General features: G+C 47.1%; 2 protein-coding genes across 2 annotated transcripts in view; both read right to left on the bottom strand.

Moving 5' to 3' along the window:
- psen2 (presenilin 2) overlaps nucleotides 1–23516 on the bottom strand; it is a 25952-nt gene extending 2436 nt beyond the window's left edge. Inside the window, exons 1-10 of the mRNA XM_070884836.1 lie at nucleotides 23384–23516; nucleotides 20972–21159; nucleotides 19263–19498; nucleotides 16551–16692; nucleotides 7929–7996; nucleotides 7616–7836; nucleotides 6683–6781; nucleotides 6099–6176; nucleotides 1233–1367; nucleotides 1–6 (exon numbers count right to left, since the gene is read on the bottom strand). The exon at nucleotides 1–6 is cut by the window's left edge and continues 113 nt beyond it. Of these exons, the coding sequence (XP_070740937.1) occupies nucleotides 1–6; nucleotides 1233–1367; nucleotides 6099–6176; nucleotides 6683–6781; nucleotides 7616–7836; nucleotides 7929–7996; nucleotides 16551–16692; nucleotides 19263–19498; nucleotides 20972–21103 (1117 nt within the window). The 5' untranslated portion in view covers nucleotides 21104–21159; nucleotides 23384–23516. The remainder of the gene's footprint in view (nucleotides 7–1232; nucleotides 1368–6098; nucleotides 6177–6682; nucleotides 6782–7615; nucleotides 7837–7928; nucleotides 7997–16550; nucleotides 16693–19262; nucleotides 19499–20971; nucleotides 21160–23383) is intronic.
- Nucleotides 23517–34863: 11347 nt separating this feature from the next.
- Nucleotides 34864–54370, bottom strand: fam89a (family with sequence similarity 89 member A). The gene is made up of 2 exons (XM_070884328.1): nucleotides 53964–54370; nucleotides 34864–37729 (listed from the first exon to the last, which is right to left on the bottom strand). The coding sequence occupies exons 1-2, from the start codon at nucleotides 54225–54227 to the stop codon at nucleotides 37445–37447; spliced, it is 549 nt and encodes a 182-aa protein (XP_070740429.1). The 5' UTR covers nucleotides 54228–54370; the 3' UTR covers nucleotides 34864–37444.
- Nucleotides 54371–72089: the final 17719 nt, after the last annotated feature.

The raw sequence follows: 72089 nt of genomic DNA, 5'->3' as shown, positions 1-72089 counted from the left end.
CTCCCTCTGCGAAAAGATTCACAAGGATGATACTAGCACTGAGGGGTTAGAACTATTAGGAAAGGCTGAACAAGCTGGGGCTCTTTTCTCTCGAAAAGAGAAGTCTGAGGGGTGACCTGAGCGAGGTCTTTAAAATTATTAAGGGGTTTGATAGTCGAGAAGATGTTTCCACCTGTGGGGGAGGCCATAAATATCAGACAGTCACTAATAAATCCAATGGGGAATTCAGGAGAAACGTCTTTACCCAGAGAGCGGTGAGAATGTGGAACTCGCTGCCACAGGGAGTGGTTGGGGTGAATAGTATCGATACATTTAAGGGGAAGCTGGATAAACACATGAGGGAGAAAGGAATAGAAGGATATGGTGATAGGGTGAGATGAAGAGGGGTGGGAGGAGGCTCGTGTGGACATAAACACCGGCACGCAGCAGTTGGGCCGAATGGCCTGTTTCTGTGCTGTAAAATTCTATGTAATGCCTGCCTACCTGACTACAGTACAACCTGAGCTGAACCTTCATTAGGGGTATTTATTTTTTTTTAACCTTGTTCATACTTTTAAGAGGGAAGAAATCTAATTTAAAAGCAAATGGCAACTTTATCGGAGGGGGGGGCTGTTCACACTGCAAGTGCAGAGCCCGTGTGAAGTGATTATGGTGTAAATGCAGCTCGAATCTGGAGTCAGAGTCTAATCTGTTAGCGGAGGAAAGCATCTGACGCTTTGGAAGCAGCTCCAGCCTTCACATCCCATTGACACCAAGCTGCTTGAGGGAGGAATGTTAACCAGGACTTTGGGAGAACTCCCTGCCTTTCTTCACACAGCGCCGGGGATGGGGGTTGGAGGAATCCGTTGTGTCCAACCTCGGCTTAACGTCTCACCCGAAAGACAACCGACTGATTCAATGGTGAGAGTGCTGCCAACTGAGCCAAGCAGAGACTTCGGTAGACAACAACTTGCATTTCTATAGCACCTTTAACACAGTAAAATGTCCCAAGCCGCCTCACAGGAGCGTAATCAGACAGTGATGGACAGCAACGGGAGATAAATAGGAGGGGTGACCAGGAGCTTGGTTAAAAAGATAGGTTTTACGGAAGGTCTTAAACGAGGGGAGGCAGGCGGAGAGGTTTAGGGAGGGAATTCCAGAAAGTGGGGCCGAGTCAGCTGGAGGCACGGCCGCAAATGGCAGGGCGAAGGGAGAGATGGGAATGGACAAACAAGCAGCACAAGGACACGTACTTTCCTCCTCTAGATCCTCCGCACCGGCAGCTGATTGACGCAGCCCTTGGTCCCGGGTCTGAGGCAAGCCAGCGACATTGTCCAATCCTCGGGCAGCATGGTGATTCGCCTCAATCTCCACATCGGGATAATTCTCTAGGCGGAAAAGCAGGAAGTGTCAGCACCTGAACCGATTGAAAGATCGTCAGCTAAAGAATTACAGCAAGAAAAGCAAGATTCCACTCGCGCAGTGGGGCTGTCCACTCTGGTTGGACGTATTCCTGAAGATTCATCACAGGACCATCCGCCTCCGAGTGCCCCACCCCCACAATCCCATACAGGTACAGCAAGCAATTAGGGAAGCAAATGGCATGTTAGCCTTTATTACAAAAGAATTGGAGTACAAGAGTAAAGTAGGCTTACTGCAATTATATAGGGCTCTGGTGAGGCCACACCTGGAGTATTGTGTACAGTTTTGGTCTCCTTATCTAAGGAAGGATATATTGGCCTTGGAGGGAGTGCAATGAAGGTTCACCAGATTCCTGGGATTGGGGGATTGTCCTATGAGGAGGGATTGAGTAAACTAGCCCTATATTCTCTAGAGTTTAGAAGAATGAGAGGTGATCTCATTGAAACATATGAAATTCTTAAGGGGCTAGACAGGGTAGAGGCAGGGAGGATGTTTCCTCTGGCTGGGGAGTCGAGAACCAGGGGTCTCAGTTTCAGAATAAGGGGTCGGCCATTTAGGACTGAGATGAGGAGAAACTTCTTCACTCAGAGCGCGGTGAATACTTTGGAATTCTCTACCCCAGAGGGCTGAGAAGGCTCAGTCGTTGAGTATATTCAAGAAAGAGATTGATAGATTTGGGGATATTAAGGAAATCAAGGGATATGGGGATAGTGCAGGATAGTGGAGTTGAGGTCGGAGATCAGATCTCATTGAATGGTGGAGCAGACACGAGGGGCCGAATGGCCTGCTCCTATTTCTTGTGTTCTTAATCCCGCCATTGGTCATCCAACACATCCATCCTGCCTCCCCACGGCCAATCGGAATACGAGTACATTCTTCATTATCCAATCGTATCATTCTTGACTGTCAGGCCTCCATGTCCGATATTTTTTTATAACTAATAAACAAAAGTGTTCAAAAAACACAATTTTTTTTTTTACCGTCCCCTGTGTTTTTTTTCCTCCTGGGGTTTTTTGCTGGCAGCAGTGTGTCCTGGAGATGCATCTTTAATTCCTGGAGATTCCGGGCAATCCTGGAATGTTGACGAGCCCCAACGTATTGCTTGTTGTGGCAGAACTATGCTCAGAGCCTGGATTTGAAGCCCTGCAGCATGAACCCCTTCACATGTAGAGAGCCAGCACACATTGCCCCTCACCCTTCCCTTCCAACTTCCCTTACTATTCTTTTTAAAAGACAGAATTATACATATGTTGTTCTTAAGAAATCATCCTGGGGGGGGGGGGGGGTTGGGGGAGCGTATATCAGGAATTCATGCTCCTAGAACGAGTGTGGGCCAGACGGAGCATTTCACAGATGATTTCAGCACGGGAGGAGGCCATTCGGCCCATCGTGCTGGCGCTTTGAGGGAGCTATCCAATTAGTCCCACTCTTCCAGCCCCTGCACCCACCCCACCATGGCTCTTTCCTCACAGCACTGCAGTTTTAAAAAAATATCTAATTTTTGTCCCGATATAGTGGGGGCTCCTGTAGCACAGTCTGCTGGCCACAAGAGCAAGAGAACCCAGGTTGGGTTGCCGGTGCAGGGTGAAACGTGACACCGAATGTCTCTGTTTCACCTGGCAGCAAGTAGCAAACTATTTGTTAGATAATAGAACCATTACCCTGGAAACTGCCATGGCAGTCAGCGAATGGCCTGGAGCAGAGGGACAGGAGTAAGCCTTTCAAGACCCGTGAACCTGTCCTCCCAGGATTCCTTGACACCGCTCACTCTCTCAGAGTGTGCACGTTGTACTCCACATACTCGCATGTCACTTCTGAATGGCCATCTTAGAGTACAAAGGGCAAACCAGTATGATTCCCGGGTTCTCAGCCCACCCCTCTATCCAGCTCACTGGCTCCGAATGTAGTTTTGAGGATTGGGCCTTTATTGCTCCTCACGAACATTGGCCATGCGGGGTGTTGTCAAATGACCCCTCGTCTGTCAGGCATTGCCGTAACTTTCATTATTTTAACAGCACAAAGCCTCGGCTGGCAACTGGTGATAGTTACGAATGAGGACGACCAATTAGCAATCTTGTTGTGCTTGTTGTGTGAGGCCCCTTGGGGAAAGGTGACCATAATATGGTAGAATTCTTTATTAAGATGGAGTGTGACACAGTTAATTCGGAAACTAGGGTCCTGAACTTAAGGAAAGGTAACTTCGGTGGTATGAGATGTCATTTGGCTAGAATAGACTGGCGAGTGATACTTAAAGGGTTGGCGGTGGATAGGCAATGGCAAACATTTAAAGATCACATGGATGAACTTCAACAATTGTACATCACTGTCTGGAGTAAAAATAAAATGGGGAAGGTGGCTCAACCGTGGCTAACAAGGTAAATTAAGGATAGTTTTAAAACCAAGGAAGAGGCATATAAATTGGCCAGAAAAAGCAACAAACCTGAGGACTGGGAGAAATTTAGAATTCAACAGAGGAGGACTAAGAGTTTAATTAAGAGGGGGAAAATAGAGTAGGAAGGAAGCTTGCAGGGAACATAAAAACTGACTGCAAAATCTTCTATAAATATGTGAACAGAAAAAGATTAGTGAAGACAAACGTAGGTCCCTTGCAGTCAGATTCAGGTGAATTTATAATGGGGAACAAAGAAATGGCAGACCAATTGAACAAATACTTCGGTTCTGTTTTCACGAAGGAAGACACAAATAACCTTCCGGATGTACTAGGGGACAGTGGGTTGAGTGAGAAGGAGGAAATTGTGTTAGGGAAATTGATGGGATTGAAGGCCGATAAATCCCCGGGGCATGATAGTCTGCATCCCAGGGTACTTAAGGAAGTGGCCCTAGAAATAGTGGATGCATTGGTGATCATTTTCCAACAGTCTATCGACTCGGGATCAGTTCCTATGGACTGGAGGGTAGCTAATGTAACACCACTTTTTAAAAAAGGAGGGAAGAGATTAAACGGGTAATTATAGACTGGTTAGCCTGACATCAGTAGTGGGGAAAATGTTGGAATCAATCATTAAGGATGAAATAGCAGCGCATTTGGAAAGCAGTGACAGGATCGGTCCAAGTCAGCATGGATTTATGAAAGGGAAATCATGCTTGACGAATCTTCTGGAATTTTTTGAGGATGTAACTAGCAGAGTGGACAAGGGAGAACCAGTGGATGTGGTGTATTTGGACTTTCAAAAGGCTTTTGACAAGGTCCCGCGCAAGAGATTGGTGTGCAAAATCAAAGCACATGGTATTGGGGGTAATGTACTGACGTGGATAGAAAACTGGTTGGCAGACAGGAAGCAGAGAGTCGGGATAAACGGGTCCTTTTCAGAATGGCAGGCAGTGACTACTGGAGTGCCGCAGGGCTCAATGCTGGGACCCCAGCTCTTTGCAATATACATTAACAGTTTAGATGAAGGAATTAAGTGTAATATCTCCAAGTTTGCAGACGACACTAAACTGGGTGGCGGTGTGAGCTGTGAGGAGGACGCGAAGAGGCTGCAGGGTGACTTGGACAGGTTAGGTGAGTGGGCAAATGCATGGCAGATGCAGTATAATGTGGATAAATGTGAGGTTATCCATTTTGGGGGAAAAAACACGAAGGCAGAATATTATCTGAATGGCAGCAGAGTAGGAAAAGGAGAGGTGCAACGAGACCTGGGTGTCATGGTTCATCAGTCGTTGAAAGTTGGCATGCAGGTATAGCAGGCGGTGAAGAAGGCAAATGATACGTTGGCCTTCATAGCTAGGAGATTTGAGTATAGGAACAGGGAGGTCTTACTGCAGTTGTACAGGGCCTTAGTGAGGCCTCACCTGGAATATTGTGTTCAGTTTTGGTCTCCTAATCTGAGGAAGGATGTTCTTGCTATTGAGGGAGTGCAGCGAAGGTTCACCAGACTGATTCCAGAGATGGCTGGACTGACATATGAGGAGAGACTGGATCAATTGGGCCTTTATTCACTGGAGTTTAGAAGGATGAGAGGGGATCTCATAGAAACGTATAAGATTCTGACGGGACTGGACAGGTTAGATGTGGGAAGATTGTTCCCGATGTTGGGCAAGTCCAAAACATGGGGACATAGTCTTAGGATAAGGGGTAGGCCATTTAGGACTGAGATGAGGAGAAACTTCTTCACTCAGAGAGTTGTTAACCTGTGGAATTCCCTGCTGCAGAGAGTTGTTGATGCCAGTTCACGAGGGAGTTAGATATGGCCCTTACGGCTAAGGGGATCAAGGGGTATGGAGAGAAAGCAGGAAAGGGTTACTGAGGAAATGATCAGCCAAGATCTTATTGAATGGTGGTGCAGGCTCTCGAAGGGCCGAATGGCCTACTCCTGCACCTATTTTCTATGTTTCTATGTTCAGCCCATCTTATTCCATTAGGAGAGACCCTAACATTCCCCCTGTCCCCTGCCGCAACTTCACTAGTTTGACCTTGTTGCCTGACTCCCACTATTTAATTTAAAGTAATATCAGGAATTAGCTATTCCATTCCCTCTGCTATCGCACATCCCTCTATCTGAGAACCCGCTGCGTTTTCCTTCCATTAATTTAAACGAAAGGAAAGAATCCGTGAGCTTCTGATGCTGCCGTGCGATTTCCAAATCCATGCGCACCCCCACACCCACCCGCCAGATTTTCCATTCTCCACTCCGCCCTATGCTGAACGCTCAGGCGGTTATCTACCTTACACCAACCTGAATTGCAGGTGTTGTTGAGTGGCTCCACCGTGCCCTCGTCTCGCTTTGCCATTGTCACCAACCAAACCATGGTGGCTGCAGAGAAAAGGAACTGGTTAGGGCAGAGCCTCCACATGATCAGGTCAAGGGCAGTTTGACTGGCACTCGTTTTCCAAGCGTATTCCGGGGTCTGTGATCTGCCGCTCCCGAGCAGACAATCTCGGGAAATCTCAGATATGTCCCCCCCACTGGGAGCCTGAATCACAGAGCTGTTTTATGTCAAAAGATGAATAACTCCCAGCCAAATGGAGAGACCAATGTTTCGTGGATTGGTGCTGCCGACATCCGTTATTGGAGCTAGGAACATGCACTCTGCTACCTTTCTGTGCAAGAGCCATTTATATTTATCTACTCCCCAACAACTCAACTCCGTCCCCACACCCAACCCCGCGCTGCACCCGACCCCGACTCTATTGCACAGAACCCAACTAGTCATTGTCACATTTTCTCGTGTTTGAGCATGTTTCCATCCTTTACAATCAAATGTGACGATTGGCCTAAAATCATTCAAGTGTGAACAAGGAATTAAAAAGTGGACTTACACGAGTATATTAATGCCGGGAATATTGGTTCATTCCTCTCCTGTGCTGTTTCCACAAGCATCCTCAGGGGGCCTTTAGGGCACAGCACTGCTATAAGATCTGCAGCAAAACAGATACAATGAATCACCAATAGATCGCATTCAACCCCTATAATCACAGGACTCAAAATTGCCGTAGATGATGGTAGCAAAATATCTAGCATGGCCTGGAGTTTCCTCTGCTAATTTAATGCTATCTGCTGTCCTGCTTTCATTACTCTACACTAAACATTCAAATACCAATAAAGACTTGCATCTATACAGTGCCTTGCATGACCTCAGGATGTCCCAAAGTGCTTCACAGCCAATGAGGTATTTTGAAGTGTAGTCACTGTTGTAACGCAGGAAATGCAGCAGCCAACTTGCGCTCAGCAAGGCCCCACAAGCAGCAATGTGATAATGAGCAGATAATCTGTTTTAGTGATGTTGATTGAGGGATAAATATTGACCAGGACACCTGGGATAACTCCCCTGCTCTTGTTCAAGTAGTGCCATGGGATCGTTTACATCCAACCGAGATGGCAGACAGAGGCCTCGGTTTAATTCTCATCTGACTGACGGCACCTCCGACAGTGCAGCACTCCCTCAGCACTGCACTGGTGTGTCAGCCTCAATGACTTGAACCCACAACCTTCTGACTCAGAGGTGAGTGTGCTCCTCACTGAGCCAATGATATCAATGAAGTTTGATGTTATCAGGGCTGTGATAACTTCTCATTTTCTACTATTTAGATGCATGTTACACCTCACCGTACATGCTCTCTGTTTGTCATTGGACCTTTGTAAAAGAACTCTGCCCTGAGATTATCCTGTACTTGATTGGAGGAATAACATGAACATTGTTTATCCAATTAATTTGGAAAGCTGATTATTTATGTTGTAAGTGATGCACGTACCATAAACGGAAATTGCGCCAAGAATGACCCAGGCTGACCATTCCGGGAGGTATTTGATGAAGACCAGCGCCATCAGTGCACTGATCATGATGAGGTACGCCTGCTGGAGCTGCAGGGGGCCCTTCCAGTGGATGCAAACCATTCCTACTGCTCCAAAGTTCCAAATAATTAGGATCAGGGTCGGGTAGTCCATGGCCACATTGTACGTCTTAAACACTTCACTAGACAGGAGATAAACCCAGCTGTAATCACGGAAAAGTGCAACAAGCAGCAAAAGCAGGAGCGGAACGGGAGCCAAAGTGCAAATACGTACCCCAGGTATATGTACGTGAAGAGGAAAAGCAACAGGAGAGAGGAGAGAATCAACCATCCGTGGATAAACTGGAAAACACGAACACTCTGGTTAGACAACAGCCGCTACTGAACCCGGAGAGAATCTGTGAAAAATAACACGCACATTTCTCAACCCTTGTTGACCAGTGTGACACCGGATTCCGACTGCACTAGGTCTTGTGACAGGTCCAGTAGATGGAGCACAGAGCACAATACATTAAAAAGAACTTGCATTTATACAGTGCCTTTCACAACCTCACAATATCCCAAAGCGCTTTACAGCCAGTGAAGTACTTTTGGAGTGTAGTCACTGTTGCAATGTAGGAAATGCGGCAGCTAATTTGCGCACGGCAAGCTCCCACAAACAGCCATGCGATAATGTCCAGAGAATCTGTTTGTGATGTTGATTGAGAGATAAATATTAGCCAGGACACTGGGGATAACTCTCTTGCTCTTCTTCGAAATCTTTAACATCCACCTGAGAGAGCAGATGGGGCCTCGGTTTAACGTCTCATCTGAAAGACGGCACCTCCGACATTACTGCACTCCCTCAACACTGCACCGGAGTGTCGGCCTGGATTTATGTGCTCAAGTCTCTAGAACCCACGACCTTCTGACTCAGAGGCGAGGGTGCTACCCACTGAGCCACAGCTGACACGTTGGGATGCTCTGAGCAACGGTGGCTGCACAGCCGTCCAGCTCTCTGCCGTCCCACATGGCCCGGGACCGGCTTTTGCAATGTTCAATTATACGCATCTGCCAAACTTAAGGGACCGTGCACGCAAAAATCATTGTGGGAACATTGGTCCTGAGGACACGAAGGCCGCTTGTATAAATTCAAATTCTTACTTCTTTCTTTCTAGTCTATTGCTGCCCCGACCTGCGAGGGAACATCAGCGGCAGGTCAGGGCCATAAAATGAGCGGCGGGCGGCCATGGGCAGCGTGGAGGCAGGCCATTACAAGGTACAACGCGAGCTGGTGCAGGAGGGCAACGGCTGTGAAGAGTGACATCATCAGGATCTAGATCGGTGATTGGAGCGTGGGCAGATACAGCAGGAGCGGCGAGACTGTGGAGGGATGTGATCGGGGCCGAGAGGAGGCGTGAGTTCGGGGTCAGGGTTCCGGGGGTAGCACGGGCCCAGCCCACACTGCAATACGTGTGTGCGCTTGGTCCGTGCAGCAGAGCTGGTCTCCAGTTGTCTTGGTTAACCTTTGCCACTGGACCAAGACCGAGCTCTGTCAAGCCCGTGTGGTGGCTGGTGTGCAACGGCCACCCCGTGTTAAAAAAATCCACGCACAGGCATCTTCCACCCTTCATGATGTAGTTCGAGTCCTTCATTGCAACACCTGTGAACTCATCCTTTTTTTAGCGTGGAAGCAAGTCCTCCTCGTTTCCAGGGACTACCTATAATGATGATGGATGATTGCTGCTCTGAGCTCTGTGTATTTGACCTGGCACAAGACTCTAGTGCGGTTGGTATCTGATGTCACACTAGACACCAGCGGATTGAATGTGAGTTTTTGTTTCCGCACAGTGATAAAAGCCTTGTTGTTCGGAGTCTTGTGTGTTTGATATGAAGCAGCCATGGAGTTAGCACTGAGATGTTAAACCTCCCTTGGTGTATTTGCCCCACGGCGAAGGAGACTCCCAGTTGCTGTGTGAGTGTCAGAACCGAGAGCAAATGACGCAAGTCAGGTCCCGTCCGAACCACCGTCACAGACTGACCATCTCTGGGGTGCAGTGCTGAGCTTCTTCTGCCATCACTGACCCTGCCGAGAGGCACTGAGCCAAGCCCAGCTGGTTCCACGATTGTATCTAATGGCGAGGATTCAATAACGTAAACCAGCCACTGACCGCATTACTGGGAATAGAGCCCACCCGGTATATCAGCAATAAGTGCAGCCTTTCATGGAGTTCAGTGTCAACCTCTTTACACTGACTCCACAATCTCCAATACGGTACAGAACATGTTTCACTCAGTTCGTTTTTGAGGATGTAACTAGCAGAGTGGACAAGGGAGAACCAGTGGATGTGGTGTATTTGGACTTTCAAAAGGCTTTTGACAAGGTCCCACACAAGAGATTGGTGTGCAAAATTAAAGCACATGGTATTGGGGGTAGTGTACTGACGTGGATAAAGAACTGGTTGGCAGACAGGAAGCAGAGAGTTGGGATAAACGGGTCCTTTTCAGAATGGCAGGCAGTGACTAGTGGAGTGCTGCAGGGCTCAGTGCTGGGACCCCAGCTATTTACAATATACATCAATGATTTGGATGAGGGAATTGAGTGTAATATCTGCAGATATTTGCAGATGACACTAAGCTGGGTGGCGGTGTGAGCTGTGAGGAGGATGCTAAAAGGCTGCAGGGTGACTTGGACAGGTTAGGTGAGTGGGCAAACGTGTGGCAGATGCAGTATAATGTGGATAAATGTGAGGTTATCCACTTTGGTGGCAAAAACACGAAGGCAGAATATTATCTGAATGGCGGCAGATTAGGAAAAGGGGAGGTGCAGCGAGACCTGGGTGTCATGGTACATCAGTCATTGAAAGTTGGCATGCAGGTACAGCAGGCGGTGAAGAAGGCAAATGGTATGTCGGCCTTCATAGTTAGGGGATTTGAGTATAGGAGCAGGGAGGTCTTACTGCAATTGAACAGGGCCATAGTGAGGCCTCACCTGGAATATTGTGTTCAGTTTTGGTCTCCTAATCTGAGGAAGGACATTCTTGCTATTGAGGGAGTGCAGCGAAGGTTCACCAGACTGATTCCCGGGATGGCAGGACTGACATATGAGGAGAGACTGGATCGACTGGGCCTGTATTCACTGGAGTTTAGAAGGATGAGAGGGGATCTCATAGAAACATATAAAATTCTGACGGGACTGGACAGGTTAGAAGCAGGAAGAATGTTCCCGATGTTGAGGAAGTCCAGAACCAGGGGACATAGTCTAAGGATAAGGGGTGGGCCATTTAGGACCGAGATGAGAAGATACTTCTTCACTCAGAAAGTTGTTAACCTGTGGAATTCCCTACCGCAGAGAGTTGTTGATGCCAGTTCATTCGATATATTCAAGGAGTTAGATATGGCATTTACGGCTAAAGGGATCAAGGGTATGGAGAGAAAGCAAGAAAGGGGTAGAGGTGAATGATCAGCCATGATCTTATTGAATGGCGGTGCAGGCTCGAAGGGCCGAATGGCCTACTCCTGCACCTATTTTCTATGTTTCTGTATTCGCATATGGTTTATACATAGCCCGTGACATCACACCAATTAAACACAGCCCATATCACATGGTTTATACACAGCCCGTAACATTGCACATCCATCTCAGCTGTAGAGCCCTGGCAATTTGACGGTAATGCCCCTCCCGAGTGAAAGCACCAACAGCTGCAGGAGGTATGCATTGTGCAGCCGGCTGCTACGGGCATGAACACCAGCCGCGCCCAGACCACCGACACCAGCACCTTCAAGCCAGCTCGCCTTCCACCTTCGGCGGGATATCGACCAGGGACGTGGCCCAACCTCAGCAGCTGAGCCGGAGACTGACTGTGTCCTTCTGCCCCCGGCCAAAGGGACTCTGCACCGGCCGCTTCTGCCCCCGGCTGAAGGGACTCTGCACCGGCCGCTTCTGCCCCCGGCCAAAGGGACTCTGCACCGGCCGCTTCTGCCCCCGGCTGAAGGGACTCTGCACCGGCCGCTTCTGCCCCCGGCCAAAGGGACTCTGCACCGGCCGCTTCTGCCCCCAGCCAAAGGGACTCTGCACCGGCCGCTTCTGCCCCCGGCTGAAGGGACTCTGCACCGGCCGCTTCTGCCCCCGGCCAAAGGGACTCTGCACCGGCCGCTTCTGCCCCCGGCTGAAGGGACTCTGCACTGGCCGCTTCTGTCCCCGGCTGAAGGGACTCTGCACCGGCCGCTTCTGCCCCCGGCTGAAGGGACTCTGCACCGGCCGCTTCTGTCCCCGGCTGAAGGGACTCTGCACCGGCCGCTTCTGCCCCCGGCTGAAGGGACTCTGCACCGGCCGCTTCTGTCCCCGGCTGAAGGGACTCTGCACCGGCCCGGACCAAAGGGTCTCTGCTGGTGTTTCCGCATCGTCTTCACATCACGCCCGGCCCGGGGGAAGCGCTCGGTCCACGGCCACCAGGCCCGGGAGGAACACCAGATTCGGAGGGCGTCTGGCCGGCCGAGGGGACTCTGGGATGACCTGCCAAAGGGACTCGAGGACGTGGGGCCAGCCGAAGGGACTCAGAGGCCGCCGCTGAACTGGCTGAAGGGACCGAGGTGTGGCGCCGTCTCATACTCCCAACCAACTTTTAATTAATTTTTTTTAACTTTTAGCCAACTTTTAAACTTATTAAACAATTTAGGAGAACTTTTAAAACTTACATTTTAGACTCTCAACCGAAATATTTTTAAACATCTATTATTAACTTACAACTTTGACTTTTAACAACTCTTAGAAACTTTTTAAATTGGGGAAACTTTTATAATCTATTATTGACTTACATCTTAGATTTTTAACAATTCTTGGAAACTTCTTAAAACTTTTGAAATAAATTGGGAACCTTTATCAATTTTTAATCTTTTAAAATAAGTCACCTTCCTAATGCCTGCCCCTCAGCCAAGCCTCGGGCCACCTACCATCAATGGCGCTACTCAGTGCCGAGCTTGCGGCCAACACTTCGCCGTAGGTAATTAGGCTTATAGAGCTGTGCCTGGTCTCCAGTTATCTTGGACCCCCTTGCCACTGGACCAAGACCTTGTTCAGCTAAGCCCGTGTGGTTGCCGATGTGCAGCGGTCACCCCACGTTAAAAGAACTCACGCACAGGCATATTCCACTTCGTCGGTATGAAGTTCGGGACCTGGAACATCAGGACCTCATGGACAATCCCAACAGCAACAGGCCGGAATGCCGCACCGCCATAGTTGCCCGGGAACTCAGACGTTTCGACATTAACATCGCCGCACTAAGCGAGACGCGGCAGGCAGGGGAAGGCCAGTTGAAGGAACATGGTGGAGGTTACACCTTCTTCTGGAAAGGGAAACCAGAGGCAGAACACCGCCTTCATGGAGTCGGCTTTGCCGTCAAGAATGAGCTGGTCGACCGCCTCAAAGACTCCCCCTGTGGGGTTAACGAACGCCTCATGACTCTTCGTAATACCCTATCCCGGAAACAATGCGCCACAGTCATCAGTGCGTACGCCCTGACACTTGATGCAACGGATGAGGATAAAGAGGGTTTTTATTCCAACCTCGAGACATCCTTGTCCCGTGTCCCCACGGGTGACAAATTGATCCTCCTGGGTGATTTTAATGCCAGGGTTGGCAAAGACACCGCCCTCTGGGGGGGCGTAATTGGCAGAGACGGGGTAGGGAAAGCCAACTCCAGTGGTACCCTACTCCTGACAAAATGTCTAGAACATGAACTCCTCATCACCAACACCCTGTTCCGCCACAGGGACAAATACAAGGCATCATGGCAACACCCTCGCTCCAAACACTGGCACCTGCTTGACTATGTCATCGTCAGAGCCAGGAATCGCAAGGATGTGTGCACCACCCGCGCCATGACAGGAGCTGACGACTGCTGGACGGATCACCGCCTAATCCAATCCATCATCAACATTAACATTGCCCCAAAACAGAGGGGACAGCAGAAGCAGCTCCGCAAAAAAGTTAATGCCGGGGCACTTAAGATCCAGCTAAGAGAGCCCTATTAGCCAGCGCCTCACAGCCAATCTGGCGTGTCTTGATGACCCTGAGATGCTGAATACCCACAGCGCTTGGTCTGCCCTCCAGGCCTCTATATCCAGTGCCTGTGAAGAGACACTTGGTCACTCAACCAGAAAACATCAGGACTGGTTTGATGAAAATGATCAGGAGATCGAAGAACTAATAGATCGCAAGCGCAAAGCATATCTGAGCCTCAAGCAACAACCCATCTCTGGAGCTGCAAAACAACATTACAGACGGCTCAAGGCTCAGGTCCAACAAAAAACCCAGGACCTAAAGAACAGGAAGTGGATGGAGAAAGCACAGGAGATACAACAACTGGCCGACAACCACGATATGCGAGGATTCTTCGCTGCAGTCAAGGCCACCTACAGTCCAAACTCCCAAGGCCCCACCTCACTCCTGGCCAAGAATGGGGAAACACTCATCAAGGACACCGAGGCTGTCAGGGCCCGATGGAAGGAGCACTTTGAAGATCTCCTCAATCAAGACTCTGCCTTTGACTCGAGTGTTCTTGATTCCATCCCGCATCATGTGATCCGCCACCAACTCAGTGAAACTCCAACGTTGCACGAGGTAGGCAAAGCCATAAAACAGCTGTAGAATAACAAGGCTACGGGTGCAGATGGAATCCCTGCTGAGTCGCTAAAATATGGCGGAGAGGCGCTGTTGGCGCGGATACATGAACTCATCTCTCTCATCTGGAGGGAGGAGAGCATGCCGGGAGATCTCAGAGGCGCAGTGATTGTGACCATTATTTAAAAAGGGGACAAGTCCGACTGCGGCAACTACAGGGGAATCTCCCTATCAGCCACTGGGAAAGTTGTCGCTAGATTTCTCCTCAATCGTCTTCTCCCTGTGGCCGAGGAGCTCCTCCCGGAATCACAATGCGGATTTCGTTCCCTACGGGGCACAATAGACATGATCTTTGCAGCGCGACAGCTGCAGGTAAAATGCAGGGAGCAGCGCCAGCCCTTAAACATGGCCTTTTTCGATCTTAAAGGCCTTTGACACTGTCAACCGTGAGGGTCTTTGGAGCATCCATCTCCGTTTCGGATGCCCCCAAAAGTTTGTCAACATCCTTTGCCTGCTTCACGATGACATGCAGGCCGTGATCCTTACCAGCAGATCCATCACAGACCCAATCCAAGTCCGGACCGGGGTCAAACAGGGCTGCGTCATCGCCCCAACCCTCTTCTCAATCTTCCTCGCTGCCATGCTCCACCTCACAATCAACAAACTCTCCGCTGGGATGGAATTAAACTACAGAACCAGTGGGAAGCTGTTTAACCTACGCCGCCTCCAGGCCAGGTCTAAGATCACCCCAACCTCTGTCCATTGAGCTGTAGTATGCGGACGATGCCTGCGTCTGTTCACATTCAGAGGCTGAACTCCAGGATATAGACAATGTATTCACTGAGGCATATGAAAGCATGGGCCTCACACTTAACATCCGTAAGACAAAGGTCCTTCGCCTGCCTGTCATCGACGCACAGCACTGTCCCTCCAATCATCAAGCTCCACGGCGCGATCCTGGACAACTTGGACCATTTCCCATACCTCGGGAGCCTCTTATCAACAAAGGCAGACATTGATGCGGAGATTCAGCATCGCCTCCAGTGCCCCAGCGCAGCCTTCGGCCGCCTGAGGAAAAAAGTGTTTGAAGACCAGGCCCTCAAATCTACCACCAAACTCATGGTCTACAGGGCTGTAGTAATACCCACCCTCCTGAATGGGTCTGAGGCATGGACGATGTATAGAAGGCACCTCAAGTCGCTGGAGAGATATCACCAACGATGTCTCCGCAAGATTCTGCAAATCCCCTGGGAGGACAGGCGCACCAAATTCAGTGTCCTCAACCAGATAAACATCCCCAGTATTGAAGCACTGACCACACTCGTACAGCTTCGGTGGGCAGGCCACATAGTACGCATGCCAGATACGAGACTCCTTAAGCAAATGCTTTATGCGGTGCTCCTTCATGGTAAATGAGCCAAAGGAGGACAGGGAAACGTTATAGAGATACCCTCAAAGCCTCCCTGGTAAAGTGCGACATCACCACTGACATCTGGGCGACCGTTGACCGCCCGAGGTGGAGAAAGTCCATCCGGGAGGGCGTTGAGCTCTTTGAGTCTTGACACAAGGAACATGAAGAGACCAGGTGCAGGCAGCGGAAGGAGCGCGCGGCAAACCAGCCCCACCGACCCCGACAAATGTCTGTCCCACCTGTAACAGGGTCTGTGGCTCCCGTTTCGGACTGTTCAGCCATCAAAGAACTCACTTAGGGAATGGAAGCAAGTCCTTCTCGATTCCGAGGGACTGCCTATGATGATGATGAACATCACATCAATTAAACAGCCCATATCACTGATTAAACACAGCCCATATCACTGGTTTATACACTTTCCGCATCTCACAGATTAAAAACAGCCCATAATATCACACCGATTAAACGCAGCCCATAATATCACACCGATTAAACACAGCCCATAATATCACACCGATTAAACGCAGCCCATAATATCACACCCATTAAACACAGCCCATAATATCACACCCATTAAACACAGCCCATAATATCACACCGATTAAACACAGCCCATAATATCACACCGATTAAACACAGCCCATAATATCACACCCATTAAACACAGCCCATAATATCACACCGATTAAACACAGCCCATATCACACAGGTTAAACTCTCGCTCGCAGTTAGTGAGACTCCACTCCGGAGTGTGGACTGGTTGGATTTGCCCCACAGTTTATTTGTAATAACTAGTCTCTTGAAATGAAGTTTAATGTAAGTGTAATAACCTGTTGCCTCATTGAATTTGTAATTATATAATAAATTCCAAAACACACTCCTACCTTGTAACATCGATACTTGTAAAGAAGGACAAGAATTATAGTCATTACGACAATAACACTGATCATTATTAAAGTATTGAGGATGGAGTTCAGGATACGCTGTCCAACTGAGTCAGTATCCTCCGTGAATGGGGTGTAGATTCTGTTGAGGAGACAGTGAGAACAGAAGTTAATGGACTTTAATTTATCCCCAACTATTACAATTGGTGTCAGGTGTTCCTGAACACCTTTAATGTAGTAAAACGTCCCAAGGTTATCAAACAAAGTGTGACACCGAGTCACATAAAGAGATATAATGTTAGGTCACCAAAAAGCTTAGTCAAAGTGATCAGTTTTAAGGAGCGTCTTAAAGGAGAGAGAGGCGGAGAGGTTTAGGAAGGGAATTGCAAAGCCTAGGGCCTAGGCAGCAGTGATAGAATGATTATACCTGCAGATTCAGGGACGTTTTATTCCATTAAAGGCGCTTTATAAATGCAAGTTATCGTTATTGTAGTAATGAAAGATTTAAACTAGCAAAACTTGTGATATCTTCCACACCATCACACTAACAAGTGTCAGCCGTGGCACAGTGGGTAGCAGTCTCAGCTCTGTGTCAGAAGGTTGTGGGTTCAAGTCCCACTCCTGAGATGTGAGCACAAAAATCCAGGTTGACACTCACGGTGCACTGTCAGAGGTGCTGTCTTTTGGATGAGAAGTTAAACCGAGTCTACTCTCTCTCAGGTAGATGTAAAAGATCCGAGGGCACTATTTTGAAGAGCAGGGGAGTTCTCCCCGGTGTCCTGGGCCAATCATTTATCCCTCAATCAATGTCACTAAGACAGATTATCTGGTCATTATCACATTGCTGTATGTGGGAACTTATAGTGCGCAAATTGGCTGCAGCATTTCCCACTTTACAACAGTGACTACACTTCCGAAGTACTTCATTGGTTTGGGATGGTCCGAGCTTGTGAAAGACGCTATATAAATGCAATTCTTTCTTTGTTTCTTAATCAGCTAACCATGGGGTAAGACTGCCTCTGGCTGATGTGTAATGAAAGGGTTATCCTGCGTCTTCTCTTCTCCTTCGGCAGTCCCCCGGAGTCGAGGAAGACTTGCTTCCACACTAATGAGTTCTCAGGTGACGGATGAGTCCAATGCGGGATCTACAGTCTCTGTCACAGGTGGGGCAGACGGTGGTTGGAGGGACGGGTGGGTGGGGTGCTTGGTTTGTCGTGCGCTCCTTCCGCTGTTTGTACTTGGGTTTCCGCGTGCTCCCAGCAAAGAGACTCAAGGTGTTCGACGCCTTCCCGGATGCTTCTCCTCCACTTTGGGCGGTCTTGGGACAGGGACTCCCAGGTGTCGGTGGGGATGTTGCATTTTTTGAAGGGGGCTTCGAGGGTGACCTTGAAACATTTCCTCTGCCCACCTGGGGCTCGCTTGCCTTGGGAGCCCAGTATCAGGCATGCAGACAATCACCTTACACTTGGTGAGTCTTTTGTATCAAGCACAATATTTTGAAGGGTTACGCTTTAAAGACTCCTGAAACCGGAGAGTGTCTTTTCAGAGTCTCGGGAGAAATTGGGTTGGATGCTAAAGGGGCGCGAAGCACCTCCCGCCCGAGCACCCGCCGCGAACTTCAGTGAAGTTTTTGTGGTGCCATTGATAGTTTGCGCTGGGCTCGCTAGCGTCACCAAATGTGCTGTAGTGGCGAACGTGACTGCTTTTGCCTGCCATAGCGCCTGGCACTTCAGACAGGGAAAGTGTGTCAGAGAGATGCCGTGGGCAATATGTGCGAAGGGGAGCAAGTGGGCAGTTAAAAAAAAAAGTGTTTCCAGTAATGCATCTCTCCCAGATGCTGGACACTGTTGTTTAGTTGCCTTGGCTTTTCTTTCAGTTTTCGGGTGGTCCCTTTAGGCGCAGGGATGTCGGTTTCCTAGCGGCAGAACTTCAGCAGCACTCCCACGATAGCGCCCCAGGAATCAGAGTTAGCGCCGAGAGGGGTGTAGAATGCTTCCCTTCGCGCTCCACTCCCCTAAAGGTGAGTATCCGGTTGGAGGCGGTAAACATCGCCCGGCGCTAAAGTAAATAACCAGCGGTGTCATCGCCTCAAACCGGGTGGCTATACTGAATTTCAGCTCCTCAATATTTCGTGGGTTTACTGGACTAAAACTGGGAAGGGCTAAAGCTGGAGCTGTTCCTGACTAGGCTCAAGACTGTCCGACGGGGCCTCGGAAGCCCTTTCAGCTCTGGGGAAAGAATCCACTGGAAACGAACAGTTGTTGGTGCCCTGGGCTCCGTTTCCTCCAGACTCCACGTGCCCCGAACAGGCTCAGGAGAACCGGTTAAGGAGTGGGTGAGACCATTGGTGTAGATACAATCAAGGGGAAGCTGGGGGACATCAATATCAGATAGTCAGCAAGAAATCCAATCGGGAATTCAGAAGAAACTTCTTTACCCAGAGCGGTGAGAATATGGAACTCGCTACCGCAGGGTGGTTGAAGCGAATAGTATAGATACATTTAAAGGGAGGTTAGATAAGCACATAAGAGAGGAAGGAATAGAAGGATATGTTGATAGGGTGAGATGAAGAGGACTGGGAAGAGGCTCGTGTGGAGCATAAATACTGGCACAAACCAGTCGGGTCGAATGGCCCGTTTCTGTGCTGGAAATACAATCTACACGTGCAAGGGTTGCCTCGAATCGTGAGTCGACGCTTTGCAGGACACTTACAGCTGCCCGTCCTTCTCCGTGTAGAAGCTGACTGACTTGATGGTCACCACCACCACCGCCATGCACAGAGTGACGGGCACAAACAGCATGATCACGTGCTTTGCCCCATACTTCAGGATCAGCTCCTCTTCCTCCTCCTCCTCACCCTCGCCGCCCGCATCTCTGGTGGCAGGTCCACCCGCTGTGCCTTCGCTCCCCTCGGCGGGATTAGCAGGACGACTGGCTGCCGATCGGCGCTGTGCAGGCAAAACAACACGAGGCGTCATTAATAGTGCTGTCACATCGGTAGCGAACCTTGGTTATACCACACAGAGCACTGGGCACAGCTCTGGTCTCCATACTATAATGGATATAGAGGCACTGGAAAAGGTGCAAAAACAAGTTTACTCAGGTGATACCAGAACTGAGAGGTTAAAACTACCAGGAATGACTGCACATTAAATGGTAGGACACTGAGAAGTGTAGAGGAACAAAGGGACCTTGGAGTGCATGTCCACAGATCTCTGAAGGTAGCAGGCCAGGTAGATAAGGTGGTTAAGAAGGCATACGGAATACTTGCCTTTATTAGTTGAGGCATGGAATACAAGAGCCGGGGGGGGGGGGGGGTTATGCTTCAACTGTATAAAACACTAGTTAGGCCACAGCTGGAGTACTGTGTGCAGTTCTGGTCACCACATTACAGGAAAGATGTGATTGCACTAGAGAGGGTGCAGTGGAGATTTACAAGAATGTTGCCTGGACTGGAGAATTTTGGCTATGAGGAAAGATTGGAGATGCTGGGTCTGTTTTCTTTGGAACAGAGGAGGCTGAGGGGAGACCTGATTGAGGTGTATAAAATTATGAGGGGCCTGGATAGAGTAGATAGGAAGGATCTGTTTCCTATGCCAGGGGGCATAGATTTAAAGTAATTGGTAGAAGCTCTCAAAGGGATTTTAAGGGAAATGTTTTCACCCAGAGGGTGGTGGGGGTCTGGAATTCACTGCCTGAAAGGGTTGTAGAGGCAGAAACCCTCACCACATTTATAAAACACTTGGATGTGCACTTAAAATGCCGTAACCTACAGGGTTACAGACCAAGAGCTGGAAAGTGGGATTAGGCTGGATAGCTCTTGGTCAGCCAGCGCGGACACGATGGGCCGAAATGGCCTCCTTCCGTGCTGTAAATCTCTCTGATTCTATGACTCTAACTGGCTGGGGCTCTTTTCTCTAGAAAGGAGAAGGCTGAGGGATGACCTGATAGAAGTCTTCTAGATTATGAAGGGGTTTGAGAGGGTAGATGTAGAGAAGATGTTTCCACTTGTTGGAGAGACCAGAACTAGGGGCCATAAATATAAGATAGTCACTAATAAATCCAATGGGGAATTCAGAAGAAACTTCTTTACCCAGAGAGTGGTCAGAATGTGGAACTCGCTGCCACAGGTAGTGGTTGAGGCAAATAGTAAAGATGGATTTAAGGGGAAGCTAGATAAACACATGAGGGAGAAAGGAATAGAAGGATATGTTGATGTGGTGAGATGAAGTAGGGTGGGAGGAGGTTCATGTGGAGCATAAACACCGGCATGGTTGGGCCGAATGGCCTGTTTCTGTGCTGTAAATACTATGTCATTCTCTGTCATGTATGTAATTTATGTCAAGCTATGTAATACACCACGATCAGACCTGGCACCAGCCCCGCAGGGCGTGCGTTGCCCTAACCTGTTGCGCACTTACCCGATTAGTCTGTACGTCAGCAGAGCCAGGCACCCCATCCCTATCCTGGTAGGTGGGCGAGGCAGAGGCGTTGGCTGACATCAGAGCCGTCCTCTCACCGTACAGTTCGTCTTCACTGTCCGATGAAATCATGAACGAGCTTTCTACCAGTGCAAGAGGGTAACCTCAGAGACGATAGCCGGGCAACTCTGAAAAACAAATGTAAATGTTGAGCACGTGCGAATGGATTGAGCACACTTGCGGCCGTCAGACGCTCGCTAACTCCAACAGTTGTTACTCCCCTTCAATGTGTTGCAGATCAGCGGAGAGACTTACTCTCACTCTATCTGTTAATCAGTTTCGGCGATGCAACCGCGGGGGTCTCAGCGACGCAACCGCGAGGAGACCCTCCAGCAAATGCTTCTCCTGGTACTTATTCAACTCACTTTTGAATTTGCTGATTCTATCAGCCACCACTGACTCCTTTGACATTCCCATCTGCACATTCAATCACCCTCTGTGTAAAGTGGTTAAATCTTTTCACTCTTCCTGCTCTGAGTTTCAGGCTATTCCCTTCTTTGTAGAATCAGAACATCTTACCGCACAGAAGGCGACCATTCGTCCCCTGGTGGCTGTGCCAGCTCCGTGAATGAGCACTCCAATTAGTCCTACTCCCCCGCTCTTTCCCTGCAGCACTCTAATTTTTCCTTTTCAAATATTTATCCAATTCCCTTGTAAATGTTACTACTGAATCTGCTTCCACTGTCCTTTCAGAGAGTGCGTTGCAAATCACAACTTGCTGCGTAAAAGAAAAATCTCCCCACTGGTCCTTTTGCCAATCACCTTAAATCTGTGTCCTCTGGTTACCGACTCTCCTGCCACTGGAAACAGTTTCTCCTTATCTACTCTATCAAAATCCTTCATGATTCTGGTCAGTACGATCCCAGCTTCTCTAGCCTCTCCATGTAGCTGAAACGGTGACTGTGTTCAACATATTGACGTTGATCATGTCAATGCCCTTTTGGATAAGGTGACCCCCCCCCTCTCTCCCCCCCTCCTCCTCCTCCCCCCTCCCCTCTCAGCTTTCTGCTCTCCAGTTTAAATGCACAGTGTAGAGCTTGCACAGATTGATTTACAGTGACAGGGAACTTGTAGTCAGTGATTCCTGAAAATAGCTCGACATATTGCTGGAGGTTTCACAAGACCTCCTGCTCTCACCGCTGAGTGCTGACCCTGCCCATCCTCCCAACCCACCCCACCCCACTGCCCGCCGTGCCCATCCTCGCACCGCCCGCTGTGCCCATCCTCGCACCGCCCGCTGTGCCCATCCTCGCACCGCCCGCTGTGCCCATCCTCGCACCGTCCGCTGTGCCCATCCTCCCACCGTGACCACCCCACCGCCCGCTGTGCCCATCCTCCCACCGCCCGCTGTGCCCATCCTCCCACCGTGACCACCCCACCACCGCCCGCTGTGCCCATCCTCCCACCGTGCCCATCCTCGCACCGCCCGCTGTGCCCATCCTCCCACCGCCCGCTGTGCCCATCCTCCCACCGTGCCCATCCTCGCACCGCCCGCTGTGCCCATCCTCCCACCGCCCGCTGTGCCCATCCTCCCACCGCCCGCTGTGCCCATCCTCCCACCGTGCCCATCCTCGCACCGCCCGCTGTGCCCATCCTCCCACCGCCCGCTGTGCCCATCCTCGCACCGCCCGCTGTGCCCATCCTCGCACCGTCCGCTGTGCCCATCCTCCCACCGTCCGCTGTGCCCATCCTCCCACCGTGACCACCCCACCATCCGCTGTGCCCATCCTCCCACCGCCCGCTGTGCCCATCCTCCCACCGCCCGCTGTGCCCATCCTCGTGGCACCCCACCGTCCATTAGAAAGCAAAAAGACTTCATTACCCGACTGCGTGATGCCTGACCATCAGTCAAACCCTTCCTTTTCCCCCATCCCCAATACTTTTACAACTAACGTGGGAAGAAAGTGGAAAACCAAACTCAGTTTCTTTCAACGGCCTCAGTGATTTTTCTCCTGGGTTTTTTTTTGCTGGTGTCCAGGAGATCAGCCTTCAATTGCTGGAGACTGCAGCCACAGCCCTGCGTTACTGTTGAGCCCCCCACACCCCCCCACACACACTGTGAGGGAGAATTTAAATCACCATTACAGCCCTCGCTCAAAGTGCGGCCTGGAAGCGGCAGAAAAATCACAGCGGGCCACAACCGAAAGGACAGGCTGTGATTTCCCGGGGCGGGTGTACACGGTGAGGTGTGTGTGTGTGTGTGTGTCTCCCCGTGCCCCGGGGCTCTGCACGGGAGGCCAGGGAACTGCCAGAGCTCCGGGGTGTGTCGGGAGGGGGGAGGCCGGAGACACTCGACTGAAGTGCGGGCAACACAGAGCGGAGAAGCCCGGGGCCCGGGGCCCGGCTACTTGCCTGGTCGGGACGGGGCGCTCAGAGGGCACAGGCTGCCGTCCTGCCGGGGAAGGTGAGCCGAGGCCGGGCCGGTTGTCGGGCGGTCGCTCACTCAGCTGATCCCCGATCACTACAATGGCCTTTTCCCAGCGGCCCCACGTCTCGCGATAGTTGCCGCTCGCTCGGTCGGACGGACGGCGCCACAGCGCCCCCGCCTGGCTGCGCGCCCGCAACTGCACGCTGCCGCCCTGGCGGGGCACAGGGACAAAAAGGACTTGCATTTCTATAGCGCCTTTCACCAATCTCAGGACGTCCCAAAGCGCTTTACACTCATAGAATAGAAAATAGGTGCAGGAGCAGGCCATTCAGCCCTTCTAGCCTGCACCGCCATTCAACGAGTTCATGGCTGAAGATGAAACTTCAGTACCCCTTTCTTACCCAGTGAAGTTCTTTTGGAAGTGTAGTCTCTGATGTAATGTAGCCAAATTGCGCGCAGCAAGCTCCCGCAAACAGCAATGCTCTTCTTTGAATAGTGCCGTGGGATCTTTTACCTGAGAAAGTAGACTCGGTTTAACGTCTCATCCAAAAGACGGCACCTCCGACAGTGTCGCGCTCCCTCAGCTTAGGTTTAATGGATTTGTAGGATTTTAGCTCGCTAACATCTGACTAAAGCACTTTTAAACTACATCGTTTATTATAATCCTTGAAGGGGCAACTTCAATTTTATAAAATCAGCAAAAATGCATACAGTCAGTTATTGTGCAGTATCCCAATGAACACTCGTCATCAGAGAGGATTCAGTTTGTCCTTTTATTGAGAATTTTATTTAACACTAGATTTGGTTACTTACCTTTCGATGGGTCTCTTGAGCATGTACAGCGGCCCCTTGTCTTTACAATCTGTTTATCTTGGAGCCTTTCTTTCTTTCACCCTTTCCAGAATAATCCCGGACAGGCACATCCCTAAAATTCCATCAAGATTATGATCCGAAAACCGGCTGTTCAGTGTTGATGTTTTCACTCCACACAAGGGGTATACTAATCCCATGTGGTCGCCCTCTTCCCACATCCCAATTTCTCCCTTCCCTTCAACCACCTGTCTAGCCTCGTAACTGCTGTCTGTGGGGTCTTGCTGTGCGCATATTAGCCACCATATTTCAACAGCAGCAACTTGCATTGATATAGCACCTTTAACATAGTAAAACTGCATCAATGCACCTCACAGGAGCGGTTATCAAACAAAATTTGACACCGAGCCATGTAAGGAGATATTAGGACAGGTGACCAAAAGCTTGATCAAAGGGGTAGGTTTTAAGGAGCATTTTAAAGAAGGCAAGCGAGGCGGCGAGGTTTATGGAGCTGACAGCATAGCCGCCAATGGTGGAGCGATTAAAATGGGAATGCGCAAGAGGCCACAATCGGAGGAGCGCAGCGATCTCGGGGGGGGGGGGGGGGGGGGGGGGTTGTAGGGCTGGAGGAAGTTATAGAGCTAGGGAAGGGCAAGGGAATTTAAAAACAACTGAGAATTTCAAATTGAGGTGTTGCGGGATTGGAGACAATGTAGGTCAGTGAGCACAAGGGTGATGGGTGTGAGTTAGGACACGGGCAGCAAAGTTTTGGATGAGCTCAAATTTTACGAAGGGTGGAAGGTGGGAGGCCAGCCAGGAGTGCATTTGAATAGTCGAGTCTAAAGGCAACAATGATATGGATAAGGGTTTTAGCAGCAGATGAGCTGAGGCAGGGCCGGAGACGGGTGATGTTAGAGAGGTGGAAATAGGCGGTTTTAGTTATGCGCGGATATGTGGTTGGAAACTCATCTCAGGTTCAAATAGGACGCCAAGGTTCCGAACCAGTCTGGTTAAGCCTCAGACAGTGGCCAGGGAGAGTGATGGAGTCGGTGGCTAGAGACCGGATGGCTTCGGTCATCCCAGACAAACAGCTCGACACATCAGAGACCACGGAGGGGTTGAGAGAGCTGGTGGTGACGTAGAGCTCGGTGTCGTCAGTGTACACATGGAAACTGACGCCATGTTTTCGGATGATGTCGCTGAGGAACAACATGCCTCTTTTAATTAAAACGCATAAGGAGACAGTGGGTTGCCCCAGCGTCATCAACCCTAAGATCTAACAAAAGTGGCCCCCTTTTTAGAGGGGCAAAACAATAGAAACCCAACTCATAAGAAATAAGGGAAATATAACAAATTAGATGATAATGTTGCCACCCATGCTGACCACATTCCAGGCCCGGCAGCGCCCTCTGGGCACGGAAGGCCTCATGCGCCTACCGGCAGACACTGTGTGCTCCTTCTCCAGGGCCACCCAGGCACAGACAAGGCCATGGAAGAGAGGCCAGGCTGCCAGAACAAGAGGGGTAGTATGTAGATGAGAAATAGGAGGGGCCAAGGATAGATCTTTGGGGGACTCCGAGGGTAACGGTGCTGGAGCGGGAATAATGTTTCCCTACATTAACAGTGATCGGACTTCAAAAGTACTTCATTGGCTGTAAAGCACTTTGGGATGTCCTGAGGTGGCGAAGTGCAAGTTAGAAACAGAAATTTACAGCAGAGAAGGAGGCCATTTCGGCCCATCGTGTCTGCGCCAGCCGACATAGAGCCACACAGTCCTTGGTCAGCAGCTCTGAAGGTTACATATAAACCTATGAACAATGAACAATGGTGGAAAGGTAAAGAGCACCCAGCCCAACCAGTCCGCCCCACACAACTGTGACACCCTTTACACTGAAACATTCTACACTCCACCCCAACCGGAGCCATGTGATCCCCTGGGAAAGGCAAAAACCAGATAAAAACCCAGGCCAATTTAGGGAGAAAAAAATCTGGGAAAATGTTATGTATGCAATAAAGGTACAAACTGAGTACTGTTTAACTGAACAAGGTACACCCTTGGCTCTGCTTTAATACGGCCTGACTCACAAAATGGCTGGCCTTTTATACCAGAGTGCTTACTCAGTGGCTACAAACAGCATGTGCATACATGACAGAAAATTCATCTCCGACCCACCCAGGCGATCGAAACTAGTCCAGGAGATCACCCTGGCCGTATTCTGTTCCCTGCAGTACTTGCCATTATATCTGCGCTGGTCAACAAATTACCAGCTCTAGGTCCACAACCCTGCAGGTTACTGCACTTTAAGTGCCCATCCAATCATCTCTTAAAAGCGGTGAGGGTTTCTGGATCCATCACTTTTCCCGGCAGCGAGTTCCAGATCCCCACAACCCTCTGCATAAAGAAGCCCCTCTAAATCTTCCTTCTTTCACCCATTCCTTATGGAGGGAGAGAGAAAGCGGGTAATTATAGACCGGTTAGCCTGACATCAGTAGTGGGGAAAATGTTGGAATCAATTATTAAAGATGAAATAGCAGCACATTTGGAAAGCAGTGACAGGATCGGTCCAAGTCAGCTTGGATTTATGAAAGGGAAATCCTGCTTGACAAATCTTCTAGAATTTTTTGAGGATGTAACAGGTAGAGTGGACAAGGGAGAACCAGTGGATGTGGTGTATTTGGACTTTCAAAAGGCTTTTGACAAGGTCCCACACAAGAGATTGGTGTGCAAAATTAAAGCACATGTTTTTGGGGGTAGTGTACTGATGTGGATAGGGAACTAGTTGGCAGACAGGAAGCAGAGAGTCGGGATAAACGGGTCCTTTTCAGAATGGCAGGCAGTGACTAGTGGAGTGCCGCAGGACTCAGTGCTGGGACCCCAGCTATCTACAATATACATTAATGATTTAGATGAAGGAATTGAGTGTAATATCTCCAATTTTGCAGATGACACTAAGCTGGGTGGCGATGTGAGCTGTGAGGAAGATGCTAAAAGGCTGCAGGGTGACTTGGACAGGTTAGGTGAGTGGGCAAACGCGTGACAGATGCAGTATAATGTGGATAAATGTGAGGTTATCCACTTTGGTGGCAAAAATGCGAAGGCAGAATATTATCTGAATGGCAGATTAGGAAAAGTGGAGGTGCATCAAGACCTGGATGTCATGGTATATCAGTCATTGAAAGCTGGCATGCAGGTACAGCAGGTGGTGAAGAAGGCAAATGGTATATTGGCCTTCATAACTAGGGGATTTGAGTGTAGGAGCAGGGAGGTCTTACTGCAGTTGTACAGGGCCTTAGTGAGGCCTCACCTGGAATATTGTGTTCAGTTTTGGTCTCCTAATCTGAGGAAGGACGTTCTTGCTATTGAGGGAGTGCAGTGAAGGTTCACCAGACTGATTCCAGGGATGGCAGGACTGACATATGAGAAGAGACTGGATTGACTGGGCCTGTATTCACTGGAGTTTAGAAGGGTGAGAGGGGATCTCATAGAAACATGGACGGGACAGGTTAGATGCGGGAAGAATGTTCCCGATGTTGGGGAAGTCCAGAACCAGGGGACATAGTCTAAGGATAAGGGGTAGGCCATTTAGGACTGAAATGAGGAGAAACTTCTTCACTCAGAGTTGTTAACCTGTGGAATTCCCTACCGCAGAGAGTTGTTGATGCCAGTTCATTGAATATATTCAAGAGGGAGTTAGATATGGCCCTTACGGCTAAAGGGATCAAGGAGTATGGAGAGAAAGCAGGAAAGGGGTACTGAGGTGAATGATCAGCCATGATCTTATTGAATGGCGGTGCAGGCTCGAAGGGCCGAATGGCCTACTCCTGCACCTATTTTCTATGTTTCTATGTTTCACATGGTCCCTGCTTTTATCATTAACTCTGGGAATGCATTCCAACATATCACAACCTTCTGTGCGAAGAAAGTTTCTCCTGCTCTCTGCCTTACATCCATAATGTTTAATCTTAGATCTACGTCCCCTTGGTCTGGACCCCCCCTCCCCGCCTCGGCCAGCCCCCAACCACTGGAAACAGCATGTTTTTATCTGCTCTGCCTCATCCCCTCAGAATTCTGGACACCTCTATCAAATCACACCTTTGGCAGGCCCAGGTCTCAGCTGGCATGGTCCCCGCTGGGCCCAAGGTCAGTGAAATGGAAGGAATTCCGAGCTAGCCTGGGACAGCCCTCAGACAAGATAGCAAGGCTGTATGTAGATGTAACGGGGGGAGGATGGTCGGAAGATTCAGCCTCCCTGCACCGGTTGAGATTTCGGAGCTAAATCTCATAGGGCAGATAGCAGCACTTCCCCCTGGAGGACATTGATTAATTACCCACCCCGGATTTAAATCTGTGACTTGTGAAGGTTGCCGGAACAGAAACAAAACAAATAGGAACGTAAAGAACAAAGAGGACTGCACAGAACACACAAGAACCCACAGAACAAAGAGGGACACACAGAACAGGAAAACACAGATGCACAGAGGAACAAAGAGAAACACACAGAAACATACAGAGCAAAGAGGAACAGAGAGGATCACACAAGAACAAAGAGGAACACACAGGAACAAAGAGGAACACATCATACAACAACTTGTATATTTATATAGCACCTTTAACGTAGTGAAACATCCCAAGGTTTTTCACAGGAGCATTGAGATAAGAAATTTGACACTCAGCAGCGTAAGTAAAAATTGGCGCAGGCGACCAAACGCTTAGTCAAAGAGGTATGTTTTAAGGAGCTTCTTGAAGGAGCAAAGAGAGGTAGAGAGACGAAGAGGTTTAGGGAGGGAGTTCCAGAGCTTGGGGCCGAGGCATCAGAAGGCACGGCCACCGATGGTTGAGCGATTATTATCAGGGATGCTCAAGAGGGCAGAATTAGAGGAGCGCAGACATCTCGAGGGGATTGTGGGGCTGGAGAAGATTACAGAGATAGGGATGGGCAAGGCAATGGAGGGATCTGAAAATAAGAATGAGAATTTTGAAATCAAGGGGTTGCTTAACCGGAAGCTAATGTAGGTCAGCAAGCACAGGGGTGATAGGTGAGCGGGACTTGGTGCGAGTTAGGACAGGGGCAGCTGAGTTTTGGATCACCTCTAGTTTACGTAGGGTAGAATGTGGGAGGCCAGCCAGGAATACATTAGCCTAATCAAGTCTAGAGCTAACAAAGGCATGGATGAGGGCTTCAGCAGCGGATGAGCTGAGGCAATGGCGAAGACAGGCGATGTTACAGGTGGTAATAGATGAGCTGAGTTATGCTGCGGATATGTCGAAAGCTCATTTCAGGGTCAAGTGTAACACCAATGTTGCGAACAGTCTGGTTCAGCCTCGTACAGAAGTTGGGGACAGGGATGGGGTCAGTGGCTGGGGAATCGAGTTTGTGGCAGGGACCGAAAACAATGGCTTCGGTCTTCCTAATATTCAATTGGAAAAAATGTCTGCTCATCCAGAACTGGATGTCGGACAAGCAGTCAGACAATTTAGAGACCGTGGAGGGGTCCAGAGAAGTAGCGGTGAGGTAGAGCTGGGTGACTTCAGTGTACATGTGGAAACTGATGCTGTGTTTTCGGATGATGTCGCCAAGGGGCAACATGTCGATGAGAAATAGGAGGGGGCCAAGGATAGATCCTTGGGGGACACCAGAGGTAACGATGCGGGAGTGGGAAGAGAAGCCATTGCAGGTGATTCTCTGGCTACGATTAGATAGATAAGAATGGAACCAGGCGAGTGCAGTCCCACCCAGCTGGACGATGGTGGAGAGGCAGTGGAGATGGAGAGTGGTCAACCTGTCAAATGCTGCAGACAAGTCAAGAAAGAGGACGAGGAAGGATAGTTTACCTTCGTCAGTCACCAAGAAAATCATTTGTGATTTTGATGAGAGCCGTTTCGGTACTGCGGCAGGGGCGGAAACCGGATTGGAGGGATTTAAACATGGAATTGCGGGAAAGATGGGCTCGGATTTGGGAGGCGACAACACGTTGAAGGAGTTTGGAGAGGAGAGGTTGGAGATGGGGCAGTAGATTGCAATGACAGAGTGGTCGAGTGTTGTTTTTTTTGAGGAGAGGGGTGATGATGGCAGATTTGAGGGAGAGGGGGACAGTACCCGAGGAGAGAGAACCATTAACAATGTACAGACCCTACAGAACAAACAGAAACACACAGACCCCACAGAGACACACAAGACCACCAGAAAACCCTTTTACAATCTGCTACAATTAAGCTGTCTTTGGTACAAATACGGAGCTTTGCTGCTCTAAAGATCAGTAATATCACAAGCTGCCCACTCTGTCATTTTCTCCCCTGTTAAAGCTGATCCCTAGGATTAGACTGAGTTTATTTTTGTAATGCAATGAGAACATTCGCCTCGATCTCTGGTTCCGGCTCACAGATAATCTGCTGTCAATTTATCAGTTTAGACCGAGGAAGGCAGTGGGGATTTAAATGAACAGGAAAGAGAAATTGAACATTTAGAAAATAAATACACTTAGTAACTCCCAATCACATACGGTTGGTTTGCTTCTAGTTTTATCAGCTTATTGAATACTTGGGTTCTCAGTGTACAGAGCTGATTTGGACTAGAGAGCATAATCTCAAAGGTTGCTGATGACACAAAATTAGGGGGTAGCTTGGAGGATTGTAAAAGACTTCAGGAAGACAGGTTCGCAGAATGAACAGATAGGTAGGAGATGCAATTTAATTCAGAGAAGTGTGAGATAAATGACCCTGAATTCACGGCCCCTATGGGGTCCTAAGAGGTGCACACATGCCCGTAGGGGCCACACAAGTTCCGAGTTTAGGTATGCAAAGCGCATGCGGCTAAACCCGGTATTTGCGATCTGTCAAGAATCCTCTTGACGGATCGCACGCACCCTAGACAAAAGGCCTCCGCTTACGGAGAGTTGGGCTATTTGCTATTTGCCCAACTCCTGCCCAGCGAAGGCCCACGAAATAGTTACTACTGATAAAAGCAGGCCTTGTAAGACTTTTAAAGGACAGAAAAATACTTTTTTTCCCCAATAACTTAGACCCTTTAAAATGTTAAAACATTTTTTAATTCAAAATATTGATTTAATTAATTACTTTCCATTTTGATTAATTTTAAATAAGTGATGTTCTTCAACATTTATTTTAAGGGCTTGTGTGTTTTTGGGGTATTCCCATTCATACGTATAGTAATTCTGTACGTACGAAACTCACCATAAGTATGAATGGGGATCCCCCTACTTTGATTGGTTGGGCCAGCCCACCTGATCCCAGGGATGTGTTTAAGTCCCTGGGATACGTGGGCCTCTACGCAGGCCTTCGCAGGAACACAAGTCTCCGTACCTCCTAGACCACCAGGTAAATTCATAGACATTTTTCAGTTCAGAGGCATCCTGGGCCAAATTAATAAATTTCGGAGGAAACATGAGGAGTGGGATTAAACGATAAACAGAAAGACCCTGAAAGGTGCAGCTAAACAAGTGACCTAGGGATTTAAATACATAACTTCTTGAAAGTACAGGTAGATAATGCCATACAAAAATGGTAACAGAATTTGGGGTTATTATAAATAAGGGGCATAGAGTAAGAGAGAAAAGTAAAAATAAAATGATACAAAATAAAGGCTACAATTAGAGAACCGCTTGCAGTTCTGAGCATCTCATGATAGAATGCAGGAACCCACAGTACAAGCAACCCATTTATTGACAAAGATTCTGAGTGAGCACTGGACAATTGATGCTTCAATTGGTCCAGAAATTGCGGCCGGCGGCTTCCCGCAGGCGGATGCTTCCAACCTGAAAAATGTCTATGAATTTACCTGGTGGTCCCGGGGGTACAGAGACTTGTGTTCCTGGGCCTCTATGCGAAGGCCTGCGTAGAGGCCCACATATTCCAGGGACTTAAGCGCTTCACACGCTTCCCTGGGATCAGGTGGGCCGGCCCAACCGATCCAAGTAGAGCTTTTCCCGTTCATACAAGTGAGTTCCGTATTTTCAGAATCACCAAACGTACGAATGGGAATACCCCAAAAACATACAAGCACTTAAAATACATTTAAAAAAACATCACGTTTAAAATGAATCAAAATGAAATTTAATTAATGATTTAAAACAAAATTTTATTTTTTGAAAATTAAATATACAAATTTTAACGGGTCTAAAAATACTTACCTTATTTAATAGGATTTTAAATGTTTAAATTATTGAAAAAAATTATTTTTCTGTCCTTTAAGTCTTAGGCTGATAAAAGCAGGAATTTCGCAGGCATTCGCTGGGCAGGAGTTGGGCAAATAGCCCAACTCTCCGCCCGTGGAGGCCCTTTACCTTCGGGTGCTGCGATCCGTCAAGTGGATTCTTGACAGATTGCAAGTTCTGGGTTTAGGTGCATGCGCTTCACATACCTAAACCTGGAACCTACGGGCACGTGAGCACCTCGTACACACCCATAGAGGCCACAAAATTCACGGCCATTGTTATTCCATGGGGAAGGACTGAATTAAGTGCAAGGGTCTTAAACCTTATGACACAAGTGGAAGCTGGCAACTGGGGGGCCGGGGGTGGAGGGTGGGCTACTGGTTCCTGCAGGGCAAGAGCTCACACACACTTCACTTGGCCGAGCAGACAAAGGGAGGGACTAAGCCAACCCTGCCTAACTGCTTGGCACCTAATTCATCCCATGGGGTACAATCAAGAACCTGAAGGGGAATATGGAACCAAGGAACGGTAGGCGGGGCAAAAAAAAAAGAAGTTTCTATAGCGGACACGGTGCTGAGGAATGAATACTCTGAATTACATGCACAGGAGTAGTGCAAGGGGACCAGGGCCAATAGTAATACAGGGACACAAGTTAAACTGGAGCAAAGGGGAAACTCCCCACTTCTGAGGCATCAGAGTCACACACCATCCTGACTTGGACATATATCGCTGTTGCTTCGTAGTCAATGGGTCAAAATCCTGGAACTCTCTACCTAACCGCAATGTGGGAACACCTTTGCTACATGGACTGCAGCGGTTCAAGGTGGCGGTGAGAGACTGGAAGTTGTGCAATAAATGCCGGCTTTGCTGGCAACGCTCAACGGCAAAAAATTAATTTTGAAAATCCCACTCTTAACTTAGGGTCCAAAATTGATGCACTCACCGCCCACTGTCTCAGACATTCCTCCTCGGTTCTGCCCAGTGGCAGTTTCGATCTGGTCTGGAGCAGGCGAGAGGGGAGAATCGCCCGCTGACGTCCCGAGTGGCAAAAGTGGATTCCCGCCTGCCGAGATGCTAGATTGGTGCGGGCGGGAGTCGGCGCCAGAGCGGGGGGTGGACCATGCTGTGAGGAGGCTGGTCCATCCCCAACGGAAGGTATGAAGAGCTGTAAAAAAGTAAACTTTTTTTTTTTAAATTTCTTTACAGGGACTTGCCTGTATTGGGTCCCCTGAAGGTGTTCCGATGTTTTTTTTTATAAATGCTTTTTCTTTGCAGGTCTTCGACCCTCCGTGGGCCCAACTCCATCCTCGGCAGCACGCGCCTTTGCCGCCGAGAATGGGAGTTCCCGCCGGCTGCCACCCAAATTGGCAGCGTAAGTCCCTCATCTGCCGCCCTTTGAAGGACCTTTTTGATGAAAACATCGCCTAAAGTACCGTTAGGTACCTCGCCGGCCATCGGCGGTCCTTTGGGCAGTAGGGTACCTTCACCAAATTCGGGCCCCAAGTCTTTGAATGCCAGGCAATGCGCAATACTGAACCTCTCCACCCACCTCAACTAGCATTTATGCCGACCTCACCTGATGGAACGACCTGCCCATATCATTCTTGGGTCGGGTTACCACAAAGAAATGGCATTCTACCTCCATCTTCTTTAGATGCTGCCCATCAAGGCATTTCATGACCTGGCCAAACGCATTGCCCAGCTCTTTTGGAAGGGCAAAAAACTGCTATAATACCTCAAATGTTTCCAGCCGCCAAAGCAAGGAGGAAGATTCAGTCTCCCAAATTTCATATAGCACTACTGGGCAGTACAGGCCCGTGATTGTAACCTGGTCCCTGGTACCTCAACATGCGAATGGATGAGAGGACCTCACTCAACCTCCCCGCATACCTTTGGAAGAGACCAATCAGAATCGCCCTATTTCCATCATAACAAGTCCAGATCTGTCTTTCCATAAAGGTCCCACATATCATACCTTGCGCACATTCTATAAATTCCACCCTCTATACTGGAGGGATGGGCTTAGTCTGCATATTCTGGTCATTCCCTGCATCCAGCCATTCGGGACATCACTAGGCGTATGGCTGGTGTCTCAATCTCAGAGAGGTCAGCTAAGTGCTTGCTCAGCCTGCCCATTGGCGAAAAAGGAACTCCCCACAGAACAAGCAGGCTGGGACGACTCACTGCTACCTTCATGTTGCACAGCATCCCCATATCCCACGACGGTGAGATACAGTCCCATCCACAACTAATGTACATCTTGAGAACCCAATAAAAGTTTTTTTTTTTAAATAGTGTATTTTCTCAATTAGTATTGCAACACAACCCTAAATATTTCTGCACAAAGTATTGCATGGAGGTAGATTATGTGGCAATTGTTAAAACCAACAAACTGCAATGATTCTTTAATGGGTTTTCTAGATGAAACACACACACACAAACAAACCCCTGCACCCGAAAAAATATTGCAGACAAGACCAAATGACAGTTAGCAGTTATTTCGGTTTATTATCCTCTTGGAAAAAACATGAGTTTTTCAACATTGCTGCTGTGCATTTGGTCACTGCACACTAGAAATTTTTAAAAAATAAATTCACACCAAAACTTTAAAATATAATAAATGAAATGCATTGAAAAGTTTGTGCATACAACCTTCAAGCTGGGCATCTAAAAGTACTATTTGTTTCTTTGCTAACAAATGTAATAATGTAAGGTTCCTCCTTCTCAGGTATTTTGGAGCCGTTCCAAACCGGAGCACTTTGCATTGCACACAGTCCAGTATCTCACATGTAACAATGGAAGCTAATGTTTTAAAAGCTATCATTTGGAATATATAAGATGCAAAAAAACAAAAAGCACACGTTTTATAATAAACGTCCCAGCTGCTAAAAAAAAAGATACTCTGCTTTCTCTGGTTACAATTTTCAGTATAGCAAATTGGAAGACTCGTTGATTTTGCAGTCTTTTGATTACACTATAAAATAAATTATATTTGTTAGCTAAAGTTTTCAGATTACGCCATGAACAAACTAAATCAATCAGTTGATTGGAGGCAGTGCACACATATAATAGCCTTTTAACACATTCTAATGGTCAGTTCTATGATCAAGTGATGTTAAACTTCCCTGCAATGCTCCAGAATCCCAGTCACTCCCACTGAACTGGTGCACTGATACCCAGTCTGAACACTTGATACAGGACAACCACAGAGGGTGAAATGTAGGGTCAAAACCAGAAAAAGGCCTGTGCAAAGAGATCTTAAACTGTATTTTTTTAATCCTCTTATAAAAAGTGACCAGAATATTTAAATACAAGTATTCAATTAGAATTCTGCACCAAACTTTTAGAAATTAGAAATATAATGTTCAAAAAAATACAACCGTATTGACAGTTCAACACTGCGAACCTCAGATACAAAATCAGCAATTACAAAATGAGATCTGTAAACTATGGAAGAATTAAAGCAATTGCATTCTCATTATAGAGTTCTATACAGTTAAGAAATTGCACTCTATTTTGAAATAGTGCTAGCTGCATATTTATCTTCCATGTATAATAAAAGCAATTTAATTCAGACATTATAAAAGCTGTTGATCTCCCCAAAGAACCTCATATACTTCTGCTGGGTTTTAATTGCAGGATAATTTTATTTAAAAAAAAACCCAGTACCTCAGCAGTAGAGGTTTATAAAATAAATAAATAAAATTCATAATGAATGCTACATATGACTGGAGAGATCAGTTCCTGCCAACAATTCAAGTAGAGGACTACATTTAGGTCATGGGATTTGGTTCTCTCCCATTTAACACACTAAAGAGGCTCAACGTTGATGCAATTTATTCTGCAGTAAAATATTGCTGTTACGTTAATAAATTCAAATCATACTCCTCCTATATTCATCTTACAATTACCTCAGGGCCAATCCAACCATCTTTGAATTATTTGCTGGGATAATGTTTCCAAATAGATTAGATTTTTGTGGTAATGAGTGGTACTGATCATAACTTTCCAAAAATGTTTATCAATTCCCAGGGACATTTTCTAGACCAAGTTCAGTCTGCACACGACGAATTGCATTTTTCAAGCACATTTTGGATCATTACATCAGGTAAACGGTAAAATCAACTTCTCTGGATTAATGTGGAGCAAGACAGACCAGAGCTGTCGATGTCATGCAATATGAAATTCTCAATTTAACACTCGTTAAAGATGCTTTTACTTCAAGTCATTTGTCTAGATAAACACACTCAATTATATATTTACAACGTCTTCATTATTTGTCAGCTTATCCTAATCCAGAACTGCTCTTCGACAAGGACAGTCTGACATGCAGACTTGCATCAAACTCTCACCCAATGGCATTTTAGTTAGCACAAAGCACCTACACATGGCAGGAGTTGGTCTTTCACTCTGGTATAACACAAATATTCGGATCTCACTTTTATCCTTCACTGCAATTTTGCTCAGCTCACAATTGGAAATGTAAATAGGACAAAAAAAGTTGATTACATTCATTTTACTGAAGCCAATTTTATAAAAATTACTAAAAAAAAAGTCTTCAGCCCTTAATGTGGTAGTCACAGTGTTTTACATTGATTATGCTTACAGAATTTTCATTTGTTCACCAGCTTGAAATCCAAGTCCACCATTTTGTCACTTTGATTACTCAGGTATGCCAGGTAGCGATGGCCAAACAAAATACTAGTTTCAGCATCTAGAAACAGTGGGTGTGACCCAGTACTTAAAAAATTTGAATACCTGCTGCAAAATAAGTAAGTAGTGCCTAGCTCAAAGGAATCTTACTCTTTCCAAAAAAAAAGTGACAATATTTTTAAGTACCAAGCTTGTCAAAGGATTATTCAATGTATGATGTTTAAAGCTACAAATGACAGAGCTTATAAGCAATTTAGCTTAATGAAATCTGGTTATTAAATCTTTACGTTCTCTCTTTCCACCTACCCCCCACTTTCTCCACAAACAATACTGACCCTCAGTCTAATTGGTTTCAAAATCTACAACAGTACAAGTCAGAAACAGTGAAGGTCAAAGCTGCAGAACATCTGCTATATGGTGATATGAAAGGAATCCTGCATCCACTGATCGCGGGAATTGTGAGTTTTAGGCACTGCAAGATTTGTCTCCAAGTTGTCAGCCTTCCCATTTTCTACAACGCTTTGTTCCTGGAAATATTCCTCCTCTTCGTCGAAGTATCCATTTTCCAATCCGTAGGAGCAATCCGAATTAGCTGCGGCTGACAAGTCCTGGCACGTTCCTTTATATTCCTGAATGGATTCATAGAGAGACCACAGCTGACACAGCAATGACATATCCAACTGGCGCAGACCAACCTATTGTTTGAGGGAAAAAAGGCAGAACCTTTAAACCAGGGACACACAACTTGCACTTGCATCCATTAGTGACTCACCACAACTAAAATTCCACACAAGCCAAAAAGGAATTCAAATGTACAATATTTGCATGCATGACATGTGCGATTTTGCCACAGGGAAATTATGTCTATCGAGGCATAGTTCCAATTTTAAGGTGAAGGAAAACTAAAGTTTGAGAGGTGCACCCAGTGGCAGAAAACTACAGTGTGACATAATTAGGGTGGATTCAGACTGTTGGTCAAAGCACTACCAACCTGTGAGAGAATTATTGCTTTTCTAAAAGGTAGGGGTGACGAAAGTCCACGGCCCTTCCAACATACTCCTGCCCCAAGTCTGGAAGGAGTGTGAAGGAAGGGCCAAGAATTAGACTGGGTCCCAGGTTTCCCCACTAGTTTCTGCAAATCCTTGTTTGGGATTGGCACCTCCATCCACTCCAAACATGCCACCACCCCCCCCCCCCCCCCCCCCCCGCCGCCCCACCACCCCCACCCACCCTGCGCACCTCTAGAGGGAGCATAACAGGACAAAGAGAATTTCCTGGGTCCAGCCAGGGGATTTGCCACATTGGTGCAAATGATCCCACTTCAATTTTTCAGCTTGCATGTTGTCCTGCAGTCAGGGGCGTTTTATCCCATGGTCATCCAGTTAAAGTATGCATACCGGCTTGCTGGCTGCTGCATGCCAAGCCCAATTGAGAAATAGCAATCACAGATCATCCAAGAAAGGTCAAAAACTGGAGGAGGTATGGCAAGTAGGCTGCAACTAACAGCCGGGGAACAGAGAATAGCAACCATGATTAAATCTCAAGAGACAATCAACCACCAACGTGGACGCTGGGACCAGGTTACCAAGAGAGGGTAAGCCCTGCAAATTGCAGAGTCTGGATTGGCTAAATGTTAAGTACTGCATGGGCTGGCTATGCTTCCTCCCCTGCTGCTAACCAAGCATCCCGGTTACGTTTTGCAGATGTTGCGCATCAGGAAGAGACAGAAGATGTACCTGAAGTAGAAGAAGAGCATGATCAGGAAGCCGTCAGTTAAGATATTGTTCATCTAGATTAGGAGAATGAAGGGCAGCAGAAAGACATCGATACTGAGATGGTTACACTGGAATTGGAGCTGATGAACCCCTTGAGGATTCCAAGCCCTTTCCTGAGCGAATCAACAGACGCGACATTTCAAGGTGTACCGTTTGAGGCTGCGGGTCCCAGTGTGTCGCAGCAAGCCACACCTGGGAGATGGCAGAGGAGGGTGGGAGGGAGAGCTGAACCTGAAATACAGGATACAGGGAACATAGGACAGTTCGTGGGGAGAGCATCTAGCTAACGGGATCTCTCCTGGAAACCATGGGTGGGGTGAGGGTAGAATTAGCAGGACTGGCACTTGAAGTAGTAACACTGGCTGGAGGAATGGGTGAGGTGAGGGGAGAAATTGTGGGTCTGTCATTAGAGGTAGCAACACTGTCGGGACAGATGAAGGAGGGGACGTCAGAGGTTGTCGCAGCAATAAGGGGGCACATCCAGGCTGTCATTGCTGCCACTAACATTCTAACCCCCAGATCAAAGTCAGGGGTTGATCCACAGGATGAAGAAGAGTCCGAAGAGGAACCCGGGTCTTCCACAATGACGTCTGCTAGGTCTGTCCCTGTCGGAACCCACCAACAACAAATGCACCGTTGAAAAGAAAACAGACAAAACCTTGGGGTTTGGGGGGGGGGGGGGAAGGAGCGGGGGGAAGCAGAATTCTGCAACAGGCACGGGTAGGGATAGAGGCAACAACAGGGGCACGAGTGGCGCACAGCGCTAAGCGGAGGAGAGATGGCTTGTTTGTTTCTTCATTGAAAAGTTTGATATAAAATTTTTTAATTAAAGTTATTAGTGTTAAAAGTTAAGTACAACTGCACAAATGTTTAATACACCTATTTATTTTTTTTAATTTAACCAGAAACTTGTACATTCATTTTTGAATTAAAGCAACACAACATTACGTTTTCACACTAACAGGTGCAAAGAGTTAACACTGTGGAGGCGGGATGCACAGTGATTTATGGCACCTTAATGATGACTGTCTTTGATTAATGTAATTTTAGCTCTACTCTATCATTAACATGGTTTTCATTTTATTGGGTACAGTCTATTATAAAACTATTAGCAATGGTGCAACTTCCCATGCTGGATGTTGAACTAAATGACATCTAGGTTGCTGGCCTAAAACTATACCATTAAGCTAACATAACCACTTATTAGTATCACTGGAAAAGGATGGAAAGGGTTGGGCCAAATCCAGACTCCTGAAATTTGTTCTACAGGATGGCATCCCACTTTATGGGCCCAAGTTTGCCCCCAGGGTTAGAACGGCGCATCTCCGTGTGGTGCGTCGACTTTTTAAGAACAGAAACGGCGCCTATTACTTACCTCGGTATTCTCCCCTCCATCCGGTCAGTCCAGGCTCTTGGCGCAGCACAGCAGAATGCGTGGGGGGGCGGAGCTAGGTCCCGGCGCTGAAAACAGTGCCGGGACCTCTGCACATGTGCGCTAGAGTGTGCGCATATGTGCAGTAGCTCCAGGCCCCTGAGGATGTATGGGAGGGGCCCGAAGGATGCTGCCCCTAGCCCTGGCTGAATGGGCTGCCAGGGCGAATATCAGACTCGGGCCCCCTTCCCTCTCTCCAGTTTAGCTCCTGCTCCCCCCCTCCCTCCCGTTTAACTCCTGCTCCCCGCCCCGCCCCACCCCCTCCTTCCCTCTCTCCCGTTTAGCTCCCGCTCCCCTCCTCCATGGCGTCATCGGCCTGCCCGGCATCTTGCTGGGGGTGCGGCCCCCCCGAAGTCTTCGGCGGCCCGGCCCCTACATCCTCAACGGGGTGTGCCCATCCCACTCAAAGTCTCCTCCCCCTCTCCGTTGTCAGAAACACAGACATTGAGAGAGAGAGAGAGAGAGAGAGAGAGAAAGAGAGAGAGAGAAAGAGAGAGAGAGAAAGAGAGAAAGAGAGAGAGAGAAAGAGAGAGAGAAAGAGAGAGAGAAAGAGAGAGACTGGTGTGGGGGGGGGCCTATCCCAGCACGCTGTTGGAGGGCTCCCGGTGCTGCAGTCGGTGAGTTGAAACTTAATTTTTATTTATTGATTGATTTTTTTATTATTTTTTTTATTTTTTATTTTTAAATTTTTTTGGATTGATTTATCAGTTGATTTATTTATCATTTATTATTGATAATGGCTCTTTATTTGTAAAAGTGAAGTGTTTTTAATGTTTGTAAACCCCCCCTGCTCCCCCCACATCTCTCGTTCTCTACACCTGATTTCTAAGTGTAGGCAAGGTTTTTCTGAGCGTACAAAAATCTACACTTACTCCATTCTAAGTTAGTTTGGAGTATGTTTTCGCTGTCTAAACTTGCAAAACAGGCGTACATGCCCCCTTTTGAAAAAAAATCTGTTCTACAATGAAACTATTCTAAATCACTAGAACTGGAGCAAACTAATTGCCGAGAATTGCAATTTCTAAGAATGCTCCACTCTAAACTAGTTGCTCCAAAAAAAAATAGGAGCAACTGAGGCTGAAACTTGAGCCCATATATGTGATGGTTCTTCAAGCTCCTGCAGTAATGGAATATGCGTTTCATGTGGCCATGTTGTGCATCAGCAGTTCCTAATAGGCACAAGTCTGCAGTACAAAACTGCCCGATACACAAATGGCCACCAAATAAAATGATTTCACTGAGAAAGTGGATAGGATGGCTGGTGTGAGAAGTGGAAAAAATTCACAGGGCAAGCTTTTCTGAGGTCGGGGTTAAGCACATATTTGAGCCAGAGGAGAGGAGGTTTAATCTCCTTCTGATCCTTTCTACACCAACAGGAGAATGAAATGTTAAGAACTGGTGTCCAAAATAAAAAGTCCTTCATTATTGAAGACTTATATCGTTCACATTGGCGAGTGCAAAACATGATTTAAACTGTGCATTCCTTTCGGCCCGGGATTGCAGCGGGCCGGGAGCGGGAAGGCCATTCGGCCCAGGATTGCAGCAGGCCTGAGCGCAGAGTTCCTTAAGTTAAGGTCGGGTTTTTCTGAATGGTACTCAAGGTCACTGCGCTGTTCTGAAAAAAATCGTTGTTGGGGAAACTAGCATAAATGGCCAAAAACGGCGTGGAATCCATTTTTAACGCCAAAAAAATCCAACGCTGACCGTCAGTATACAAACTTTGTGGAAACTTGCAAAATACCAATTACTTCAAAAAAAGATCGCAGCGCCCAATGGTGGCGGAAATTACCCCCCTTGTCTTTGTGTTATGCAAAAATAGTTAACACCCTGTGCTTCCAAAAAGTGCTTGTTTATCTTTTTATATCGCACTATTCTTGCATCCAATCTTGGAAACAGACTGCCCATCAAAGGCTTACACAATATAGCAGGCCGAGAAGCAGAAGAAGCAGCGTGGCGACATACCACTCCAGGGAGCAGCACGTGCTGGAGCAGGAGGGCAACGGCATTGAAAAGAGACATCACCAAGATCCAGGTCGGTGATTGGAGCGTGGGCAGGTACAGCAGGAGCGGCGAGGCCGGGGCGAAGGAGTGGCGAGAGATTGTAGAGAGATGTGATTGGGGCCCAGGAAAGGAAAGGGCCCGGCCCAGGGGCAGTACGGGCCAGCCCACACTGCTAGGTCCGTGCAGCAGAGCTGGTCTCCAGTCGTCTTGGTTAATCCTTGCTATTGGACCATGACCTAGGGTCCAAATTTCCCCATGAATTGTACTGTTTTTTTTTTAAGTGCAACTTGATTTTTCTGGTCTAAAACTATCTTTTTAGTTGCAATTATGGTCATTTAATTTGCGCCAGTGTAAGTGAGTTAGTTAGGTTTTTTGTTAGGTCAGTTTTTTTTCCAAATGGGGGCGTTCCCAGCCCCCATTTATGCCAATTTGGCCAGACAAAAGTTGTACTAAACTAGCTTAGGGCAGCGTATGTGTCCACTTTTGTCCGCACAGAGAGACCTTACTTACAGTTAAGGAATCGGCGCAAGTAACTACATTGAAAGCACCACCAAGCACTAAACAAAGCACAAAAAGTAATAAGCAATTAATTAACAAATAAAATAGAAGGAACCCTGCCCCTAAAGCACCAAGACCAAAGTAATAAGCAATCAATAAAAAATAAAAAAAATAGAAGGAACCCTGCACCTAAAGCACCAAAATCAATCAGTAAATAACGAATAAAAAATAGAAGTCGTACCTTAGGGAACGCAGTGGGCCACCGATGAGGGAGCCCATTCGGCCAGGGCTTTGGGGGGGGGGGGGGGGGGGAGGGGTGGGGCGGGGGGGAGGAGGTCTAGACTGATGTCCGGCATGGCATCAAACACCCGCATGAATCGCCAGTTCATCTGGTCGAGAGTTACAAACCCAGACCCTCAGAAACTCTTCAGGAGTTTTACAATCAGGTCAGAGGTGACGTCACTGGTGGATTCAAGAACCATCACCACGGGCTCCGCCCAGGCCAAAGTTCCATCTTGATTTTCTTAGTGTTTCTAATCTGTAAATCCCCTAATCTAAGGCTGAAAGGGATCAAATCATCTTTTGATATGAAGGGAAGAAAACAATCAGATGACACAGCCTGCAGAGCACACTCTGGCCGCCGATGAGGGAGCCCATTCGGCCAGGGCTAGGGATGGCGTGCTTCGGCCCCACCCACACAGCCTGCAGCGCGCGTTTGCAGAAACAGCCTGCCAGGAGCTACTGCACATGCGCGCAGACTCTAGAGCGCACATGTGCAGAGGTCCCGGCACTGTTTTCAGCGCCGGGACCTAGCTCCGCCCCCAATCCATTAGGCCACGCTGCGCCACGACGGAGGAGAGGCTGGAGAGCGGTCAGAATATGGAGGGGATTTTTTTTCGGTGTGCTTGGAGGTGGACAAAAGCGGCACAACTCAAGTGAAGGCGCCAGAAAAACAGGTTAGGGAAATTTGAACCCCTAAGCTCGGTCAAGCCCTTGTGGTGGCTGGTGTGCAACGGCCACTCCATATTAAAAAAATCCACGCACAGGCATCTTCCACCCTTCAAGATTTAGTTTGGGACCTGGAATTTTAGGTCCTTCATTGAAACACCCGTGAACTTCTTGACGTGGAAGCAAGTCATCCTCGATTCAAGGGATTGCCTATGATGATGACACAATATAGATGCACCGTGACCTGTACAACTATGTCTGGTGTGGAGCAGCCAGTACCCGATATCTATTATGGCCCACATCCTTACATTTTCATGGTCAGCTGAATATTTCTGCCCAAATCACTCAGATGGGAATGAAAGGCAAGAGGTTTTTAAATACTGCTAAAATCTGAGGATTTGCTGGGTAATTATTTAAATTATGGTGACATTGAGCGAGAAGAAGCTTGGATAGTTATTTGGAGTGAAACAAAGATGTAGACCCAAACCAGGCTGAAGTTGTAGTAACAGATGTTCTACAATAGAACACCTGGAACTGGTTGAATTGCACTAAGCTAGTTGAGGCCCTAATCAGCCACATAACAAGAGAAAGCAGGAAAGGGGTACTGAGGTGAATAATCAGCCATGATCTTAGTGAATGGTGATGCAAGCTCGAAGGGCCGAATGGCCTGCTCCTGCACCTATTTTCTATGTTTCTATAAACAAGGGACATCAGTAATTGATAGGCAGAACTAGCAGAATGGTACAGTTATGAAGACAGTCATTGGTTTTTATTTGTATTGCACAAATAAGACTATTGCAACATTCTTATGGTCCACAAAGTGCCATTGCAATCCATATCCATTATTAATAAACCTTTCTAATTGGTGGTATAGTTATCATAGGTTTAATGTTATTAAGAGTCAGTCAGGAGAAACTATGTTTCGATCATGGTAGATCACAAGTCTAACTATCCAGATAGCTTCTCTCCTCTCCCCAATGTTTTAGGAGAGGAAAGAGGGGGAGATCATCATGGCAGTGGGCATATGTTGCATTAGTAATTGCCCTAGTCTCGCAGACTGATTTCACAATGGCAAAGACTGCACATCAAGAAGTGCAAGACTTGGATATTTGATATTCCACTTAGTTACAATTCTGGCCAAGCAATGCAGCTGCAAGATGTGAATTCCAGAAACAGGAGCAGCAACCTAATCCCAGTAGGACCACAATCAGTAGGGATTAGGGTGCTACTAAGCTACCAAGAGCCTACTATCTATTACATGAAAAGTCTGTAGAGAATAAGCAGTCAAAAGAAACTCGATTGGTTTGCCTGTTTAACCCTTCCATGAACTGGCTCGCCTGTTTAACCCTTCCATGAACTGGCTCTTCAAGCTGACATAGAAAACTGGCTGTATTTATTGTTATTGTAAAAGGCGCCATCAAACTGGTTTGATAATTCAGTGTAGTACGAGTGGCTGGCATTAATGATACCAATTGTTCTCAAAAACATGCATTTATAACTTTTTTTTTACAGGCCTTTAACAAAGAAAGATCCTCAGGCATTTCACTAATGGGTGTAAGCAAACAGATGGCAAGTGAGGATGGGGAGCAGAGTCCATAAGCTTGGTCAAAAAGTGGGTATCTTTCAGAAGATTTTTTTTTAAAAAAAAGGTAGAGAGGTTTAGCGAGGGAGCTCCAGAGTAGGACAGCAACAAAACTTGGAGTCGAGTGTACAGAAGGCCGATATCAGAAGAATGGATCATTCAGGAGGGGATACAAAGCTGGAGGCGATTGCAGAGAAAAGCTGCGACGAAGTCATGGATGGACTTGTAGACAAGAATTTTATACTTAATACATCCTCTGAACTGAGATGGGTGTAAAGTGAAAATCGTAAACATAAATGTGGCAACAATGTAGCTGCCACAGGTAAAATCTCTCTCTCTGGGCAAACAGATCGATTGTTTGCCGAGGGCGTGCTATTCCACATTAGGTCACACTTTGGCTCAGAGACTAAGGGAGCTAACTTTGTGCTGCGTACGAGAAATGCATCTGGTGAAGAGGTCGCAAGGCAGCAGGGATCAGTGCTCCGTCCCTGTTTCTGTGTCACTGAGGCAGTGGGAATGAAGTGGAGAAGGGAGAATGAATAAGTTGCAGTTGTTTTCACAAGAGAGGGGCGATGCAGACAATGCTATATATTTTATACAGTTCAAGCATACCTTCTTGCTCTTGTATTCTATGCCTCGACTTAAAGGAAAGTATCCCATATGCCTTCTTAACCACCTTATCTACCTGGCCTGCTACCTTTAGGGATCTGTGGACCTGCATTCCAAGGTCCCTTTGTTCCTCTTCACTTTTCAGTGTTGTACCATTTAATTTGTATTCCCTTTCCTTGTTAGACCTCCCCAAATGCATTACCTCTCACTTATCCGGATTGAATTCCATTTGCCACTGTTCTGCCCATCTGACCAATATACGGATATCTTCCTGCAGTCCGCAGCTTTCTTCTTCATTATCAACCACACAGCCTATTTTAGTGTCAGCTGCAAACTTCTTAATCATACCCCAACATGCTGCGAGGAGGATGCTATGAGGCTGCAGAGTGACTTGGATAGGTTAGGTGAGTGGGCAAATGCATGGCAGATGAAGTATAATGTGGATAAATGTGAGGTTATCCACTTTGGTGGTAAAAACAGAGAGACAGACTATTATCTGACTGGTGACAGATTAGGAAAAGGGGAGGTGCAACGAGACCTGGGTGTCATGGTACATCAGTCATTGAAGGTTGGCATGCAGGTGCAGCAGGCGGTTAAGAAAGCAAATGGCATGTTGGCCTTCATAGCGAGGGGATTTGAGTACAGAGGCAGGGAGGTGTTGCTACAGTTGTACAGGGCCTTGGTGATGCCACACCTGGAGTATTGTGTACAGTTTTGGTCTCCTAACTTGAGGAAGGACATTCTTGCTATTGAGGGAGTGCAGCAAAGGTTCACCAGACTGATTCCCGGGATGGCGGGACTGACCTATCAAGAAAGACTGGATCAACTGGGCTTGTATTCACTGGAGTTCAGAAGAATGAGAGGGGATCTCATAGAAATGTTTAGACAGGTTAGATGCAGGAAGAATGTTCCCAATGTTGGGGAAGTCCAGAACCAGGGGTCACAGTCTAAGGATAAGAGGTAAGCCATTTAGGACCGAGATGAGGAGAAACTTCTTCACCCAGAGAGTGGTGAACCTGTGGAATTCTCTACCACAGGTTGAGGCCAATTCACTAAATATATTCAAAAAGGAGTTAGATGTAGTCCTTACTACTAGGAGGATCAAGGGGTATGGCGAGAAAGCAGGAATGGGGTACTGAAGTTGCATGTTCAGCCATGAACTCATTGAATGGCGGTGCAGGCTCGAAGGGCCGAATGGCCTACTCCTGCACCTATTTTCTATGTTTCTATGTCTTCAACATTCAACTCCAAGTCATTGATATATACCACAAAAAGCAAGGGACCCAGCACTGAGCCCTACAGAAACCCACTGGATACAGCCTTCCAGTCACAAAAACACCCATCAACCATTGCCGTTTGCTTACTGCCTCAGCCAATTTTGGATCCAACTTGCTACTTTGCCCTGGACCTAATGGGCTTTTACTTTTGTGACCAGTCTGCCACGTGGGACCTTATCGAAAGCTCTGCTAAAATCCATATACACTACATCATACGCACTGCCCTCATCAACCCTCCTGGTTACCTTCTCGAAAAATTCAATCAAGTTAGTCAGACACGGCCTTCCCTTGACAAATCCATGCTGACTGTCCTTGATTAATCCGTGTCTTTCTAAATAAAGATTTATCCTGTCCCTCAGAATTTTTTCCAATAATTTTCCCACCGAAATTAGGCTGACTGGCCTGTAATTACTCGGTCTATTCCTTTCTCCCTTTTTAAACAACGTACAACATTAGCAGTCCTCTGGCACCGCACCTGTAGCCAGAGAGCATTGGAAAATGATGGTCAGAGCCTCTGTATTTCCTCTTTTACTTCTCAACAGCCTGGCATACATTTCATCCATGCCTGGGGATTCATCCACTTTCAAAGCTGCTAAGCCCCTTAATACTTCCTCTTTCATTATATTTATCTTGTCTAATATGTCATACTCCTCCTCCCTCACTGCAAAGTCTGCATCGCCCCTCTCTTTTGTAAAAATGGATACAAAGTATTCAATAAGAATTCTACCCACGTCTTCCGCCTCAACACACAGATTTCCTTTATGGTCTCTGATAGGCCCCAGTCTTTCTCTAGTTATCCTCTTGCTCTTAATGTATTTATAAAACATCTGAGTTTTCCCTGATTTTAGTTGCCAATATTCTTTCATGCTCTCTCTTTGCTTTCCTGATATCTTTTTTAATTGCACCCCTGCACTTCTTGTACTCCAATAGAGTTTCTGCCGGTGTCTGTCATAAGCTTCCCTTTTTTCTTTTTTTTTTTAAATCAATCATCCCAGCCGCAGGACAGTGTCCTTGGCCCAACCACCTTCAGCTGCTTCATCAATGACCTTCCCTCCATCATAAGGTCAGAAGTGGGGATGTTCGCTGACGACTGCACAGTGTTCAGTGCCATTCGCAACTCCTCAGAAAATGAAGCAGTCCATGTCCATGCAGCCAAACCTGGACGACATTCAGGCTTGGGCTGATAAGTGGCAAGTAACATCTAGACGTGTAGAGGAACAGAGTGCATGTCCACAGATCCCTGAAAATAGCAGGCCAGGTAGACAAGGTGGTTAAGAAGGCATACGGGATACTTTTCTTTATTAGCTGAGGCATAGAATACAAGAGCAAGGTGGTTATGCTTGAACTGTATAAAACACTAGTTAGGCCATAGCTAGAGTACTGCATGCAGTTATGTCACCACATTACAGGAAAGATGCGATTGCACTAGAGAGGATACAGAGGAGATTTACGAAGATGTTGCCTGAACTAGAGAATTTTAGCTATGAGGAAAGATTGGATAGGTTGGGGTTGTTTTCTTTGGAACAGAGGCGGCTGAGGGGAGACCTTATTGAGGTGTATAAAATTATGAGGGGCCTAGATAGGAAGAACCTATTTGCCTTAGCAGAGGGGTCAACAACCAGGGGGCATAGATTTAAAGTAATTGGTAGGTGGTTTAGAGGGGATTTGAGGGAAAATGCTTTCACCCAGAGGGTGGTGGGAGTCTGGAATTCTCTGCCTAAAAGTGCCTGAACCCGACATCCTTTGTGACTGTGAAAAAGACAAATTATCCCTCCTCGTCCTTCTGGACATCTGCAGTCTTTGACCACTCTATCCTTCTCCAACGCTTATCCACTGTCGCCCAGCTGGGTGGGACTGCACTAGCCTGGTTCCATTCTTATATATCTAATCATAGCCAGGGAATCACCTGCACCTTCCTGCCCATATCATTACCTCTGGTGTCCCGCAAGGATCTATCCTTGACTCACTTCTATTTCTCATCTACATGTTGCCTCTTGGCAACATCATCTGAAAACACAGCTTCAGTTTCCACATGTATGCTGATGACACCCAGTTCTACCTCATTATCACTTCTCTCGACCCCTTCATGGTCTCTAAATTGTCAGACTGCTTGTCCGACAGCCAGTTCTGGATGAGCAGAAATTTTCTCCAATTGAATATTGGGAAGACCGAAGCCATTGTTTTCAGTCCCCGCCACAAACTCTGTTCCCTAACCACTGACTCCATCCCTCACCACAACTTCTGTCTGAGGTGGAACCAGACGGTTCACAATCTTGGTGTTATATTTGACCCTAAAATGAGTTTCAAGAACATATCCGCAGCATAACTAAGAGCGCCTATTTCCACCTCCGTAACATCGCCCGTTCTGCCCCTGCCTCAGCTTATCCGCTGCTGAAGCTGTCAGCCATGCCTTTGTTACCTATAGAGACTTGACTATTCCAATGTATGCCTGGCCTACCACATGCAAGCCATGATCCTGACAACGCATCCACCTCAGACCCAATCCACATCCGGACTGGGGTCAAGCAGGGCTGCATCATCGCACCAACTCTCTTCTCGATCTTCTTTGTTACAATGTTCCATTTCACGATCAACTTCCGCTGGAGTGGAACTAAACTATAGAACCAATGGGAACCTATTCAACCTACGTCGCCTCCAGGCTATATCCAAGGTCGTCCCATCCTCCGTCATTGAACTACAGTATGAAGACAATGTTTGCATCTGTGCATATTCAGAGGCTGAACTCCAAGCCATCGTCAATACCTTCACCGAAGCATACGAAAGCAAGGGCCTTATGCTCAACATCCCCAAGACAAAGATCCTCCATCAACCTGACACCGCCACGCAGCACTGCCCCTCCAGTCATCAAAATCCATGGCTCAGCCTTGGACAACATGGACCATTTTCCAAACCTCGGGGAGCCTACTATCAGCAAAGACAGACATCGATGACGAGGTCCAACACCGCCTCCAGTGTGCCAGCGCAGTCTTCGGTCGCCTGAGGAAAAGAATGTTTGAAGACCAGGACCTCAAATCTAGCACTAAGCTTATGGTTCTACAGGGCAGTAGTGATACCCGCCCTCCTATATGGCTCAGAGACGTGGACCATATACAGCAGACATCTCAAAGTGCTGGAGAAGTACCACCAGCGCTGCCTCTGCAAGATCCTGCAAATCCATTGGGAGGGTAGACGCATCAACATCAATGTTCTCACTCAGGCCAACATCCCCAGCATCAAAGCACTGACCACACTCGACCAGCTCCGTTGGGCGGACCACATCGTCTGCATGCCTGACATGAGACTCTCTAAGCAAGTGCTCTACTCGGCACTCCTACACGGCAAGCAAGCCCCAGGTGGGCAGAGGAAACACTTCAAGGACACCCTCAAAACCTCCTTGATAAAATGTAACAGCCCCACCAGCACCTGGGAATCCCTGACCCAAGACCGCCCAAAGTGGAGGAAGATCATCCGGGAGGGCGCTGAGCACCTCGAGTCTCGTCACCGAGAGCATGCAGAAAGCAAGGACAGACAGTGGAAGGAGCGTACGGGAAACCAGACTCCCCGCCAACCCTTTCCTTCAACCACTGTCTGCCCCACCTGTGACAGAGACTGTAATTCCCGTATTGGACTGTACAGCCACCTGAGAACTCACTTTTAGAGTGGAAGTAAGTCTTCCTCGATTGAGGGACTGCCTATGATGATGAGCACATTCTACCCTATGCAAAGTAAAGGTGATGATCCAAAACTCAGCTGCCCGTGTCCTACCTTGCACCAAATCCCACTCGCCCATCACCCCTGTGCTTGCTGACCTACATTGGCTTCCGGTTAAGCAACGCCTCGATTTCAAAATTATCATGCTTATTTTCAAATCCCTCCATGGTCTCGCCCTTCTCTATCTCTGTAATCTCCTCCAACCCCACAACCATGCCCCCGTCTGCCCCCCCCTCCCCCCTCCAATTCTGGCCTCTTGATCATCCTTGATTATAAATCGCTCAACCATTGGTAGCCGTACCTTTTGTTGCCTAGGCCCCAAGCTCTGGAACTCACTGCCTAAACCTCTCCGCCTCACTTTCCTCCTTCAAGACGCTCCTTAAAACCTACCTCTTTGACCAAGCTTTTTGTCACCTGTGCTAATGCCTACTTATTCAGCTTGGTGTCAAATCTTTTATCTCATAATACTCCTGTGAAGCACTTGGGACGTTTCACCACGTTAAAGGCGCTATATAAATACAAGTTGTTGTCGGTAGAGGGAGAAACCCTCACTGCATTTAAAAAGTACTTGGATGTGCACTTGAAGTTCTGTAACCTACAAGGCAACGGACCAAGAAGGGATTAGGTTGAATAGCTCTTTGTCGGCCGGTACGTACACGATTAGCTGAATGGCCTCCTTCCGTGCTGCAAATTTCTATGATTCACACCACACAAATGCCAGGCAATGGCCATATCCAACAAGAAAGAGTCTAGCCACCTCCCCATGACATTCAACGGCATTACTATCGTCAAATCCCCCACCGCCAACATCCTGGGAGTCACCATTGACCAGAAAATCAACTGGAACAACCTTATAAATGGAGAGGTCAGAGGCTGGGCATTCTGCAGTGAATAACTCACCTCCTGATTTTCCAAAGCCTTTGCACCAACAAGGCACAAGTCAGGAGTGTGATGAAACACTGGTGGATGGGTGCAGCTCTAACACTCAAGATGTTCGACACTGTCCAGAACAAAGCAACCCGCTTGATTGGCACCCCATCCACCACATTAAACATTCATCCCCTCCGCCATCTGCGCACAGTGTCTGTACTATGTACCATCTACAAGATGTAGTGTAGTAACTCGCCAAGAGCTCTTCAGCAGCACCTCCCAAACCTATGACTATCATCTGGACGGACAAGGGCAGCAGGTGCATGGGAACACTACCACCTACAAGTTCCCCTCCAAGTCACACAACGTCCTGACTTGGAAATATGTTGGCCGTTCCTTCATCATCGGTGGGTCAAAATCCTGGCACTCCGTACCTAACAGCACCATGGGAGTACCTTCACCACATGGTGTGCAGCGGTTCAAGAAGGAAGCTCACCACCATTTTCTCAAGGGCATTAAATGCTGAGCTTGCCAGAGACGCCCACATCCCATAAATTAATTTTAAAAAATTAGCCACGAGTTTTTCCTCTGTTTTTTTGCCTCGTCCAGGAAACTACATGATTGGTGCATGGATATTATAGTTAAGGCATCACAACTGTTTAAGACAGGCTAGCTGGACCTCATCTTTTCCTGCCCGAATTTTGTGTTCGTATGCCCTTAGATATTTGTATATTTCCACCACCTAAGCTCACATATCCAATTAAACTCAGCTTGGGAAATAATTGTTGACAATGCACCCCACCAGTGTGTCCCAACCCAGTGTGCGACAGTGCACCGATAGTGTTCTGCCCCAGTGTGTAACAGTGCACCCTGATAGTGTTCTACCCTAGTGCGTAACAATGCACCCCGCCAGTGTCCCAACTCAGTGTGCGACAGTGCACCCCGCCATTGTGTCCTACCCTAGCGCGTGACAGTGCACCCTGATAGTGTTTTACCCGTGTGACAGTGCACTCTGCTATTGTGTCCCATCCCAGTGTGACAGTGCACCCCGCCAGTGTCCCACCCCAGTGACAGTGCACCCCGCCAGTGTCCTACGCCAGTGCACCCCGCCATTATGCCCTACCCCAGTGAGAGACAGAGACTGAGACTCTGCTATTGTGTCCTACACCAGTGTGTAACAGTGCACCCCGCCATTGTGTCCTATCCGTGTGACAGTGCACTGATAGTTTCCCAATGTGTGACAGTGCACCCTGATATTATGTCCCAGTGATAGCACACCCTGATATTGTGCATTTGATGACAGTGCACCCCGCCATTGTGTCCTACCCCAGTGTGAGTGCACCCCGCCATTGTGTCCTACCCCAGTGACAGTGCACCCCACCATTGTGTCCTACCCGTGACAGTGCACCCCGCCATTGTGTCCTACCCCAGTGACAATGCACCCCGCCATTGTGTCCTACCCCAGTGACAGTGCACCCCGCCATTGTATCCTACCCCAGTGTGTAACAGTGCACCCCGCCATTGTGTCCTATCCCAGTGTGTGACAGTGCAGATAGTTTCCCAATGTGTGACAGTGCACCCTATTATGTCCCAGTGATAGCACACCTTGATATTGTGCATTTGATGACAGTGCACCCCGCCATTGTGTACAACCCGTGTGACAGTGCATCCCGCCATTGTGCCCTACCCCAGTGTGACAGTGCACCCTGCCATTGTGCCCTACCCCAGTGTGACAGTGCACCCTGCCATTGTGCCCTACCCCAGTGTGACAGTGCACCCTGCCATTGTGTCCTACCCCAGTGTGACAGTGCACCCTGCCATTGTGCCCTACCCCACCATTGTGCCCTACCCCAGTATGTGACAGTGTACTCTGCTATTGTGTCCTACACCAGTGTGTAACAGTACACCAAAATTGTTTCCCAATGCGTGACAGTGCACCCTGATGTTATGTCCCAGTGACAGCACACCGATATTGTGCATTTGATGACAGTACACTGTGATATTGTGCATTTTATGGCAGTGAACCCAGATATTGTGCATTTTATGACACTCCACCCTGATGTAGTGTCATAAAATGCACTATCAGGGTGTAGTGTCATAAAATGCACCCTGACATTGTGCATGTGATGACACTGCACCCTGATATTGTGCACTTGATGATGGCACACCCTGATATTGTGCATTTGATGACACTGCACGATTACCCTTGGCGCGCTGCACACTCACCATCTCTTTCCGCAGCAGGGCCAGGGCAGCGTCCAGGTTGGCCGGCTTGCTGGGCCGGGCTGTGTGGCGGCCGGCGGCGGCGGCGGTGCGGGCCCGGCTCAGGTCCTCCTGGATCCGGCAGCGCTTGGCGTACACGCGCTCCATCTCGCGCCACGAGCCGCCGCTCGAGTTCAGCAGGCCGCTCAGGCTCTTGGGCAGAGGCGGCAGGCCCTCCAGGCACGTCGTGTTGGGCAGCGAGCCGCCGTTCGCCAGCTTGGCGGCCATGTCAGCTGCTCGGCTGGGGAGGGTGAGAGTGAGGGTGAGGCGGGGAGTGTCGAGCTCGAGCTCGAGCTCGCTCTCGCTCTGTGGGGACTGGGCGGGCTCACGTCCTGCGCGCTCGCTCGCGCACGCACGCGCGCCGCTCCTCCCTTCGCCCGCATTCAAACTAACGGTCTCCGTTACCTCGCGACTGCTCCGGCTGTAGCTCCGCCCCCCACCCCCAACAATAGGTTTGACCGCAAATCCCGCCTTTCTTGCCGTGCAATTGGACACCTTCCACCCCTCCCCCTTCCCGTTTTTCCAGGTCATGATTGGTCGAAGTGACTGCCAATCGTGTGGGCGGGATCAAATCGCGTGAGCGACATGTAGTTATCCGGAGGCCATCACTCGCGCAACCAAATTTTAATTTGATTTTATCTGTTTTAAAATGTAATTGGTTTATTGTGCCAGGTTTTAGTGTCCCCTCCCTTTTAGCCAGGGGGAACTTGTATAATTTGTGCTTTTAGTGCCCCCCCCAAAAAACAAAACAAAAAAAAACAAGGGGGCACTTGTTTGAAAGTTTTTCGAGTGTCCCCCTCCCCCCCCCCTTTAATAAGGGGCCACTCGATCTAATTGTTTAATTGTCTTCAACCCAAAAGAGTTGGGGATCTGGAGGCGATCACCCCCGGCAACCAAATTTTAATTTGATTTAAGTTTACTGTCTAAAGTTCAGTTTGTTTAAGTCTGTCGGTTTTAGTGCCCTCCTTTAATCAGGGGGCACTTGTAGTAAAGTTTGCAACAAAATAATTGTAGTTGGGAACCCTGGTGGGCCTGCTCCTGAGCCTGACCGAGGTGGGCCATTAACCGGTCCAGGCAGCGGGCCGTCGAGAGGGTCCTTCAGCCCGACTGCCTGCCTCTCTTCCGCGGTTACATCCGAGCCAGGGTGTCCAAGGCTGGGAACTCAACATCCAGGGGCATTCAACATTTAGGAAGGATAGACAGAAAGGAAAAGGAGGTGGGGTGGCATTGCTGGTTAAAGAGGAAATTAATGTAATAGTAAGGAAGGACATTAGCTTGGATGATGTGGAATTGGTATGGGTGCAGCTATGGAATACCAAAGGGCAGAAAACGCTAGTGGGAGTTGTGTACAGACCACCAAACAGTAGTAGTGAGGTTGGGGACAGCATCAAACAAAAAATTAGGGATGCATGCAATAAAGGTACAGCAGTTATTATGGGCGACTTTAATCTACATATTGATTGGGCTAACCAAACTTGTAGCAATGCGGTGGAGGAGGATTTCCTGGAGTGTATTAGGGATGGTTTTGCAGATCAATATGTCGAGGAACCAACTAGAGGGCTGGCTATCCTAGACTGGGTGATGTGTGATGAGAAAGGGCTAATTTGCAATCTTGTGCGAGGCCCTTTGGGGAAGACTGACCATAATATGGTAGAATTCTTTATTAAGATGGAGAACAACACAGTTAATTCAGAGACTAAGGTCCTGAACTTAAGGAAAGATAACTTCGATGGTATAAGACGTGAATTGGCTAGAATAGACTGGCAAGTGATAATTAAAGGGTTGATGGTGGATAGGCAATGGCAAACATTTAAAGATCACATGGATGAACTTCAACAGTTGTACATCCCTGTCTGGAGTAAAAATAAAACGGGGAAGGTGGCTCAACCGTGGCTAACAAGGGAAATTAAGGATAGTGTTAAATCCAAGGAAGAGGCATATAAATTGGACAGAAAAAGCAGCAAACCTGAGGACTGGTAGAATTTTATAATACAGCAGAGGAGGACAAAGGGTTTAATTAGGAGGGCGAGAATAGAGTATGAGAGGAAGCTTGCTGGGAATATAAAAACTGACTGCAAAATCTTCTATAGATATGCGAAGAGAAAAATATTAGTGAAAACAAATTTAGGTCCCTTGCAGTCAGATTCAGGTGAATTTATAATGGGGAACAAAGAAATGGTGGACCAGTTAACAAATACTTTGGTTCTGTTTTCACGAAGGAAGACACAAATAACCTTCTGGAAATAGTAGGGGACCAAGGGTCTAGTGAGAAGGAGGAACTGAAGGAAATCCTTATTAGGTGGGAAATTGTGTTAGGGAAATTGATGGGATTGAAGGTCGATAAATCCCCAGGGCCTGATAGGCTGCATCCCAGAGTACTTAAGGAAGTGGCCCTAGAAATAGTGGATGCATTGCTGACCATTTTCCAACAGTCTATCGACTCTGGATCAGTTCCTCTGGACTGGAGGGTAGCTAATGTAACACCACTTTTTAAGAAAGGAGGGAGAGAGAAAACAGGTAATTATTGACCGGTTAGCCTGACATCGGTAGTGGGGAAAATGTTGGAATCAATTATTAAAAATGAAATAGCAGCACATTTGGAGAGGAGTGACGGGATTGGTCCAAGTCAGCATGGATTTATGAAAGAGAAATCCTGCTTGACAAATCTTCTAGAATTTTTTGAGGATGTAACTGGTAGAGTGGACAAGGGAGAACCAGTGGATGTGGTGTATTTGGACTTTCAAAAGGCTTTTGACAAGGTCCCACACAAGAGATTGATGTGCAAAATTAAAGCACATGGTATTGGGGGTAGTGTACTGATGTGGATAGAGAACTGGTTGGCAGACAGGAAGCAGAGAGTCGGGATAAATGGGTCCTTTTCAGAATGGCAGGCAGTGACTAGTGGGGTGCCGCAGGGCTCAGTGCTGAGACCCCAGCTATTTACAATATACATTAATGATTTAGATGAAGGAATAGAGTGTAATATCTCCAAGTTTGCAGATGACACTAAGCTGGGTGGCGGTGTGAGCTGTGAGGAGGACGCTAAAAGGCTGCAAGGTGACTTGGACAGGTTAGGTGAGTGGGCAAACATGTGGCAGATGCAGTATAATGTGGATAAATGTGAGGTTATCCACTTTGGTGGCAAAATCACGAAGGCAGAATATTATCTGAATGGCGGCAGATTAGGAAAAGGGGAGGTGCAACGAGACCTGGACGTCATGGTTCATCAGTCATTGAAAGCTGGCATGCAGGTATAGCAGGCGGTGATGAAGGCAAACGGTATGTTGGCCTTCATAGTTAGGGGATTTGAGTATAGGAGCAGGGAGGTCTTACTGCAGTTGTACAGGGCCTTAGTGAGGCCTCACCTGGAATATTGTGTTCAGTTTTGGTCTCCTAATCTGAGGAAGGACGTTCTTGCTATTGAGGGAGTGCAGCGAAGGTCCACCAGACTGATTCCTGGGATGGCAGGACTGAGGAGATAATATGAGGAGAGACTGGATCGACTGGGCCTGTATTCACTGAGTTTAGAAGGATGAGAGGGGATCTCATAGAAACATATAAAATTCTGACGGGACTGGACAGGTTAGATGCAGGAAGAATGTTCCCGATGTTGGGGAAGTCCAGAACCAGGGGACATAGTCTAAGGATAAGGGGTAAGCCATTTAGGACTGAGATGAGGAGAAACGTCTTCACTCAGAGAATTGTTAACCTGTGGAATTCCCTGCCGCAGAGAGTTGTTGATGCCAGTTCATTGGATATATTCAAGAGGGAGTTAGATATGGCCCTTACGGCTAAAGGGATCAAAGGGTATGGAGAGAAAGCAGGAAAGGGGTGCTGAGGTGAATGATCAGCCATGATCTTAATGAATGGTGGTGCAGGCTCGAAGAGCTGAATGGCCTACTCCTGCACCTATTTTCTATGTTTCTATCCCCGGGAACAAAATTTTGATTTAATTTGATCAAGTTCCCATGTTAATTTGGATTTGTGGGTTCTAGTGCCCTCAAAAAAAGGGGTTACTTGATTTAAAAGTTCTTACAAAAAAATAGTTGTAGTTGGGGATCCTCATAGGACTGCTCCTGGGCCTGGCCAAGATGGCCATTAACCGGTCCAGGCAGCGGGTGGTCGAGGGGATCATTCAGCCCTACTGTCTGCCTCTCTTCTGTGGTTACATCCGCGCCAGGGTGTCCCTGGAGATGGAGCTCGACAGATCCTCCGCATCTCGGGAGCGAGGACATTTGCAAGGGCAAGATTGTGGCATTTACCCTTATCTTGCCCAGCAAATGTCCTGAAAACTCTTGCGCCTGATAAAAGCAGAGGGATAGAGGCGGAGGGGATAGAGGGGGAAGGGCTACAGGGTAGGCTATGCCCTCTTGGCCATTAAGCTAACCGATGGAATTGATGCTTCTTCTGCAAGGGTACAAAGTTTGGAAGCTTTAAATGAGTGGGTTTCCCCCCAAAATTTTCGAGGCAAGGGTTCGCGATCCCCAACAAGCTATGGCTATCTTCCCGTAAAGTCTAGTGAGTTTACAGGCACAGTTCAGGCTCCTCCCCAGTGCTCGGTCCCTGAGCTCTCCACAAACGTCCGCGGTCCTCGGCAAGTGCTGCTTCTTGTGAACGTTGAGTATATAGGATAGCGTGCCACAGGGAGAACAGTGCGCCCTTATACTGTTGGGTCAGGTACCTCAAATGGCACTGGTTGACCATCCCTCGCCTCCCGATCTCTCCAGTTGCCGGATAAGTACCGCGCAAAACTCAGGCTAAAACTAATAATCCTGTTAAGAACATAAGAAATAGGAGCAGAAGTAGGCCATCTGGCCCCTCGAGCCTGCTCCGCCATTCAATAAGATCATTGTTAGAAATCAGGGATTCCTAAAAATGTATAAAACTGTTACGAATGTATAAAACTGGTATGAAAGCTATATTTAAATTGTTGTTTAACTGGAGACGAATTGTCTATGAAGATGCTCAGAAATGCTAATGTCTTGGTACCTTGCTGAGATGTTATAGTATTGTGCACTATGGCAACCATTAACTGTAGTTTTCAAGTTAAAACTTCAGTTTGTTTATATATCTTGAAGACAATTTGTTTAGAAAAGACTTAGAATCGATGGAAATTGTAAGAGTTAACATAAACATAAAAGAGATAACGAGCAGTTTTCTGGTTTGGCCTCTGGGATCAAAGAGAGGATCAGGAAGAGAGAGATAAGAGAGATTTCCATAGGAAGAGATCCTGCGTTAGTGTAAACAGAGTGACAAATGGCCAAAATCGGAAAATATCTTTAAGGCGGGTTCTTGAAACAAGGATCGAGACAAAGAACTAGAAGTCTTATTGGATATTAAGGTTTTAGGGGAACCTCCAGAGGTCAAAAGATCTTGTCAATATTCAGATTAAAAGTGACCTCTTGGAAGCTTGTAGTCACAGACGGTGTGAGGGGAGAGCAGAACAGGAGTTTAGCTGGTCGAACACTTTTCAAGAGTGATCTCATGCTTTACCGAAGGAAGCTCTTGACAAGAGAAAGAGTTATTAAACCAGAGAACTGATATGTGCGCCAGCCGTTTATCCGATCGGAATCGGTATCAACTACCTGTTACGGTTGTATGTTTTTGCTATTTAGCTAATGTGTTATATTCCATCTTAAACTCTGATTAAACACAATATATCCACCAGATTGGTTTTACAGTCGATCCTGATTATTAAAGTGACCAGAAATTGGCTTAAACTGGCATATTTCTCACATCATGGCTGATCCGATCCTGGCCTCATCTCCACTTCCCCGTCCGCTCCCCATAACCCTTGACGTCCTTATCTTTCAAAAATCTGTCTACCTCCAACTTAAATATATTCAATGACCCAGCCTCCACAGCTTTCTGGGGAGGAGAGTTCCAAAGATTCACGACCCTCTGTGAGAAGAAATTCATCCCCATTTCCATTTTAAATGGGTGACCCCTTATTCTGAGACTATGCCCCCTAGTTCTAGACTCCCCCACAAGAGGAAACATCCCTGAGAATCTTATATGTTTCAATAAGATCACCTCTCATTCTTCTACACTTCAATGAGTATTGAACGAACATGTTCAATCTTTCCTCATATGACAACGCCCTCATCTCAGGAATCAACCTTGTGAACTTTCTCTGAACTGCCTCCAATGCAAGTATATCCCTTCCTCTTTAATTAAGGAAACCAACACTACTCCAGGTGTGGTCTCACCAACAATTGTAGCAGGATTTCCTGTAGAGTTGTAATGGGACTTCTTTATTTTTATATTCTATCCCCCTTGCAATAAAGGACATTTGCCGTCCTAATTACTTGCTGTACCTACATGCTAACTTTTTGTGTTACATGTACAAGGACCCCCAGATCCCTCTGCTTCACAGCATTTTGTAATCTCTCCCAATTTAAATAATCATTTGCTTTTTTATTTTTCCTTCAAAAATATTGCAAGAAAGAAATCTGCACAGAAGCAACAACAACCTGCATTTATATAGCACCTTTTAAGGCAGTTAAACGTCCCAAGGCGCTTCACAGGAGTGTGAACAGAAAAAATTGATACCGAGTCACATAAGGACAGGTGAGTCAAGGAGGTAAGTTTTGTAAAGCATCTTAAAGGCCTGGTTAAAAATAACAAATTTCATCAGACATTAACATTCTTTTTGAATCCCACATAATTTGATTTTAAGTTATTTGTCCTCTTTAAGAATTCCACTGACATTGTGACTTGTCCACAACTACCATTGCAAGTGTGGTGTTTCGGGCATCATGTCGCAATAGTAACCCGCCTCTCCTGAAAGCTTTAGTTAGATTATTTCCATTGGGAGGAAAATCAAAGACAGCAGTCCACGAACTCAAGATAAGCACTAGATACATAAACGCGGGGTGAGAAGAAATACACAAGTGTCTACCGTGGCTCAGTAGGAGCACAAAATCTAGACTTACACGCCCAGTACGAGTACTGAGGGACTGCTGCACTGTCAGAGGGGCAGTACTGATGGAGTGCAGCACTGTCGGAGGGGCAGTACTGAGGGAGTGCTGCACTGTCAGAGGAGCAGCACTGAGGGAGCGCTGCATTGTCGGGGGGCAGTACTGAGGGAGTGCTGCAGTGTCGGAGGGGCAGTACTGATGGAGCGCTGCACTGTCGGAGGGGCAGGACTGAGAGCGCTGCACTGTCGGAGGGGCAGTACTGATGGAGCGCTGCAATTTCAGAAGAGCAGTACTGAGGAAGTGCTGCATTGTCGGTGGTGCCCTCTTTCGGACGAAACGTTAAACTGAGGCCCCATCTGCCCTCTCCGGTGAATGTAAAAGATCCCACAGCACTATTTTTGAAGACGAGCAGGGTAAGTCTCCCCTATTCATCCCTCAACCAACATCACTAAAACAGATGAACTGGTCATTATCACATTGCTGTTTGTGGGAGCTTGCTGTACGCAAATTAGCTGTACATAACATAAGAATTAGAAGCAGGAGTAGACCATGCGGCCCCTTAAGCCTGCTCCGCCATTCAATGAGATCATGGCTGATCTTTTACCTCAACTCCACTTTCCTGCACTATCCCCATATCCCTTGAGTCCCTTAATATCCAAAAATCTATCAATCTCTGTCTTCAATATACTGAAAGACAGAACCTCCACAGCACTCTGGCGTAGAGAATACCATAGATTCATCACCCTCTGAATGAAGAAGTTGCTCCTCATCTCAGTCCTAAATGGTCGGCCCCTTATTCTGAGATAGTGACCCCTGGTTCTAGACTCCTCAGCCAACGGAAATATTCTCCCTACATCTACCTGTCAAGCCCTGTAAGAATTTTGTATGTTTCAATGAGATCATACCTCTCATTCTTCCAAACTCTCGAGAATATAGGCATAATCTGCTCAATCTCTCCTCCTAGGACAATCTCCCAATCCCAGGATCAGTCTGATGAACCTTCATTGCACTCCCTCAATGGCAAGTATATCCTTCCTTAGTACAAAAGCAAAATACTGTAGATGCTGGAATCTGGAATAAAAACAGAAAATACTGGAAATTTCAGCGGGTCAGGCAGCATCTTTGGAGAGAAAGCATAGTTAACATTTCGGATCGATGACCCTTCGTCAGAACAATGGTTGGGAAAATGTTGGAGTCCATTATTAAAGAAGCAGTAGTGGGATATTTGGAAAAGTAAAATTCGGTCAGGCAGAGTCAGCATGGATTTATGAAGGGGAAGTTATGTTTGACAAATTTTCTGGAATTCTTTGAGGATGTAACGAAAAGCGTGAATAAAGGGGAACCAGTGGATGTGGTGTATTTGGACTTCCAGAAGGCATTTGACAAGGTGCCACATAAAAGGTTACTGCACAAGATAAAAGTTCATGGAGTTGGGGGTAATATATTAGCATGGATAAAGGATTGGCTAATGAACAGAAAACAGAGAGTCGGGATAAATGGTTCATTCTTGGGTTGGCAATCAGTAACTAGTGGGGAGTCGCAGGTATCAGTGTTGGGACCCCAACTATTTACAATCTATATTAACAACTCGAGTGTAAAGTAGCCAAGTTTGCTGACGATACAAAGATGGGAGGAAAAGCAATGTGTGAGGAGGACACACAAAATCTGCAAAAGGACATAGACAGGCTAAGTGAGTGGGCAAAAATTTGGCAGATGGAGTATAATGTTGGAAAGTGTGAGGTCATGCACTTTGACAGAAAAAAAATCAAAGAGCAAGTTATTATTTAAATGAAGATTGCAAAGTGCTGCAGTACAGCGGGACCTGGGGGCACTTGTGTATGAAACATAAAAGATTAGTATGCAGGTACAGCAAGTGATCAGGAAGGCCAATGGAATCTTGGCCTTTATTGCAAAGGGGATGGAGTATAAAAGCAGGGAAGTCTTGCTACAGTTATACAGGGTTTGGTGAGGCCACACCTGGAATACTGCGTACAGTTTTGTTTCCATATTTACGAAAGGATATACTTGCTTTGGAGGCAGTTCAGAGAAGGTTCACTAGGTTGATACTGGAGATGAGGGGATTGACTTATGAGTCAAGGTTGAGCAGGTTGGGCCTCTACTCATTGGAATTCAGAAGATTGAGAGGTGATCTTATAAGATCACGTATAAGATTATGAGGGGGCTTGACAAGGTGGATGCAGAGAGAATGTTTCCACTGATGGGGGAGACTAGAACTAGGGGGCATAATCTTAGAATAAAGGGCCGAACATTTAAAGCTGAGATGAGGAGAAATTTCTTCTCTCAGAGGGTTGTAAATCTGTGGAATTCGCTGCCTCAGAGAGCTGTGGAAGCTGGGCCATTGAATAAATTTAAGACAGAGATAGACAGTTTCTTAACCGATAAGGGAATAAGAGGTTATGGGGAGTGGGCAGAAAAATGACCTGAGTCCATGATCGGATCAGCCAAGATTGTATTAAATAGCGGAGCAGGCTCGAGGGGTCGTATGGCCTACTCCTGCTCCTATTTCTTATGTTCTTATGTATTTCTACTCAAATCCTCTTGTAATAAAGGCCACCATACCATTTGCTTTCTTAATTGCTTTCTGTACCTGCATGTTAACTTTCAGTGATTCGTGTACAAGGACACCCAGGTCCTCTGAACACCAACATTTTCCAATCTTTCACCATTTTTCCTACGAAAGTGGATAACTTCACATTTCTCCACGTTATATTCCATTTGCCATGTTCTTGCCCACTCACTTAGCCTGTCTATATTCCCTTGAAATCTCTTTACATCCTCCTCACAACTTACATTCCCACCTAGCTTTGTATCATCAGCAAATTTGGATATATTACATTTGGTCCCCTCATCCAAATCATTGATATAGATTGTGAATAGCTGGGGCCCAAACACTGATCCTTGTGGCACCCCACTAGTTACAGCCTGCCAACCCAAAAATGACCCTTTTATTCCTACTCTCTGTTTTCTGTCCATTAACCAATCCTCAATCCATGATAGTATATTACCCCCAATCCCATAAGCCCTAATTTTGTTCAGCTTATCAAATGCCTTCTGAAAATCCAAATACACCACATCCACTGGTTCCCCCTTATCTATTCTGCTAGTTACAACCTCAAAAAACGCTAACAGATTTGTCAAACATGATTTCCCTTTCATAAATCCGTGTTGACTCTGCCCAATCCTATTATTATTTTCTAAGTGCAGTTACCACGTCCTTAATAATAGATTATCGCATTTTCCCTATTACTGATGTCAGGCTAACTGATCTGTAGTTCCCCGTTTTCTCTCTCCCTCCTTTCTTAAACAGCTACCTTCAGCGGTGTTCATCAACGGTAAATATAGTGGAACCCAGTGTCAAGGCTCAGTGCACTAAACCTGGGCCCGAGCTTAAAACAATGGTTGCGGAAATGAGCTGTGCCATTTTCTGCCCGTTAAAATGAACTCATGGGCGTATGTAGTGAGCGCGGCATTGCCAATAGTGGGTTGTACCCGCATCATGATTTATGAAAGACAGCGTGGTGGCCCCGACCTGCGTGGGAACATCAGTGGCTGGTCGGGGCCTTAAAAAGAGCGGCAAGTGGCGGCCTGGGAGCAGTGTGGTGGCCCCAATCTGCGTGGGAATATCAGTGGCTAGTCGGGGCCTTAAAAGGAGCGGCGAGCAGTGGCCTGGGAGCAGCGTGACAACATGCCACTCCAGGGTACAGCGCGAGCTGGTCCGGGAGGGCAACAGCTGTGAAGAGGGCAACTGGATTGGACGTCACCATAACCCAGGTCGGTGGATTGGAGCGTGGGCAGGTACAGCAGGAGCGGCAAGGTTGGGGCGAAGGAGCAGCGAGAGATTGCAGAGTGATGTGATCGGGGCCCATGAGAGGCGTGAGTTCGGGGCCCAGAAGAGGCTTGGGCCCAGGGGCAGCACAGGCCAGCCCACACTATGATATCTTGGTTAACACTTGCCATTGGACCAATACCAAGCTCTGTCAAGCCTGTGTGGTGGCTAGTGTTCAACGGCCACCATACATTAAAAAAACCCACCCACAGGCATCTTCCACCTTTCAATATGCAGTTCGGGATCTGGAATATTCGGTCCTTCATTGAAACACCTGTGAACTCATTGAATTCATCCCTTTTTGGCATGGAAGCAAGTCATCCTCGATCCGAGGGACCGCCTAAGAAAAAGTACCCTCATCCCAATGTTCAACAGCATGACATTGACCGTGGCAGTGGCCACAGTCATTGGGACATCATTGATAATATAGCCCTAAATCTCTTTCTACTCTACCCCATTTAGACTTTTATTTTCCAAGCAGTGTGTGTCCTCCTTATTCTTCCTGCCAAGATATACTACCTCACACTTAGCTATATTGAAATTCATTTGCTAATTACACACCCATTCTACAAGTTTATTCATTTCTTCTTGTATTTTGTCGCATTCTTCTCTTGTGCTTAGGTCTTGAGTTTTTCCCAGCTCGGTGTGCGTTTGCAGTTGAGCCTAGGCCCTCTGAACCTTGGCATTTAGCAACGAGATTTCAGTCATTTAAAAAAAATAATTGAAATGCTTTGCTAACTCTAAAATCAAAAATAAAATCTACACAATTTACTTCAAGGCTCAAAGCCTTTCCAGGAAGCTGAACAGATTTTAATATATGCAGTCACATGAAAATATAGTGCAGGCTGTGTTTTTCAATTTAGTAAAAGTGTTTGCATTTCCAACAGAGTAAATGTGTAATTTAACACTAATGCTATACCAGTTTAAGACAAATAGTTATTGAATCAGTTAATCTTGGCTACAACTGCATTCTCACACATGTGCAGTTTTTTTATTCATTCATGGAATGTAGACGTCGCCAGCAAGGCCGTCCCCAATTGCCATTGAGAAGATAGCGGTTCCTTTAATGTTCTGTATTTGCTTCATGGGTTCTTTGCTTAAGAATTCATAGCAACACATTGCTATTAAGAACTAGTTGGTTTATTAACAAAAGGTTTAACAATCACACTACACATTACCAGTTCATTCACTAGGCTCACAATCACCTGCCCAATCGTGAATCCTCCGAACCCAACTGGCTGGGGTTTTATTGAGGCTTGTGAACATCACATGACTGGCTAAGCCACTCCCAACTCAACAGCTCTACAATTATGTTGTATATAACTTTAAATCAGTGCCCCCTTTTGGGCACTAGAACCCACAAATTTCCAAATAAAACTTTAATGGAAACTTAGCTCAAATTAAAATTTGGTTGCCGGGGGTAATGATACACTCCTGTCCCTCCGGTGCCTACCTTTTGCGGAAGGCCGCGAGCATACCGGTGGACACCGTGGGCTGCATCTCCAGGGACACCCTGGCGTGAACGTAGCCGTGGAAGAGAGGCAAGCAGTCGGACTGAATGACACCTTCGACTGCCCACTGCCTGGACCGGTTAATGGCCACCTTGGCCAGGCCCAGGAGCAGTCCTATGAGGGGGCCTCCGACCTGCCTGCTCACCTCCGCACCAGGCGTCCAAAGATCAAAAGCGTGGGACTGAAGTGCAGCCAGAAATCGAGGAGCAGCCCCTTCAAATAATGGAAGAGGGGCTGCAATCTCACACATTGAATGTACATGTGGAACATGGATTCTTCCAGACCGCAGAAATTGCAGGTGGCCTGGGAGTCCATGAACCAACTTAAAAACTTATTGCACGGGACTGCCTCAGGCTAAGTCCCCAATAAATAAAGGGAGGTCCCCCACGTAGAGAGCCCTCCATTGGAGAACCATGCCTCCTCCGGGCAGCAAGATGATGTGCCATGGCATGTCCGGGCAACAGACTAGGATGGCAAAATGGAGGGTGTGCAAGAGCAGCCCGTACAGCAATCCCCTCCGTGCAGAACTGAAAGCAATGATGGGGATTTCCCGAAGGCGGGTGCGGCTCCCGAGGAAGGTTTCAGGGCTAAGCACCGATGAGGAATTCCATCGGACTGGGGTCAGTTCGGACGGGATCGCCCCACGTGCTTGAGCCTTCTTGAACACGCAGTGGAATCAGGGCCCAGTGCCATTTTTAGCGACTCGATGGCTTTGGCCACGAGCTGGACGTCAGCCCAGGACATGTGCCGCCCCAGCTCCTCTGGCGCCACCCAACCTGCTTCAACCTGTGAGCATACTCACAGGTGTATATATTACAGTGCAGTCCTTTTTGAATACAACTGAATAGCTAGGCCATTTCAGAGGGCAGTTAAGAGTCAAACCACATTGTTGTGGGTCTGGAGTCACATATAGGCCAGACCAGGTAAGGACAGCAGATTTCCTTGGACCAGATGAGTTTTTACAACAATCTGGTAGTTTCATGGTCACCATTATTGACACTAGCTTCTTATTCCAGATTTATTTAACTGAATTTAAATTCCCCAGCTGCCATGGTGGGATTTGAACTCATGTCTTCAGATCATTAGTCCAGTAACATTACCACTATACGCCCAATCCCGGCTGCAGGCTTTTGGTGTGGCCTGTTGTAAGAATGCCCCTCTATTCATACTTTGATTTTATTGTAATGGTTAAGCATTTTTTTTAAATTCGTATTTCCTTTTTCACTAACCATTCTATTCTTTGCTCTGTCTCTCTGCGTAACCCCAAAGTATCCCTCTTTAAGTGAGCTGGTCATTGGTTTTGATACTGTGTCCATTTCAGAGACTGGTAGTTTTAAACCTCTTCAGAATTGTGGTGCTCTGTCTACTGTTTCTCTGGAACTTTCAGTCTTTGATATCTGAATTCCTACTCCATTGGGTCTGACCTCTGCTATAGTTCTGGCATAAAATTTCTATCACAAGTATTATACTCCTGCTCTTGCAACAAGAATGGAATGGTTAGTGAAAACGGAAACATGAATTAAAAAAAAATGCTTAATCATTACAATAAAATCAAAGTATGAATAGAGAGACATTCTCACTTCAGACCACACCAAAACCTCAGGACACCTCAGGGCAATACTGCATCCCTCTTTTGGTTAGCATTTCCAATTGTTTGTTTCGATACAAATTTCCATCGTTATCTGTAAAGGGATAGGTGTGATGGAAACAGAATGCACATCCTTGGGTGGGTTCTGTTTCTCTGATCTGGAAACATTCTTAGGATGGCAACTAGTCACCTGAAGTCTTGAGCATTTTCTATGATTGCATAATTAGATATGGAAGTGGTTAATTTCCTGTACCAGGAGTGACGGGTTATTACAGAACACTCAGGCAAACTCCACATCATCCCTGGTTGGACTATATCCCTTCCTGCAAAACACATACATCACACTCTCTCAGAAAAGTTTCTTGTGTCTTTATACTTAGGCTGCTTGGTCTGGTATGCAGTCGTAATTGCACCACCTATGTCATGGAATTTATTAAAGCTCGGTTTCATTAACACTGCACCTGATAAGTCTGCCAGCTACCACCTGGTGGTCCCCCTAGCCACAACATGACGACAGGGACAACTGTAAGTAGCAAAAACTGAAAATGCTGGGAATACTCAACAGGTCAGGCAGCATCTGCGGAGAGAGAATTATTTTTCATGGTTACGAAATCGGACTAGTCATTGGAATGAGTTGCGTAAAACTATTACATCTCTAACATTTTCCAGTTCTGATGAAAGGTAACCAACCTGAAATGTTAACTCTGTTTCTTTCTCCACAGATGCTGCCTGACCTGCTGAATATTTCCAGCATTTGCTGTTTTTATTTCCGATTTCCAGCACCCGCAGTGTTTTGCTTTTGTGTAAGTAGCAAAAAGTCAGTTTGATCAACAAGAGCTGGAAAGTGGGATTAGACTGGATAGCTCTTCTTCGGCTGGCACAGACACGATGGGCCAAATGGCCTCCTGTGCCATAAATTTCTATGATTCTATAGCATATAATGTAATTCCTACCTATTCAGTTGAGAGTTAACAACCATTTTCAGAAATAGCATTTTTTTAACATCTTTGGGTCAAACTTACCAGAGCGACGTGTTTGAGCATGAGACCCTGTCACCTCTTAGGGGAGAGCAATACTACAGACACTGCTCTTGCCAGACGCTTTCAGACTGGGTTCACCATCGTCAGCTGCTGCACACAGCCATCAGAAATTGCAAATGGTGACCTGACTACAATAACAACATGCATTTATATAGCGCCTTTAATGTAGAAAAATGTCCTAAGGTGCTTCACACAGGGTTAACGTCATGGAGAAGGAAGTGGCCATCCCAGGTTAAGGGTTGGGATCCACTGATTAAATTCAACATCCCTGGTGGGTAAGATAGCCCATAGGGCCGTAGTAAGTACCATGCCGAATGGCACCGATGCATAGACCCCTCTCTGAATTCCCTTTCTTCTACTGCTCGATTGATCTGTCCTGATCTTTTACTTCCTTGACTTCCAGATTGACCATGTGTCAAAATGCCATCTTTTATACCTCTCGAGGGAAAATCTCTTTTCGTATTTGATACAGTGGCCAACTGGAGTGATACACTTTGTGCAGGGATTCCCTTATTTGCCGACAAATATCTTAGGCACATTGCAAAGCCCTTACAATTAGCAAATTGTTAATGACTTAAGAGAGCCAGATTTGCTCATAAACTACAAAACTGTTTATTTTGTCTTGCTGCGAATAGCTATAGTAAGATGAGCAAGGGAAGATTTTGGTCCCCCAGCTCTATTTGTGAAGTATTCCTTCGCTTTGCCTGGCTGTAAATCACACCGGGGACAGGACAAGATAAAGGACCGTCACTGTAGGCATTTTTGTCATGTCAGCAAACAAACAACTCTTCATTAATCCTCGACAAGCCTGGATGTGCACAGTTCCAGTTACTAATTAGAACCAGATGCTAACTGGGAAAGATTATGTTGCTGACAGTGCATTATTCCATCTTGCATTAACCATGGTGTTTAGCATTAACTCATTCTGTTCTCCCAGAGTTCACCTTTTTAGGGCCCTTTGTCTATAACCTCCATCCACTTTACATCAAGAATCATTTTCTATGGGTGGAAAACGCTGGTATAAGAAGCAACCATCTGAAATATTTCCATATTAATAGGGGGCGTGGATATCCTGCATTATACTTCCCAATGCTAATGCATGCAGAAAGATTGTTTGTAATCACACACCTGTGAAATGGATATCCAGGGTCACTAGATGATAAGTATATGGAAGAACATGGAAAGGACACAGAATATGTTAATGCATTTCTGATTATTTCATCTATTTCTTAACCAATTTTCTTCAATTTTTCTGATGGCATGTAGGTTCTCATGAGCCATTGCGTTAAATATTCTTATTTTTTTGCTCCCAGTACTGGTAACAATGGATTTCCAAATGGACAGTCGGCATGGATTTGTTAAGGGAAGGTCGTGTCTGACTAATTTGATTGAATGTTTTGAGGCGGTAACAAGGAGGGTCGATGAGGGTAGTGCGTTTGATGTAGTCTACATGGCTGTTAGCAAGGCTTTTGACAAGGTCCTACATGGCAGACTGGTTAGAAAAGTAAAAGCCCATGGGATCCAAGGGAAATCCATGGGATCCAAAATTGGCTCAGTGGCAGGAAGCAAAGGGTATTGGTTGACTGCAGTTTTTGTGACTGGAAGGCTGTTTCCAGTGGGGTTCTGCAGGGCTCAGTACTGGGTCTCTTGCTTTTTGTGGTATATATCAATGATTTAGACCAATGTAGTGGGCATGATTAAGAAGTTTGCAGATGATACAAAAATTGGTTGTGTGGTTGATAATGAGAAAGAAAGCTGTAGACTACAGGAAAATATCAATGACTGGTCAGGTGGGCAGAACAGTGGCAAAAGGAATTTAATCTGGAGAAGTGTGAGGTAATGTGTTTGGGGAGGGCAAGGCAAGGGAATACATATATATGGTAGGATACAGAGAAATGTAGAACAACAGAGGGACCTTGGAGTGCATGTCCACAGATCCCTGAAGCTGGTTAAGAAGGCATATGGGATCCTTTCCTTTATTAGCCGAGGCATAGAATATAGAAGCAGGGAGGCTATGTTAGAGCTGTATAAAACACAAGTTAGGCAACAGCTAGCATGCTGCATACAGTTATGGTATCCACATTGAAGGAAAGATGTGATTGCACTAGAGAGCGTACAGAGGATCTTGCCTGGACTGGATAATTTTAGCTATGAGGAAAGACTGGATAGGCTGGGGTTGTTTTCTTTGGAGCAGAGGAGGCTGAGGGGAGATTTAATTGAGGTGTATACAATTATGAGGGGTCTAGATAGAATGGATAAGAAGGACCTCTATCCCTTAGCAGTGAGGTCAATAACCAGGGGCATAGATTTAAAGTAACTGGTTGAAGGAATAGAAGGGAGTTGAGGATAACTTTTTTTCACCCAGAGGGTGGTGGGGGTCTGGAACTCACTGCCTGAAAGAGTGATAGAGGCAGAAACCCTCACCACATTTAAAAAGTACTTGGATACACACTTGAAGTGCTGCAACCTACAATGCTACGGACCAAGAGCTGTTAAGTGGGATTAGGATGGATAGCTCTTTTTTGGTCAGCAAAGACATAATGGGTCGAATGACGACCTCTGTGTTGTAAATTTCTATGATTCTATCACTGAGGTGTTTGAAAGAAGAGGACCATCCCAAGAAAGCCATGCAGTTTAGGCTGCACAATGGTTTCTTGTTCGCCTGCTCCACGACGACATGCAGGCCGTGATCCTTACCAACGAATCCATTAAAGACCCAATCCACGTCCGGACTGGGGTCAAACAGGGCAGCATCATCGCCCTCTTCTCAATCTTCCTTGCTGCCATGCTCCACCTCACAGTCAACAAGTTCCCCGCTGGAGTGGAACTAAACTACAGAACCAGTGGGAACCTGTTCAACCATCGCCGTCCCTAGGCCAGGTCCAAAACCACCTCAACTTCTGTCATCGAGCTACAGTATGCGGACGACACCTGCGTCTGCGCACGTACAGAGACTGAACCCCAGGACATAGTCAACGTATTTACTGAGGCGTAAGAAAGCATGGGCCTGACACTAAACAGCCGTAAGACAAAGGTCCTCCACCAGCCTGTCCTCACCACACAGCACTGCCAGCCAGTCATCAAGATCCATGGCGCGGCCCTGGACAACATGGACCATTTCCCATACCTCAGGAGCATCTTATCAACAAGAGCAGACATTGATGACGAGATCCAACACCAGTGC

The sequence above is a fragment of the Pristiophorus japonicus genome, chromosome 7 (assembly GCF_044704955.1).
Source record: "Pristiophorus japonicus isolate sPriJap1 chromosome 7, sPriJap1.hap1, whole genome shotgun sequence".
NCBI classification, from domain to species: Eukaryota; Metazoa; Chordata; class Chondrichthyes; family Pristiophoridae; genus Pristiophorus; species Pristiophorus japonicus.
The sequence above is the reverse complement of the archived record's forward strand: the minus strand, read 5'-3'. Positions and strand labels throughout refer to the sequence as shown.

What these genes read in the sequence shown, in the direction of transcription:
- fam89a (XM_070884328.1), bottom strand. Translation starts at nt 54,227, where the DNA reads ATGGCCGCCAAGCTGGCGAACGGCGGCTCGCTGCCCAACACGACGTGC. An exon ending in CCCTGCTGCGGAAAGAGATG is followed by an intron (nt 37,730 to 53,963) that starts GTGAGTGTGCAG and finishes CTCAAACAATAG; the next exon opens with GTTGGTCTGCGCCAGTTGGA.